The sequence below is a fragment of the Thalia democratica genome, chromosome 7 (genome assembly GCF_965202585.1).
Source record: "Thalia democratica chromosome 7, ktThaDemo2.hap1.1, whole genome shotgun sequence".
Classification (NCBI taxonomy): Eukaryota; Metazoa; Chordata; class Thaliacea; order Salpida; family Salpidae; genus Thalia; species Thalia democratica.
Window position 1 is genome coordinate 48,962,401 of NC_139171.1, and position 58,183 is coordinate 49,020,583.

At 27.0% G+C, this 58,183-nt stretch overlaps 3 protein-coding genes across 3 annotated transcripts; 2 read left to right on the forward strand and 1 right to left on the reverse strand.

Moving 5' to 3' along the window:
• The first annotated feature begins 662 nt into the window (after window positions 1-662).
• On the forward strand, window positions 663-15,163 carry LOC145841520 (uncharacterized). The gene is made up of 12 exons (XM_082948878.1): window positions 663-760; window positions 2,260-2,344; window positions 3,532-3,657; window positions 5,256-5,450; window positions 6,534-6,723; window positions 8,103-8,242; window positions 8,386-8,653; window positions 9,194-10,522; window positions 11,320-11,495; window positions 12,689-12,818; window positions 12,926-13,052; window positions 14,062-15,163. The coding sequence occupies exons 1-12, from the start codon at window positions 663-665 to the stop codon at window positions 14,084-14,086; spliced, it is 2,889 nt and encodes a 962-aa protein (XP_082805004.1). The 3' UTR covers window positions 14,087-15,163.
• A 13,505-nt stretch (window positions 15,164-28,668) lies between these two features.
• Window positions 28,669-36,265, forward strand: LOC145840901 (glycine cleavage system H protein-like). The gene is made up of 5 exons (XM_082948252.1): window positions 28,669-28,771; window positions 30,319-30,398; window positions 31,362-31,425; window positions 31,729-31,860; window positions 35,943-36,265. The coding sequence occupies exons 1-5, from the start codon at window positions 28,678-28,680 to the stop codon at window positions 36,035-36,037; spliced, it is 465 nt and encodes a 154-aa protein (XP_082804378.1). The 5' UTR covers window positions 28,669-28,677; the 3' UTR covers window positions 36,038-36,265.
• A 2,233-nt stretch (window positions 36,266-38,498) lies between these two features.
• Window positions 38,499-44,751, reverse strand: LOC145840900 (lipase member K-like). The gene is made up of 7 exons (XM_082948251.1): window positions 44,660-44,751; window positions 42,356-42,396; window positions 41,050-41,514; window positions 40,653-40,918; window positions 39,614-39,813; window positions 39,313-39,479; window positions 38,499-38,753 (listed from the first exon to the last, which is right to left on the reverse strand). The coding sequence occupies exons 1-7, from the start codon at window positions 44,736-44,738 to the stop codon at window positions 38,658-38,660; spliced, it is 1,314 nt and encodes a 437-aa protein (XP_082804377.1). The 5' UTR covers window positions 44,739-44,751; the 3' UTR covers window positions 38,499-38,657.
• Between the last annotated feature and the right edge of the window lie 13,432 nt (window positions 44,752-58,183).

Genomic DNA, 58,183 nt, shown 5'->3' on the forward strand with positions numbered 1-58,183 from the left:
TTTAACGTTAAACAAGTCTTTTAAACAGAAAATTATTATTGGGTAGACATTTCTACTCTTGACGTATTAACACAATAAATTGTAGAATTGATTTTATGTTTAAGGAAATACGTTTACACAAGATTATAAAACCGCGCAAACTAACACTTACTCATTTTTTAAACTTTATATAATTAAGTTTAAGATCAACTTGTTTTCTTAGACTTATCTAGTATATCTGTTAATTGCTTCAATAAGATTTCAAATTAATGCTTAGACATCTTACTAATATTGATGACTGAATATTTTTGCTTTTACGCTCATAAATTAATTAATTTTAACATTTTTCTAGCCAGCCACTTCGAATTTTCACACACAAAAATAAAACAAAACCCTGCAAAACGTTTATTAGCTTTAAAAATAAATAGTTCTGTTTTATTAAATTCATGCTGAAACTGACTTTATCGATGACAGGTTTTAGCGTTCAATTAAAAGACTGGGTTGCAATTAAAAGTGATGATTTGTTGAGTGTGATTGATTTTGTTGGCGCGTTTTCCAGTCAGCACTAGTTAAAGGCCGAATGATTTTATTTATTTGAAGTAAATGTTACGCTTGTCAACAGCCTGCTTTGTACTTATGAAAATTTCCTTTAAATTTTCGCCTTTGTTTTGCTTTTTTGCCGAATGAAAAGATTAAGAATTGCTCCGATCGGATTAGATGTTTTACAAATAAAACAATACACACTGACTGATGAGCCCAATTGGCAGAAAGTGGGGTTGACGTAAAACGTTGAAGTTTTGCTAAGTAAACACTTTGTTAGTCTAGTCAAAGTTTTGCGATGCAACAAAATGTGATACCCTTACAACAAGTGTTTAAAGTGTAATATATTGCATAATATAACGATGTTAACCTGTTTGAAAAAAAAAAGCACAAATAAAAATATTGAAAAACAAAAATTTTAAAAACTATGTTAATAGTAGAGTTTAACTTTTTAATTATTTATCTGATGTTAACTTAGAAATAGTTTTAAAAGTAGTCGTTATTTTTTAAGTGTTATAAGAAATAATATTTTAAGACTAGTGTTATACTTAAGTTATTTTTTTTTCAAAAGTTAAAAAAAAATTTAATATATTTTACGAAAATAGTTATCTGTTATTGAGCACAGAAAATATGGTGTGATATATAACATTTTAAATTCATTTTTTGTTGAACTTTTACAACAAACTATTTGTATATACTTTTTTCCATTATCTTTTTTATCATACAAAAGCGTGTTATTTACAAAGTGGAAACTTTTATCTTTACTAAAATCGGTGACTAAACTATTTTGTACGTTTATGAATAAGTATAAATAAAAACTTATTTTGAATTCACGCATATGTTTTTTATTATAAATAAATTTGATAGTATCAAACCAACGTTTACAAGCTTACGATTTTTGTTTTTTTAATTCTTAAACGCTATAAAATGTGAATATTTCCCTAATCATTTTGTGTTAGTTAACATTTGATTGTGTAGTTCTAGCTTTTTTTTTGGAAAATCAGAATACACATATTCTAAATAGCTCACTGCTTTAGATACGATTTCACTCGAAGCATTTTTTTCGTTATAAATAGCACAATCCGCATATTTACTCGAAGACAGAAACCACATTTTTTTCCTCAACTCTCTTCTCTCGCTTCGCATCGCATTCAATGGAGTGTGAATTGGCTGATAACTTTCATTGTTGTCGTGCGTGGCTCGAGGATGGGTTACTCATACATATACGTGTGTGTGTACTGTAAACTTGATTGCGTTGTCTGGTTGTTTTGTTACTGCAGTTTTTTTTTTGGTGCTCATTAGTTCAGTTGGGTGAGGAAAAGTATCAGTTTACACCTTACCTTTTTATTTGAGTTTTCGCAAAATATTAAACAGCATTTATTGCATTACAAGAAATTAGTTATAAAAAACAATTTATTGTTTATTAAGTTATTTAGTTATTTTATATATATTTTTTTTTTTGGACGCAGATTCGTTTTATTTATGGCAGTGTTATTTTTTGCTTCACCTCTGGGGTATTAAGCCATGGTTTAGCGTGTTTCATTTTTTTTGAACTGACAAACACACGAATGTACATAAAAGAGGAAAGCTCATCATAATTATCAGCATCACCAGTGAGAGTGCATTGTTGTTTTGGGTGGGCTTCCCGAATGAAAGAAAAACTGAAAGTGCAAAGGGGGGTTTGAGCTGTGGGCAAATGACAATTACGCTGTGACAGCTGAGATTTCTCACTTGTGACAGAAAAGGAGATTGTTTTCATCGTTTCAATCAATACGTGGTGGGGTGCTGTGATGTGGGCGGCGTGTTAAAGCGAATTGCAGAAGCAGTGAGACTCTCGAGTAGGTGGTGACAATCACATCGTTCAAATTAAGCTTCTTTAGCTGCGTTAAGTGCTGCTTGCGGCGCGGCGCTGAAGTGCGCGCTCCCTTGATTTAGAATTATAATTTTTACTCTTAGTTTCATTTTATTAAAAAAATATGTATGTTCTAATATAGCCACCGGTTTGTGTATAAAATATTATAATTTTTACTATTTCACTTTTTTTTCTTTTTAAGCTAGTTTTGTTAAGTATTTAAAAATGTACTACAGTCTTGCGAATAATGCATGCGTTTGAAAAACAGTTTAGATTTAGGTATCATATTTAAAAAGAAAAATTTTTACGGCATCAATTTTTTTTTTCAATTTAAAATAATTTAAACACTGTAGTCTATTTACAAACCTACTACAGTACTTAGTGTCTTACGAAGATTGCTTTTATTTAATAAATAGTTTAAGTCTGGGTAGTAGTAGCTAAAAAACGCAGGCAGCTAAATACTTAATTGTGTTTTGTTTACCAATAAGTAACTGCTCAAAGCAGTTGTAAGCGAATACAAGACAGAAAATTGATCCGAAGCATCAATTAACATCAAAACCCTTCATACTGCAGGCTGCTTTCATGCATCAGCTTCTATGAGCTAACAATGGCCCGATATTGTATTCTAATTCGCTTCTGCAAACGCTCTGAACACAGCTTAAAAGTATGGTTTAAAAGAACATTTTAAAGTACAATACTTGTGAAGAATTTTGTGTTCAGAAATGACCTAATAGAGCTGTTCGGATTTTTCACAAACATTTTTATTGAGTGCGCGAAAAACCGCCAGGAAAAAAGCGAGCAAATTACGATTTATAACCCGATTACGCATTGCAGTTTAAAGTGGATTTGTCTGCGATTTGGTGCGCGGCTCAGATTTGTTACTTATTCGCAGCTGTGGTTTATAATTGAGAAATATCTCGCACGGGTTTAAGACGCGCTATTTTAGGAAGTTTTGTATAAATACAGATTAGGCACAAAGAACAAATTTGCTTAAATTGAGTTTTTCAATTACTTTTTTTAACATTTTGTAAAATTTTACTTAGAAACTATTTTATAAGTATGTAAGAAATACTTTAGCTATTTTCGTATATATTTATTGACGTTTTTTTTATTTTATTTTTTGCAAAATGCACACCTAACAATTTATTTTTAAATTTTAGCTATACAAAATTAAAGGTAATCCCAACTTGAAAATCGAAAGCAGCAAAGAAACCAAGAACTTCACCAGAATGATGAGGCATCATCAGCTATACGATCAGTGTCAAAACAACTGGATGTACGCACAGGTTGATTTTTTGATATGTTAAAACTTTAATCTCTCAACAAGTTCCGCACGCATCATTACCAATGCAGGTTTGAGGGCAGTTTTCAAAAAGCTCGGTGTAAAAACAATAAAAGCTCGGTGTTTATCGCAAAACATGCGCGACACGACATGCGTAGTTTGTAATTCGCTTTGGAGCTTTCACTTTCAACTAAACAAAGCAGCGAGTGTCGCTTCGAATTATCTTTCAGATACTTTTTTTTGACCGTCTTGCAAGCCACACCACCGGTCTTAATTAGTTTATATCAAGCGAGTGTGTTGGTACAAGGCAACATATATTAGATTACTTTTGATGGCGAGAACTTAATAACAAAGCATGTGTAAGCGGCACAGGCACGTTTAATATTAGAAAGCAATTGAAAGCGTGTTTGTTTTGATGCTCGGTGCGTCGCTTTCACACACTTTTGCGAATAAGACTCCCCCTTGAAAGAATGAAGGTTTTTCTCAGTGAGGTTTTGTTGGCGCTGCATCAATCAAGTGGCCAGCGTGCCATGTTCTCCTACATGATTGTGCATCATAATCACACTACACACATGAGAAGCATGTTTCGCAACACGGCCAGTTTTGAGTAATGCACCAGCAGCGAGTCGGTGTGGAGAAAAGCTTTGAATTCAAAAAAGGAAATGGTTGGCGTTGCTGTTCAAACAAAGTCGCACGCAGAATTGTTTTATTTTCCTGAAAAGTCCAAATTGAGCTTAATTGGCAAAAAAGATTTTTAAGCACTCTCGGAGCAAAGCGCAAAAACCAATTTTAAAGTCTACTGACACTTCTTTAATAAATACTTTTTAATTGATTTGTTTTATTAAAAGGCAGTTGAAGAAACAGGAAACGTGAAAGCGAACTGTCACAGTTTGTAGCTTGCCACCCCTTATTTTTCACTTCTTTCAACTTGATTGATTAGGCCAGCGACGCATTTTTCACACAAGTGCTTTTAGCTTGTTTTTGGTTTTTTTTAAAGCAGAAATCACAAATGAATGTGTAAATATTTGTGTTTAGTAGTCTGCGAGTAGCACAAGATAAATGATAAAAATACTTTTCAGAACACAGTGCTATGCTTATAATAAGAAAATATTGTGACAATTTTATCACAAGTATTTTTAGTTTGTAATAAATTCTAGTACAAATTGATTTAAGAGCAACTGAAATATAGATATTAGTGTCAAAAGTTTATTTTTACAATTTTTTTTGAACTTGTAAACAAAATAGATTGTTTTATTTTAACTAAAATGTTAAATTTAGCTGTATTTAATGACTTTGCTTGAGAAAAGTTTACAATTTCTTCTAAAATTTAAACTAATTTGTTTACTAAACTTTGTCACAACGTCAATACATTAAACTTAAAATTCACCTCGCAATAATGCTTCGTATTAATTGAACGCTGCGAGTCAAGTATAAATTCAAGAATTGCTGCCAAAATAATCTTGGAGAAGTGATAATACACATCCGAATGACGATTATATTTAGCAGTTTGGCGCTGCCTTCCCAAGCGTCAACATAAAATAAAACCCAATACACCGAGAGTTAATTGAAATGAAAATATTAAAAAAAAATAAAATTTCACAGCAGCAACGTTCCGACAACAACTGCCTGAGCAAGAGCAAGGCGGAAAGGTACAGGTGGTGCGTGCCGACCACGACGACCACCAGTGATCAGAACGCCAACCAGAACGGTTCGACCAGCAAGGCGAACGGGTCGAGTCACGTGACTAGCCTTAAAAGGTCCGCGAACCTTGCCGGATGCGACGTGACTCCATTGCCGGTTTGTTTGTGTTTTTTTTTATTGGTAAAAAATATGAACGCACTTGGTTGACTTAAAGTGATAAAGTTTTCCAATCGTTACCGCTTAATGTTAACTTTATGTATATATTTATTATTTTTAAGCTGTTTTTTTTATCACTCAGCTTCTGATGTTTACTTGTAAAATTGAGTATAAAAAACCCAAAACTGCTAATTTACAATAATAAAATTATTTTTTATATATAAGGAACCTCACAAATTATCTACATATATATTTATCTTTATTGAAAACTTACATATTTTTTCTATAGTTCTTTAGTTGAGGCATACTATTTATAACTTATATTTAAAAAATTTACCTAAAAATACATCGTTTTTCTCATTGGAATAATTTCTACTTGAATAAGCTATCAATACTATGTTTAATTGTTTATTCAAGGAAACCTAACAACACTAAAAATAAAGGAACTAGTTTCAATAATATTTTATTTTAAGAAATTGAAAGAAAACGCCTAATAAAAACATGAATCTAAAAAAAAAAGCTTCAAACTTAAATCTACTACTTTCAACGTTTCCACTTTAGACTTTCCGGCGCATTCGCTCGCATTTATTTGCACATAAATAAGGTTAAAAGTTCGCCCGCTCAGCTGAAAAGCGACGGGCTGAGCAGCGGCAATTACCACACACGACGCTCATGAGTCCTCTGAGCTTGTTGACACCATCCGTCACTGTTGCACTGGATTTCGCATTCAAAAATGTTTTTCTATTTCAATGTTTGAATGGGCCGAGTTTCTTTTGCGCTGAGTGATGGGAGGATTTCAATGTTTTCGAGATCAAGTAAGACTGATGAGCATTGTAGTCAGACATGCATATTTTCTTTGTCTTTCGCTTTTCATTACGTATCTCGATTGCCTTTCGGTCGGTTGCAGTTTGACTTTATGGGTGGTTTGAAGCTGACTGTTTAATACACGTCAGTCAGCGCAGTTTGAAAAGCGAACAAAACCATTGAACAATACCCTACTAGCACAAAAAAAATGTATTTTATATACAAAACATAACTAGTATTTTTTCACAGAAAAATTCTAATCTTTATTTATTTTCACAGGAGAAGCTGTTCAGCTCGGTGTTTTCGGGGGCTTCCCAGTTCACGTGCCGGGACTGCTGCTCCTCCTTCGACACCCTGGTCGAGTTGACCGTCCACATGAACAAAATGAACCACTTCCGGGACTTCAACCAGAGAGGCTCGTCGAAGGGCAGCGAGAAAAGCAAGCCGGAAAAAAGTGAAAGTAGTTCAGGTGCGTTTTTTTGTAAAACTGTAATAAGTTAGAGTTTTAGTTTGAAAATGTATTTATCATTGTAGTAAGGTTTTTATTATTTTTTAAGATACCATTTTAAACTTTTTATAAATAACTAGAAAATATTCATTATTAGGAAATGAGTATTTTTTGTTTACTTATAACAAATTACAAAAGGTATCTAAAAGTTATTTTGTGAGTTTTTTGAGCTGAAAAACAATAAATTACTTTCAGCAAGCTATCGAGTTATCTTTTAATTCTGTGCATTTTACGGCCCACACACAAACACAAGTAGTTGAGATTTGTTGAGCGATGTACAAAGAAAGATTGATATAAGCCTTTCGACGTTTCACTTAGTCAATGACACGTTCTTGTTTCTTGCTGAATTTTGCTTTTGGGTGGCAATCTCGCCCAGCGATAAAAACGTTTTGAAATTTAAAGCAGCGCGTTTAAGTCGCCAAGATTTCAGTTTCAGCGTTGGTTCGTGTAAGGATTTATAGCAAAGATTACATTTTAAAGCTACCATTAGTAATAAATAGTATCTGAAAATGAAAATATCAAAAAATAACTTTGATTTAAGCTGAAAATGCAAAAAAAAACGCCAAGCAGCTGAAGCCAAATAAGTGCTAGGCTTAACAGGCAAATTAACCGAGTGAACACTGCAGCGAACAACAGTTTCTTTATTTTTAGCCGCTCGCTTCACCATATTTGCTTTTCATATTAATGTCGCACGCTGATGCCATCAACTTCTAAACAAGCTTTTAATAACGAGCCTTCTTTTGACGCATGGACAAGGAATTGCTTGTCAATGGGATAAAAAGCAACTTCATGTCTAATTTAATAACTTTTTCTAAGAACAAACGTGCGCTGCATTGTCCCCGTGTAGATTATGTGTCCTGTGTGTGTGGAAATTGACAGCTCGTTATTATCTACTTAACTCCTCGATAAAAAATAAATTGATGTGCGTAACTCTTCAAAACCCGTGTGTAGCAACTTTCTTGAACATTTTAAGCTGAAGTTTAATTTTAAAACACTGTTTAAAATGAGCCGCTTAGTGTGGAATGCATTTCGTAAATTTAGAATTTTTCAAACTTCGTAAAACTTGTTATGTAATTGTTTTATATCACAAAAGTGTTTTTACTTAAAATTAAAAGATGACTTTTTGTTATAAATATCATAAATTTTAGTTTTTAAACACATTAATACCTGGTTAATAAAAAACTTTAAATTACTTTTCTGTGTTGTTATGTGTCTTATTTCATTAGGCTAACTAAAGGTTGCATGAAAAATATTCGTACATCGAAAAACGCTTAACTAAGTTTATGCTTTTAATCCTTAACGCTTGTTTTAATGCTTTTTTAATTGTGATCTGGTCACAGGCAACTACGACAAAGCATCGAGTTTCAACGGGATCTCAACCAACAAGAAGCGAAAGTTGAGCGGCGGCGAGGAAGCGGGCGGCAAATCGGAAAACGTTCTCACTTGCATGCAGTGCAAGCACAGCTTCGACTCGCTGCAGGTATTTGCAAACGGAATCAACTTCGAGTTTTTTTAAGAACAGTGTTAAAGTCACAATTAGTAAAAAAAATAATGTTTTACTTTCAAAATATTAATTTAAAAAATGTTTATTCAAACAGTATTAATAATCACTCAAAATATCAGGACTTGTCGGTGCACATGATGAAGACGAAACATTACGAGAACGTGCCCTCATTGCGAGCCTGGCCCCAACACTCAACTGCGCCATCAAGCGGCCAGCAAGCATCCAACGCCAAGTCAAAGGCGAACGGATCAGCGAGGTCGAGTTCGAGTGAAGCCGCCTCAGGATTGAACAGCGTCGCCTTCCAGCAACCCGGTCTGGTGAACGGTAGTATTTTCAGCCCCAGCCAAATGTCCAATCAGCACGCCATAGCGTCCATGCTATCGACAGGTCAGATTTTTTTCTCGTATTTTTGGGCTTTTTTCGGCAGGAACTGTTTTTGTCCGGTCAGTTTGTTTCTGCTATCGCGGAAATTTTTATTTTGGGACGTTCGATTGCGTTTGACTTGAGCAACATTAGCTTTCTCTTAAAATAAATACACAAATAAACTCGAGCAAGCGAGCTTTTCGCAGCTGCGCTTTTCGTTAAATGTCAGCCAGTTTGTGTTTTGCAAAAGCAATTAATCTTATTACGCGTTTTACTGAGCGTAACATCAATCTTCCGGCTTTGAAATTAGCGTTTTTTAATAAATTAGTTCCAAAATTTAATTTACTGGGAGAAGCTTTTAACTTTAAGCTGTTAAAGTTATAATTTTTTAAACCCGAACTTTAAAACTATTTTATACACACAACTACAAATAAATGTTTTTAATGGTTGTTTTTCATTTTGTTTATGAAAATCCAGCACTTTTTAATTACCACGATTCAGTCATGCTTTTAAACTTACCACATTCTTCACACACACGGTACTAGTTGTCATATTTTTCTGCAGGTCTTCCGAACGTGACAGCTTACTACAACATGCTCTTCAACCCCTCCCTCATGAACATGATGCGCAACTCCTTCCTGTCCAGCACCTTCGCCTCCAACAACTCCGCCTCCCTCTTCAACCAATTTCCCGCCACCGGCATGACCCAGGAAAAGTTCATTGCGCAGTACGCGGCCGCCTTGCAGCTTCGGCAGATGATGTCCGCCTCGATGGCGACGCCCAGCGACAAGACCGGCGAGTTCCAGCAGAAGCTCGCGTCCGCCATGGCGTTGGAAGCGCTGGGAGGCGCCAACCAATCGGGGTTTGACTCCCTGAACGCGTTGAACTACCAGAAGCTGCTGATGAGCTCAACCCAGCTGTACAACCAACGGTCCGGCAACCAGCAGTTTTTTAACAAAAGCAAAGACGCGTCGAAGGCGGCCTCGTCGTCCGCTTCCGAGTTGGTGTCGTCCCCCATGGAAGCGTCAACTCCGTCGACTTCGTCCGAGATGGACTTCATCAACAAGCTGGAGGGAACGGTGCACACCGCGCTGAGAAAAGTGCAAAAGAAGCAGGCGAAGGCCAGGAGTCGCTCTTCCACGCCCAAGATCGCCTCGAAAAGCTCAAAGCTGGTCAGGTCCCCCGCGGAGAAGCAGAACGCTTCGAAAGACGGAAAAGATTCTTGTGCGTCGCCGCTAGACCTGACCTTGAAGTCTTCCAGCTTGTCGAGCTCCGGCTCTCCCGAATTAAAAACCGTCGAAACCGACTCGAGCACGAGTAAGTCCGGCAGTTTAAAAACAACTTCGAAAAGGAAATTTCTCGCCTACACCGGAAATCAGCCCTCGAAAGACCCGCTGCAAGGTCTGAAAGACATGCTAGGAAGCTCGAAGACGTTCAAGAGCCCGTCGAAGAAAGCCGCGCAGAGTGCTAAGTACGTCGTGCCGAGGAGTTTCGAGGACACGACCGCCACCAGCTCGAAGGCGAACCCTCTGCAAGAGATGCTGAGGATCGTGAACGACACCAAAAAGTTTGCCGCGAACGGGAGCCAGAGCTTGAGTTTTGGTAAGACGAGCGGCAACCTGCCGTTGAGCGCGTCGTCGTTTTCATCGAGCAAGTGCACCAACGTTTACGATGACTTGGTCGTGGCTTCCAAGGAAACCAAACCGTCGGACCCCATACTGGGTCTCAAGCAGCTCGTCCACTCAAAAAAACTGCAAAGCTCGATTCTGATGAGCTCCCCGGTGAAAAACAACGTCAAAAATCCGCGCAAAATCTCAAAGCAGGAGAGCGGCCAGCATGCAGTTGAGAAAGCTGAAAGCAAAACTTCGCGTTTGAACTCGCCGATCGGCTCAGGTGAGTGATGAGTACCACACGAAATGTTTACGTTAAAAAGTTTCAAATCTGTCGCAGCTTTCAAATCACTTCACGCTCTGAAGTGTGAAGACGTATATTTACTCTGGGGCTCTGTGTTGTGTAAACTTCGCTTCAGCCGTCAATCAAACTTCGCTCAGTTTGTCACATTCCGGTCAGTTTTTCTTATTGGCCGGTAATGCGAGATAACCGAGCGTGAAGTTTGCAAAGCACCAGCGCGAGAGCCGCAACTAAATTTCCGTTTGAACATTTTCGAACAGATTGTCTCTTTTTTTGAAAATTTACTTTTATTAAAGTTTGCAGAAATTTTTAAAAATATGTAAGGGACTATTTTTAGTTAAATGGTTTGTACGAATTATAAGTAAACATATCTATAGTTTAAGTTCTCAGTCTAAATGTTAAATTTTACCATTTATATAATCCACTTAATTACGTACCAACATTTAAAAAATACTTAAAGTTAATAAATTTCTTTATTTGAATTTTAGACGTTATTCCTGTACTATTTATAAGTATAAACTATAGTATTTTCAAATAGTTGACAAACTTAAATAAAACATTTCTAAGTTATTTGTCACTGAATTTTTAATTGATAACTTGTTGTAAATAATTTTATCAATATAATATGTTCATCAAAAACTACCGTATTTTTTCTTAAAACAAACTTGGATCACATAAAAAAAATTTATACTATTTATACTCATCTACAAGCTATTTGCTTTTTCTCGCACTGAAAAGCAACAACGTTTTGACGCAAAAATGCATTTTTTTATTTTCAGAAACCAGCGAGCACGAGGCCGAGAAGCCGCCGACGATCTTCAAAAACAAAAACTTGAGCCTGGACTCTTTGAACCCGCAAGCACTGATGCTGTTGCAAGCCTACTTCGCCCAAACTACCAAGACCGCCACCACCACCAGCAAGGACGTCCAAAGCCAGTCGCCGTCCAAAGTTGAGGTTAGACAAATATTTTTAAAATTAAACAATTTCTCCGATGTGAATTCGCAAGTTTTAAACCGAAGCTTGCATTGTTTCGCGCAACGCAATAAAAGCGAGCTGTCAATGAGAGGCTTGGAAAGAAACGAAAACGCGACTTTGATTTGAAAAGCTGTCACCGCGCTGCGAGCTTTTTGTTTTTACCTTAACAAGCTTAACTGAAAAGCGTTCTCTTTGTAGTAGTTTTTTTAAATTCCCATATAAAAATAAGGGAAAATTCAAACAACGATGATTTGTGTGAAGTTGACTGCTCCTGACGTGATAATTGTAATTTAACGTTTTTTTTTGTCGCAATTTTCATTTCCTTGTTTGCTTTTAGTTTTTTTTTTGAACAAAGTATAAACACAAAAAGGAATTACTATTTAATGCCAGACAAGCGGTTTATGAAACAAAGCAAAAGTTATTTTGTTTAGAACAAATTATTTTTTGTTTAAAGCTATATTCGAAGGCATTATTAGTTCTTGATAACAAAAGTTTAGATTATATTTGAACAAATAAACAATTTTAAAATCTTGAATTATACCTCAAAATATATTCTTTAATCTAAAAAGTTACATAACTATTGTTGGAAGCAAATATTGTTATAAAATAAAGTTTTAGGAAACAAAAAAGTAATTTTTATTTCTTTACGAAAACATGTAACACTGCTTAGTCAAACATTTTCACGCTTAATATGCATTATTTTGAGTTTTTTCTGCGTTTTTCAAAATAAACTTTTCTTGTTTGTTCGCACTTTTTCGTGTTTTCAACTACTCCAGACGTGTTTTTTCTGTCGTTTAGGTTATTTTGTTTATTCTTTAACAGCTGTTTCAAATGTAAAACACGGAATCAATATTATCAACAATTACACAACCAAGTGTGACTGTTACTTAAATATGTTCCTGATTTTTTTACACAAAACAACAAAAAAAATCTTCTTGTATAATAAATTCAACGTTGTTAGATACATGTAGCCAAATACATAAAAAATAGCTTTAAATATAAGCTTTATTCTTTTAGGAAGACGAGACAAACATTACTTTTTTTTTTTTGATCGACTTCACTCGCAAAAGCATGCAACTTAAAAACACGCAAATGTCGTTCAAACACCATTCCGAAAAAACATTTATTCATACAAATTTATTCAAACATCATTCTGACGTGAATTTAAACAGCAGCAGTTGAAGCAAGTGATATCGGTGCTGAGCGAAAACAACAAGCAGCAAGATAAAAGATCCGTCGCTGGTCCACAAATCAAAAGCGATGCTGCGGAAAAGAACGAAGAACAACCGCCCGTTTCGTCGTGTAAGTTTCGTTTGTATGCTCGCTTATGACGTCACAACGCGATTAGGTTGTGTTTATGTTTTTTGCAAGTGTCGCGTCAATTGGTTGTCAAAACTCTAATTTTGCAGCTTGCGAAGCGGAAAACTCGACAAACTCCTCTGCTGCTGCTGGTGAGGAGCAACCGTCGGAAAAAGATGACAAAAAGTTGAGTAATTCTTCGGCAAAGGCGGTGGAAAGTAAAACGAGTTCGAATAGGTAGCTTATTTTGTATATTTTTGTATGTGTTTTTTTTTGAACATCAAGTAATTAACAACACATAAAGAGATTAAAAAAACTACTCTATATGTATTTTATAGTTGGTTTTGTAGATAGAAAATGTATTAGAATTTGGATGGCTATTTTTGTTATTTACTTTAGGGCATAAAGTTTTTAGATTTCAAAAATAAGAAAGTAAGAAAAATTAGATGATCTAATTATAGAATGCAATAAAGCAGAAAAACTGTTTTAAGTTTTTTATTTGAAATTTTAGATTTTACAAGCTTGATAAGTTTCCACTTTTCAGGTGTTAAAACATTAAAAACTGTTTTTTTAGGCCTATAAAAAAGATAAGCATCAAGCATTAAAGAAAACTTTTTTAAAGACGAATTTTGTTATTTTTATATGGTTTTTTCAAGGCTATCAAGTAAAACGTTATAACACCTATAAAACCAATTGTTCGTTTTGATAAATATTGTCACTTTGTCAAGGAACAATGATTTTATTTTGGTAATTGATTATTATGAAAGCGCTACAATAATAAGCAGCAGGCGGTTGTGCCGTTTCGTTTTTACGATCGTGGCGTTTAGAGACATCGATCAAGTTGATAGATGGAAGTTTTCTGTTAGAACTTTCCACTAAATAACGTTTCATGCTTTTTGAAAACAAATTAAGAAAATACCAGCTGTTCGGCACTGGATAAACTATCACGTTTCTCTACAAACGTTCTTCTGGTTTTTGCCTACAAATCATGTTGTCACTGTGTCTATGCTTAATCAAAAACAGCTAATTTGTTATTAAATAATTGTCTGATGTATCATAATTTTGCTCGCTTAATTAATTTAGAAAGAATAAATAGTTATCAGTCTTTAAAAGGCAAGAATTACAAGCTAAGACTACAATTTTAAGTAGTTTTTTTAGATATACTCTTAAAGTGTATTAAAAGAAGAGTAAACAATTGACTGTATTTAAAACAAAAAAAAATAATAACCATATAATTTTTTAACAGGTCAGAAAATGAGAGTTCATTGTAAGGAACCAGGTAAAACAAAGTGAAAAATAATTTGATGCAACTTCAGTGTGTTTTGTAACTTGCAATTTTTATGTGTGTTTTATTTAAGAGTTTTATTTTTTGCAATGCGTCGTTTCACTTGCTTTCTACATTACATATTAAGTATATATATATATATAAAATTCAGCTTTTCGGCCTAATAAATTGCAATTTTTATTCTATGTTAAATTTGTGAACTTAAAGCTTATTAAATTTCAATGTAATGAAACACAAAGCTTTAATCAAAGCCTTGCGTTTTAATCTAATATATTTAGGTTTTCACAGTTTAAATTTTTTAACAATTAAAAAATAATGACAATAAACGTCATTAAAAGGTGTACGCTTTAATTTGATCTTTTTATTTAAGCACTGTTTAAATGTGATTTATCGTGCAAAAACACACTAAAACGAGAAGAAAAATTTTTCACTTTACACTACGAGATGTTTTCCATCACTTAAAATTTACACACACACACATATATATATAAAATGCGGACAGGCACACAGCTTTGATGTTGCCAATAAAGAAATGATTGATTCCCGCTATTTGTTATGCTGAGCTTAATTCAATTGACAAGACACGGCCAGGCACTCCGCTGGCGTCCGTTACTCCTCTACATACACACTCTCATCAAAAAACGTTTGCTGGTGTCGGTCGGCTTTTTCTAATAACAACGCTTGTAATGTTTCGCTTTAATTTCTTGTTAAACGTCGACAAACTGCAATCAGCTGCACCTGAAAAAACAAGCGAATGTGTTTCTCTCAACATTTGTATGTATAAATGTGTGTGCGAATTAGAACCTGTTTTGCTGCTCCTAACTTTTGTTGTGATTTTTTCGCAGAATGCATCTGGTTTGTAGCAGATCGCTACAAGTTTTCTTTTCAACAAATTCCAAAGATTATACTTCTTTGCGTTCAATTCGTAGAACTTGTATGATTTTCTATATGCTTAATCAGATATGTTTATTTTGTTTTGGTAATGTTGTTTTTATTGTATCTCCTATCAGTGTTTTTTTAATATTTTCAATCATTTGAATTGAAAATTATGACAAGTTGTGTTTTTTTTGCGTTTTATACTTTATTAAATTATATTCCAGAAAATAAAATTGTGCACTATTTAAAATTTTTGGTTTTATTTACTTACTAAACTTAAATAATGTGTTTTTAGTCAAAAATATTTTTTTAAGTTAAGGTTCTACTGAAAATTAAAAGGTTGTGCAAGCATTATTATCTAAATGAAAGTAGATTTTTTTCTTATGTTAACATATTTTGTATAAAATTTTTCTAAAAATTTCAAAGCACATAATTAATACTTAGCTATTAAGTCACTTCAGGTCAAAAACTTCTGAAAAATAAATTGCAACGTTTAAAAAATACCAAATAATATTACAAAAAAAAAAGTATTAAGTAAAACGACAAATGATTTTAGAAAGTATTACTTATTTATTTGATAAACTACTTCAAAATATTGTCACTTTGTAAAAATGACAGTTCGAAAATAAGAAGTGTTATTGCAATTTTTTAAATAGGGATTAGTTTTAAAATGTTTCATGAGTGAACAATATCTGTGAAAAAACTTCTATTCAAGTCATTTCCGTACGAAAAATAAATCTGTAAAACTTAATTATTTTACTTCGTGTAATAAATCTATATGAATATTTTGTTTTAGTTGTTACTTAATAAATAATTAAAGTTGCTCACTTTGTATCATTAAGTAATTAATTTCTGAATATGCAAATCATACTTGGTTTTATAAACACTTCTTAATAAGTTTTAAATATTGTAAAAATTATTTAAGTTACTGAAAACAGTTTTTCTGATCTAAAATGGTTTTGCAAACAATTTATTAGAAGTTAAAATTACTAACCGCCAAACTAAAAATTAAATTTTATTTAGTTAAACAGTTTTCTTTTTCATTGCAAAATAAAATACACCTTAAACTTCTTTTCAACATTAAAACACAAGCTTTCTTATAACTGTACACAATATATATTTTCTTAGTTGAAAGTTTTACGTTTTCTTTGTATTTTAATACATTTCAGAAATTCTATTAAAAACAAAAACTTATATCAAGATGTTTTTTACAAAAAAACTGTACTGACGCAAATAAATATACATTGTATTGTAGAGTAAGTAACAATTATAAAATTAAACCGAACAGTACTACCTACACATTATTTAGTAATAACTACCTTATAATTTAGAGTTATGTAACTTATACTGATATACTTTATCTAAACATAGTATGATTAAAGCTTTTACAACTTTTATAAGTACACAAAAAGAGTTTGAAAAATATTATTTTTTGTAACTGAGTTCTTAGAATTTGTTTAAAGTTCTTTAAAAGATGTAGTTCTAAAGCTTTTAAAAATCATATCTGTATGAATATTTAACATATTTACATACTAAGATATTATCTGAAAATATCTCAATCAAGTACAAAATTTGCTAGAGCAATAGCTTCACTTAAGAGAAATTATTTATAAATTTTATACGCAGAATCTATAGAAAACCTGAGCACTAAAACGTTTTAATAATACTGTCTGAATCATACTATTATTAGATAAAGTATATAAGTATAAATTGCATAACTTTAATTCATAAGGTAGTTGTTACTAAAAATGTGTAGGTAGTAAGTAGTGTTCGGTTTAATTTTATAGTTGTTATTTACTCTACAATACAATGTATACTTATTTGCGTCAGTACAGTTTTTTTATGTAAAAAAACATCTTAATATAAGTTTTTGTTTTTTAATAGAACAAAAGTTCAACTAAAAACTGCTACAAGTAGAATAGTTTGAAGCTATTAAACTACATGCAGTTTTGAAAAATAAAAATAAAAACTTGGTATTCTAAACAGTATTAACAAAATAGTCTTCGTTAGCATTTTTTTGATACTTGTGTTGACAACTGATAATCAATCATTAGTTACTGAATTTTAACAATCTTACTTAGTTGGACCAGTAAGATGCTTAGTTTATTTAAATGTATCTATGTATTTGTTTAGTTTTTAGTTTGTTCCTTAAAACTTTACAGTTTGTTAATTATTATTTTTTTGATGTTGAATAACAAGCACTATTAATATTTTTCATTTTAAGAGTTCGTTTAAGTTTTTGTGCTATAAAAAGTAATTAACTTAACATAGTTTTTCAAGTTATTTGAAAAAAAAAAACTTATTACTATTAAAAAAACTCTATTATACTTAACATTTAAGTAATGTAGGTTATAACAGTTTTATATTTCTTTTTATGGTCAGTTATCTAAAAAATAAATAAAAAATATTTTTTAAAGAAAACTTAATTAAATTGAGTTGCACTTTCAGAGTTTTTTTGAAATAAGTCCATAGTCTTCTTAAATATTTTTTCTAAACTTTTAATAATTTTAAAAACTGATTAACAAACATTATAGAATTATTTATTTCTGGATTTATATCGATTGTATTTTTGTAAAATAAAAAAGAAATAGCGCTTATTAATGATTATTTAAAAACTTACTAAACTTCCTTGAAAAAACGTAAAAACAAAATTCTTTAGTTGTCCGACTTATTATTGAAATACTAAACAATTTTAGACAAATCGATTTTTTATTTTTATTTATCAAATAACTATTTTTCTAACTTATTAACTGTACAAAAAAAACCTTTCGATAATATTGATATTTAAATGTGTTTTTTTATTCAAATTTTGACTAAAAAAACTACGCACGTTAGTTCTTAAAAAATAGTTTACTATAACTTTACTAAACTCTTTATTTAAAAAATGTTTTATTTAAAAACATTAAGTGCTGAGCTTGATCACTTGATAACTTACAAACATTTTTTATAACAAGAAGTATTTATTGTAAACCACATATCTAAATTTTTTGTGTTAAAATTTACAAAACCATTCATCTGTTCGTCTTCTCAAAAGATTTTTTATTTATCAGTTTTTAATTTATTGAACAACAACAAAGAAGCTCAAAATATTTGTTCCTACGACCTGGTGCACGAAGAACCTTTTGGTTATCGAGTCACACACGTCTTTTCCAGGACATTTACTTAAAAGCTTATTTTGAACAATATCTTTAAAACTTAATTTACTGAAAACTCAAATTTACTTTAAATATTTTAAATATAATTACTTTTTAAACAATACTCCTATAATGTTTTTTAATACTTGCTTTTAAAGTGAAAAATTAAAAGAAAAGTAAATTTTCTGAATACCGTTTAAAAATTTAATTGATAGTGTTTTACGTTATTCTTCTTCAGAGCATTTTATTTCAAACCTTTCAAAGAAACATAACTTTTTCTAAAGTAAAATTCAATAGTTTTATCGCAAGAACTTATGAAATTTAGAACAAAAATATCTAGTAAGAAACTAAAATTAGTTTTTAATAATTTTGCTTAATAATTCAGAATAAAAGTAGCATTCAAAACTGAAATACAACTTAAAAATTATAAGATATAGACATTATAAGATTTAAACTAATAGAAAAAATATTCCCAGAAATTAGCTTTCTAAAGAGTTGTGTATGTATTAATATTGTATACACATCTAATGTGAATTTAAATATATACTTTTTCAATATATATTTTTTTTTTCAGTTTAATAGAACTTTATTGTATTTGCATTGTATTTGTATTGTAGATTGCAAAAATAATCGATAATAAAAGTACTACAATAATGATAATAAAAAGTTTTAAACACTACTAATAAGTTTCTTAATTATTGTTCATTATTTTTATAACTTTACTTAAGATTAATTAATTACTATAGTTCTGTTTTAAAAATAATTATTGTTCAGAGATAACTTTGAAAATAGTTTTATTGTATGTCTGAAAAGTTATATAAATTTAGTTGTAATAAATACTAAATCAAATTAATAGTCATTTCATAAAGTCTACAAATTAATAACATCGGAAAATGATATTAAAAGTAGGTGATAGCAATACTAATTTTTATAGTTAATTTACGTTGGTTACTGTAAATGAACAACTAAATGCAACAACTACGTTAAACTTCTTTTTTTTTAATTCTAAATAGGTTTAAATATTTTTCTAAATATACTATATTTGTTTTTTTGTTTTTTATTAATTTTTTATTGATTCGTTGTTCATAAAGTTTAGCTTTTATTATAAAAGTATCAAAAATCTTTGTAAAGTTAATAATTAAAGATTTTTAACAATCTTGAAATGTTTTACTTACAAACCTAACCTGTAAAATGTTGTTATGTTTTCAATATAATTTACAGTAAAAATTTTTCGAATAAAATAAGTTTGCTTCATTTAGTTAAAAAACTACAATTATTTTTTTTTTTCATTAAAAGGTTTCTTCTAAAATCAGTTTTGTACGAAAAATGAATAAATACTTATTTTAATCTTATAAAAACTTATAAAATGTCATAAAATCGATTAGAGTTTAGCTTAAGACAAATAGTACTTGTTTCTATACAAGTATGAAAAGAAAACAAGTAAAACTCTAAGGCTCATAAAATTTTAAAATTAGTCTTTTTAAATGCATTTCTATATAAGTAAACTAAACAAAAACATTAAATTCCTTATAAAATTTTAATATTTTTACTTTGAGTAAGGTTTCATGAAACTAGACATTATACAACAAACCGTATTCTATTCTTTAAACAAACTACCGCAATATATATTCTTACCTAAAACGTTTATTTTTTTAAAAGTCGCCTTAAAATATTAAACAACTGATTAATAAAAATAATTGTAAATAACTCTATGACTAATCAAAAATTTTTGATAATAAAAAAAAAACTATGAAACTCTAACTTTGTTGATAAACTTTTAAACCGAAAGCTTTATTACAAATTCAAAAACCTAATCCAAGTTTTTTAAAAACTTGGAAACATTTTTACTCAAAGGAAAGTATATTAAAACTTTATAGACATTATGAAGATGAGCTCTTAATAGATACTAAATATTTGTTTAGTAACATTATCTATTATAGTAGTTTTTAACAGCCGTATACTTATAACTTATAATACAAACTTTTATAGATTAAAAACGAAAAAAAAATTAGAATAAAAACTTTAACTGAGAATTTTTACTTATGTTTAGAAATGATTTTTATAATTTTTGTGCAGCTGGTAAAACAAGCTATTGTTAATACAAAAATAGTTAATTATTTAGTTCTACTCCTAATTGGTTTTTTATTGCGAGGCTTTTAAGTTTTTTTAAAGTATTGTTTGTATGAATAGTCAAAATTTAAAAAATATTTCAAAGTTTACAATATAAAAGTTAGCTTTTTTTGTTTATTTAAAAGTTTCTAAAAAGCAAGATTAATTTCAATGTTAACCAAATAACTGAAAATGTATGAACTGATTTGAAAGTTTATATGTTTCTGTATTAACAATTAACTTTAGGTGATAAGTTCTAAAGATTTCAATTCTATTTTAACTCTAATAAATAAGATTTATTATATTATATGTATAGTTTCCAGAGTTATTCAGCTATTTTTGCCCTCTTATCACTTTTATAAGAGAATCGACGTAAATAATTTACATATTTTGATTTTTCTTTGACTGAATTGTTTGCATAAAAAAGTCTTGAAAGAATAAAAAAAAGTATAAGATCTATTCTATTTCAACAAAAATCACAGTTTGATAATCCGTTCAGCGAAAAAACTCAGTGACTGTCTGAATTTTTCAATGTGAATTTTTTTATAACTTGTAAACTACATAATATTATGAAAAAGTATATATAAAAAAAAATAGTTTTTAAAAACTTTTAACTTAATCAGGTTACAAAACGTGCGAGAAAAGAAAACATTTGGAAGGCTTTTTAATAATATTTATCATTTTTACAACTAATATTTACAAACAAGCTAAACATAAGTGGTAAAGATGTTTACTTAAGCCGTTAATTAATTATTATAAAATAGTTACAATGAAATAAAAAATAGCTGAGTTAAACTTCACTAAAACTGTAAATTTTACAAAAAAAAAACTTTGCACCACATTTTTTTTCGCTTTTTTGGTTATTTAGTACTTGAGCCGTTATTTATTACCAATTTAACTTTGTTCATTTACGTAATATTTGATTTTTTTTAAACAACGTGTGGTTTAACTACGTGTCGGTGTCGTTCTTTACTTCACCTACAAATGATGGCTTTGAAAGTTCTCTTGGTTGAACTAGATCCGAATCCAGTGGTCAAATCAAAACATATAAAAAAAGTTAAAAATTCAAACTATAAAAAAGAATTTGTGCAAGTTACTAGTTACATAACTGTTGACTTTTTAGAATCAACCTACAGCATAGTTGCCATATTTCCATAAGCATATTGCTTAATATTAGATAGAACTTTTGAGTTAAAACAAATAAATGTTTATTAGACACATATGTTTTTTATTTCTGAATTTCTTGCAACTTTGTTTTGAAATAATAGAGTATCAACAAATATAAAGGTTGTTAAGTAACTTACTGATTAAAAAAAAAACGTAGTATCTTCAATATAAATAGTTTAGTTTTTCTACTCTTGTAGCTTGTACACTTTAACGTTTTGTAAAAAAAACAAGAAAGTAATGAAGTTAAAAATAGTATTTACATTACTTTTCTTAAGTTTTTGTTTTTACTATAGTTGTATTTTGCAATAATTTCTTTGTATACTCAAAATGTAGAAAAAAATGTTTACAGAAAAAAAAGAAAGCATTAGTTAAGCTTTTAGCTTTTTACTTTTTGAATCAAAATATAGTTTAAAAAGTTTGTGTTTTCACAATGTTTATTCTTTCTTTCGGACTTACCCTGTAACGGAAAAACAAGCGTCCTTCCATTATGCTAAGAAGAGTTTAAATAGTGAGCATAAAGTTAATTTTATAGGCAAATTTATTAATTTTTCAAAAAACATAAAACTTTAATGTCAATTATTTTCCTTATCTTAAAAGCTATCTAAAAATTTTTATTTTAGAGAACGCACCTTTGTCTTTAATTAAAAAAAAAAAAAGGTTTGGGGTAGGAATTATTCAATGGGGTCCCTCCAAAAATAAAGGTTTTTTTTTTCATTATTATTGCCTTAGAACCAAAAATAAATATTTTTTTATTGATGTATTTTTTTTTCCTTAGTTTGCATGTTAATTAAACTCTTAAATGTTTATTTTATGGATAATGTTAATATCAAATCTAAGAGAAAAAAATAAATAAAATAAAATAAAAATATTTATTTTTGGTTCTAAGGCAATAATAATGAAAAAAAAAAACCTTTATTTTTGGAGGGACCCAATGAAACAATTCCAACCCCTAACCTTTTTTTTTTATTAAAGACAAAGGTGTGTTCACAAAAATATAATAAAAAATTTTTAGATAGCTTTTAAGATAAGGAAAATAATTGACATTAAGTTTTATGTTTTCTGAAAAATTAATAAATTTGCTTATAAAATTAACTTTATGCTTGTGTTTAAATACGTCTGGGCATAAAAAATTAAAAGTGTATACATTGACTTGATATGTGACAACTACTGGGCTTTGAAAACTCTTAAGGATGAACGTTGCAAGGTTGACATATATACAAAAAATAAGGTATAACATGTTGATGTCTCTTTGAGCTCCATTTAAATGCAAGCTAAATGTATACGTGTACTATTAACATCTAATAAACTGAACTCTATATTTAAAAAACAAAAAATTAACTGTAAATGTGTTCAATTAACAATCATAATGATACTATTATATTAAATTTTGTATTTTTGAGTTTACAAAAGTTTGAAATTTTCTCTACAAAAACATGTATAGTTGCTCTGAAGTTGTAGCCCAAAGTTACCCTTATAGTATAACAAAACTAACTAAGTTTACACAAATTAATTTTTACTTAATCATTATAACTGTAATGTAAGATACCAAAAATTTAAAGGTGCTCTGGTAGTGTAGAGGTCATTACATCATTAAAAACTGATGTGAGTTAAAGTGATAAACAGAAAAGATGAAAAATTAATCTAATTCTTAGCAAAAATCAAGACTTAAATATAACTTTATTCTTATATACTGCATGATGCTCAAAGTCTTTTCTTCTTTATTTTTCTGTCAAACATAAGATGATTTATCTAAATAAATAATAAACTTATAAATATTTAATTATAACTTTTATAAAAAGTATAAGCCTTGTTGACAATAAACCTACGCTTATAGTTTTTTGAACAAAAATAAAAAAAGGAGTTCAAAATATTTGATTCTAGGACCTGGTGTACAAAGAACCTTTTGGTTATTGAGCTGCACATCTTAGATACCTTTTAAGTCCTGAACAAGAAGTTAAAAGGTATCCGTGGTGTGCGACTTTGATAACCAAAATTTTTTTTGAAAGTTTTTGAAAAATTGTTTCGATAATAATTAATAAAAATGTATATTACAAAGCCTCAATCTTGTTCATAGTTTAAGTATTTAGTTGCCTATTTACAAAGTCTAAACAATAAAAAAAAACAGACAAAATAAAAATAATAAATGAAATAAGAAAATAATTGTTTTGTTATTTTTAATATTAAAAAAAAAATTGTATTTTATGCTAAATAAGTGATAAATATAAGTGCAATAATTGTCAAGAGTGTGCCTTTTTAGAAAAGTTTTAATCAAAACTTGAATCTAGATTTCTTAAATAAAAAAATATATACTTGATGTACTTCAAGTAGGAACAAAATATAAAAGTTTTTGAGGATCATGATTTTTTTTTAATTGCAGCAAAATATTGTTTTGGCTTAGAGATGTTAAATTTTTAATATCCTCTGTCAACTGCTTTAAATCACATTGAAAATTTTAGTAGTTGAACATTGCACAATCAAAACTCACTAGCAATACATACATCAATGTCAACACACATAAATTAAAGGAAAACATGATGTAATTCATTTGCTAGGTCAATTTAAGTTTTGACGTAAAGGACAAGGTTAAGGGCATAGGGGAGGAGTACAGGTTAGAAAAGTCCGGCGTAACTTTAGCACAGAGTGACTTTTTAGCACGGAATTTATTTTGCAATGTTTTATCTATTGCTTAAATAATATTTGTACTGTTATATTTAAAAATCTTAAAACGAACTATGCAACATGTAAACTAAAAGTTTACAAGCTTTAAATGTGTTACATTTAAACTAAAATAAATTACCAACTTTTTTAACTTATTTTAGTCAATAACTTTTTCATATTTTGGTACTTCAACTTTCATATTTTTGACATAAATTTATTTTTTTAAATCTAGCAATATATACAAGCTTTAGGTTTCTTAAAACTTTTTAATAACTTAAATTAATATTAATAAGGTTAAACTTTAGTGTAAATTTTAAGTAAAAAATTATATAAATTGTTGTTAATAAATATTGCTAAACAGTTTACCTTTTTTTTTTACAAGCTCTGATAACTTTAAAGCCTATTAAAAATTCACTTACTTCATTTGAAAATACATATAGCTCTAAATATTTTAACACATAAAGATGTTAAGTTCCTCCTATTTCTACATGCAGGCGTCTCGCAACTTTAAAAAAATAAATATCAATGTGTTGTAAAAAATTATATATAGGCTACTAAAAATGTTAATAAACTTGTTTCAACATTTCTTTACCAGTTTTAGCTTTTTTATTGTTTTACTGTTTCAAAATTTTATAAAACTGCTTAATTTAAAGTGCTTAATAAAGTAAAAACTTAATTTTTAATATTTGTAAAACAATCCTTTAACAAGTGTTAGAACTAATTTTTGCATTTATTTGTTTGTTCACTTGATAATTATTAAGTAATTAAACATAATTTAAATTAACATATTAAGAGATCAAAAATTATTTCATGCTAAAATGTCACTCCGTGCCAAAATTTCACTCCGTGCTATAGTGATGGTGTGCTTTTCTGACACCTAACCATAATTATAAAATATTTTTTTGAAATTTAGTCTTATTTCTTACATAACTGATAAAGTTACCAGTTACTGTTTACTGCTTGTTAAAATTCAAAGTAACTTTTGAGATATAAGCGATCAAATTTAGGGAGTTCTATAGGTTCTTAAAAGGAAGAGCAAATTAAAAAGGCAAAAATAGATTTTTTGAGTAAAAGTCTATCTGCTTTTTTGTTTTTTGAGAAATAATTTTAAAACTTTATCAAGGTAACCTTTAGTAAATTTAAAAAACTTTTAGGAAATATTTTTTTTAAATAAAAAAACTATGTAAATATATAATAAACAAAAAAAAATTAAGTTTTGTCCACATTTTCCTTATTGTATTTTTTTCAAAAATTCTGCTTTATATTAGTTGTTTGTATTATTAAAAAGTACATTTCCTGAAAATTCGAAGTAAAATGTTTAGAAAATTAAGGAGGAGATAGATTTTTAATGAATTTTTCAAAGTTCAAAGAAAATTTGCCTTGAAAATTTTTCATTCTATACGGTTGTATCAGATTTTTTTTTACAAAACTGGTTATATCTCAGAGGTTAACTGATTTTTTTGTTCTATAAAAAATATCTTATAGTTGGTGTATACTCTAAGCTTTCGAACATAAGCCAATGTTAATTTTGGTAAAAAATAAGCTCAACCCCTTATGATATTTTTTTTATCTTTTAAGATAAATATAAGAAAAATTTATAAAAATTAAACTTTTTCAGTGTTGTAGTTTTTTATGAAAATGCTACACTTAGTTCTTAAAGAAATAGTTGGCAGTAGTGTTAATGATACTAATCCTGTTGTTTGTAAATATATTATGTTGTAATTGCTGTTGGATATGTAAAATTTTAACAATTGTTTTATACTTTTAGTGTTTACAAATTTGATTTTAGTATTTAACTGAGTTTAGGTTGGGAAGCTTTAGGCAACAGAAGGGTAATTATTTTCAACTACCTTTATTTTAGATTAATTATTAAACTACCAGATGTTTTTTTTTACATCTGGTAGTTTTTTTACTTATAATGTATTATTATAAGTACAAGCAAATTAAAATTTAAGAATTTCATAGGTTTAGTATGAAAGGCACAAATTAAAAAAGCATAAAAAGGTCATATAATAAAAACTGTCTACTGTTACAACTTTTGAGCAATTATAATTTTATTTGATGTACTCATTATAAAATAAAAACTGTGAAAAGGACTTTTTGAATTTTGTAATAATTGTTTTTTCAAAAAAGAAATCAAAGTATGAAAATTGACTTTTGTTACTTTTTAATATTTTAATTAGATTAAAAAAAAAACACTTTTTTGTATATTTTTCTAAATAATTCAAGAAACACTTTATAAATATTTGAGTTCAAAATCTCAAAAAATTAAAAATATAATAACTTCTAAATTCTAAGAAAACAGCAAGTAAAACTGGTTATTTCTCAAAAGATAAATGAAAATTTATGTATTCTATAAATTATTATTTGGCTTATATTTTCTACAACAAATTGTCTTAGCTAACTCAGACTAGTTTTGAAGTTTTTCAAAAATGCCACATAACTTACACAAACTTAGAATTTTAAAACAAAACAGGCTAACTTAAGCAAAGGCTAAAAAAAAGATAATTAAATTTTTCCTATTACCTATTGACATTTTTCCTTTTTCAATTAAAAGCAATTACTTACTTTTGTTTAGCTACTTAATTTGATTTATAGTAATTATAATAGTTGTAGTTCAGCTAATACCATAGCGTGTCCTGTCCACCCTATTTCAACAATTTGACCTGATTGTGTCAAGTTTAGTCTTAGCTTTCAGAAACTTTGTAACATCTAATAAAGTTTTAAGTAAAATTAAAATATAGTTAATTAAAGTAAAGCATTTAACAGGCTCCTTAAGGAAAGCTCAAATTAATAAACAAAATTAAAAGCACTATTCAATAAAAAAGTATAAAATCTTTTTTTTTTTCATGTTTATCAATTGTTAATATTTAAATTATTTAAGCAAAGACTAATTCATTAATCAAAAAATATTTATAGAAAGTCATTTTATTTGTTCTAACTTATAAAACCTTTTGAACTTTTTAAAGAATGTTTTAAGATGATAAAGAACTTTTTTTAACTTAATGTATTTATTAATGCATTAAATCATAAATTTTAAATTTTTTTAAACAAAACAATGTTTCACTTGTTTGAAGATGAGATCTTCAGCTGTTTAAAATCTGTAAATAATAACATGTAGGAAGACATTATGCTAAACTTGAAACAAAAGAAATGAAAAAATAAATAAAATTATAAGAAAAAACTGAATAAAATCTAATTAAAACTTATAGCTTAAAGTTACTAGTATACAAAGATTATGTTGTTAGGTTAGATTTAGATAAATATAAGTTACTTAATAATTATACATTCTTAAAACTTGAACAATTATATAAAGAAATAAAATAAATAAAAATATCTATACTAACATTTAGTAGTCTTTCGAAATTTGTAGATAACTAACAAAGAAAACAAAACAACTCTTCAACTAAATCTTTATGTTAAATATTGAAATTTACTCGTTTAAAAAAGTCTGACTACCGTATTGTGACGTAACTATATATTGGTAAAAATGTACAAATTAAAATAGTGGTTTGCTTATCAAAATGCTCTTAAGTTTTAAAATAAAGCTTTTTAAAATGTACACAAGAACAAACTAATTTGTTCCTTTTATTTAATGAAGTTCTCCCGTCAGCGTTTGCTATTTCCATTTTTTCATAGGTGCAGGTCCTGCAGATTCTCTGCGGTTTCCTTATGTGCCCAATGTGGTGTAAAATTTCCCATTTGATGTTGTAGTTAGTATTGTTGAGTTTTAGTTTCCAAATATATTTAGACAGTTCGGCTCTGTTCTCCTTGTAAACTTTCATATCACTATTATGGCTATACCACCTTGTTTTGAAAGTTCCTCCTGTGCTCCCTACATATTGCTTTATTTCTTTTTTTGTCGTAACTGTAGCTTTATAGATAACGTTCTTGTCTTGAAGATCTCGTCTTCAAACGAGTGAAACATTATTTTGTTTAATAAAATTTTAAATTTATTATTGCTCAATCTCTATTTATTTTATTTAAGCTGAGAACTTTAATTGCCACCTTTAAAGTATAAAGTCCATATTAATGCATTTTATGATTTATCTTTTTTTGTTGTCTAAACTAAGTAATTTATGAAAAAAAATTATTAGATGCTATAAGTTAAAACAGGTAATGTTAATTTGTAGTTAAAATCTACAATAGAAAAATTATTAAAAATAGTTTTAGGCAAGAAATAAAAACATGTTTTAACTTATAATAAGTGCACCGTTATTTATTTTGATTTTAAGTTTAACTCTTATTAAACTAGCTTAGGAGTGGGCAACTTTTCTAATTTAGGGGCCATATTTGCCGGAAAAATCTTTCAAACCTGACTTTTAAAAAGTCTTAGTTGGCCTAGTTACGAAATATTATACTGTAAAAATTAACAAAACTGTTTTTTAATAATCTTGCATTAAAGTGATATTTTGTTAAGCACTACTGTGACAGTAGTACTGACTTTTTAAGATTAATTCTTTGCCCACCAAATTGATAAGTAATTGCATTTTAAATGCTAAGTATACTAAGTTAATTAAAATTTTAAAATCTATCCAAACAAAAAGTTTTTTTTTTCTGTTCTTTGAGTAAAATTTGTTATTTATTGTTCATTCTGAATAGAAACCTATTTTATTTCAGATAACAGATAAATATGAGTTTAATGTTTGCTAAAGTTGCCTTATCAGTAAGATCTTCTCTTGCTAATGTTGCAAAAAGATCTTTTCATTGCACTAGTAAAAATTTAGGTAAGTTTTTATTAGATATTTTGTTAATCAACTATTTAAGAGCTTGGGGGGGGGGGGGGGGTAAATCACCTTTTTCATAATTTAGTCTTATTTTGTTGATTTTTAACTAAACTACAAGTTGTTTTTAAAGAATTTTTAAATTCAAAATAATATTTGAGATATAGCCGGTTAAAGTCGGAGACTACAATGCAATAAAGTTCTTTATGGGAGGCACAAACTAAAACGGCAAATAACTATAAGTCACTATAATCTATCTCCTCCTACATTTTTGAGATAACTACCTCAATCTTTCAGGAAATGTTCCTTGCATTATTTAGAAAATTCTGTTGCAAAAAAATTAAAAAATAAAAACTTTAGGACAAAAAAACAAAACAAAAAACTGTTTTTTTGTTAATTTTTTGTATAAAGTTTTTAGTTTTTATTTTTTTTTTAAATCCTTTCAAAGATTTTTTTTAAATAATGCAAGGAACATTTTCTGAAAGATTAAGGTAGTTATCTCATAAAATGTAGAAGGTGATAAAATTTTAGTGACATAGTCTTTTTTTGCAGTTTTAGTTTCAGCCTCTCATAAGGAACCTATTGCTGCTTGACTTTAACTTGCTATATCTCAAAAACTATTTTGAATTTCAAAATTTGTTAAAAGCACCTTGTAGCTTAGTTAAAACTATATATAATAAGATCAAATTGTGAAAAAAGTGATTTACAAATTTGTTGAAGATTTTTATTAATAAAAACAAAAAAAAATCATAATATTTTTTTTTTTAATTTTTATTAGTTTCTTAACTTTAGTTATAAATTACTTATTTATTTTACAATAACTTTTTTTTTATAATGCTAGGATGACTTCCTAAAAATTTCTAGTTAGTTACTTAAGAAATGAAGGATTAGATTGATATTTTGTAATATTTTTTTTATTATGAGAAATTAGCCGATAAAGATTTCTTAACTATACATTTGTAGCTGCAACTTATTGCTAAATTGAATATATCTCAAAAATTTGTTACAGAACTTTTTAAGCACATAATTTAAGCTTTCAAATAAAAGTCTATGTTAATTTTTGCAATAAATATTTGAACTCTTCTATAGCGTTAACTGTACAGAGTGATAGTTTAAATGTACTTTACTAGAAGTATCATAAATAAAAATTCTTCAAAATACCACAGTTTGAATACATGTGTTTTTTACAGTTTTATTTATATTTTATTGGTAGTTTAAATTAAATTGAAACTTAAAACAGCTCAGTTTAAAGAAGCTATTTTTTAATTCTGCTGACCACATAGGCACACTTTTAGAAACTTTATGAAAATGTACTATTTTTATTAGTTTTGTTTTTTATTAAGATAGCTTTCATACTTTTAATCATGTCACTTTTGCATGGATAAGCCAACTTTCTAACCTTGGGAAAAGTGTCATTAATTGCAACATAGGGCAGTAAACATTTAAAGTTAATTAAATATTTTCAATAAAAAACGGTAAATATTGTAAAGTTAGTAAGTATTTAAAAATTGTTATAAGATAAAATTAACTACAATATTATGTTTTATCAGACACATACTTTTCCAAAGACCATGAGTGGGTAAAAGTGGAAGGTAATGAAGCAACTGTAGGAATTTCGGATCATGCCCAAGTCAGTTTATAAAAAATAACTTTTAATTTATAATTTTTGTTCTAAAGTTTTAGCAGCAAAATGTTATTATGATGTTTTAAATTTATGGTGGGTTTGTAGATTATAAAGTTGAAAGTAACTTTACACAAAAACAGCTGACTAACAAAGCATTATTTTAAAATTATTTTAATAGCTTTGAATGTTATATCTCAAAGCTGCGTTTTTTGGTATGTCTTGTGTAAAATTTAGTAAAATTCCTTATATTCTTTATTATCTGTAAATTTAGTACCATGTGTATACATGTGCTTAATAGTTAATAAAGTTGCCACTAAATATTGTGTTCAAATGCAAATTAAAAATAAAAAATTGAATTAAAAACGAACAATTGTCTAAAAATTTTAATAGGTTTAATTAAAGTTAAAGTTGAAGAAAAAAGTAAACTTTGAAAATTAAATTACTTTTTGTAAACATTGATCTTTTGAAATAGCACCAGCTACAGTTCAAAATCCAACAAAATAAAAACAAATATATTAAATCAAGATTTTTTTCAGTTAGTCAATGAGTTTAAATCAGGGTTTCCCTAACTTTTTTCATAAGGTCCCTTATAAAGAAATAGGAAAAGCTATGGCCCCTTTGACAAGATTTCTCAAAAACTTCCTTGAAATACACTTAAGGCCTTTTTTTTGCTCCTTACACCAACTCCCTAAGGGGCCGTATGGCTCACTTTGGAAAACACTGGTTTAAAGAGATTCTCAATTAAACATAAAATTTTGAAAAGTAGAATAAACATATATTAAAACATTAAGGCTCAACTTACTACTAAATTTCTTTTTGTTAAAGTTTAATTTCAAGTATAATAAACTGCAGAATATAGTTAGCCCAAAGTTATTAAACATATATACAAAAAACAATCAATAGTTTTGTTTATGAAGTAGTTTTACAATTTTTTTTTAACTAAAGTAGTTAATAAATATTACTAATTAGGATAAACTTGGCGAAGTGGTTTATTGCGAACTTCCAGATGTAGGTGACTCTATTGAGCAGGGAGGTTTGTCATTTTTTATTGCATTATGATGTACAAAAACGTAATCTTTAAGTAGGTTTAATTGTCTTTATTTTCTGCTATTTGTTGAGCTATTAAAAAAATGTTTTGTTTGCTTAAATGCTATTCTTTTGTCTTTAAAATGTTATTGTTTTTTTTTTCAAATATTGTGGTTTTTAAATATATATTGTTGTCAATTACTGACAGTGTATAGCAAACTAAGTGAATATTTTTTCACAATGTATGACAAAATAAAGCATTGTTTAACCTCTTGTATATAATTAAATTTTTTACCCGTTTGTGTTTCAGATGTAATTGGAGCTGTCGAAAGTGTCAAAGCAGCAAGTGACATCATAACTCCCCTGTCAGGTACCGTGACCAGCACCAATGAAAATTTAGAGGAGCAACCGGGACTGCTGAATGAAAGTCCTGAAAATCTTGGTAAGTCTTGTAAACTAATTAAAAAAAACAACATTTAATTCAAGCTGCTGATTCGCTAATCTAAGTGATTCCTTTCAGTACCGATTATCTAAATTTGAATATGTTACATATATTTTATTGTTTTGTGCCCATAAAAAAATATTAAATTAAATTTTGTTTCCGTTTATAAATGAATCATTTGTTTCTTGCCATACAACTTTAATCAAATTGGTTTATCATTAGTATTATTATAAAAGAAACATGTTTAGACTTTACAGCATTTTATATACATATTTGTTTGGTTAGATATAAAGGTATTCAAAATAAAACCAATAAATCGATTTTAAAGTAACAATTTATTGTATAAATGAGTTTTAAAATTTAATTTAACAACTACTTTATATAGAATTTAGAAATAATTAAATTTATTTCGTTTGAAAGGAAAAGTTCATGTTAAAGGTATTTGTAATAATTTCATCTTTATTATACACACAAAATTTTAGTGAAAAAACTCATTTAGCAGAAAATATTCAACTGACTTGAAGTAAAAAGTAAAGGATAAGGTAGGTTTTTGGTAATATAATTTTCTTTGCCTTTTTTATTTGCGCCACCTGCTTATAAATTACTGAATACACCGACCTTGATGCCTAATATCTCTGAAAGTAGCGTTGAACTTTATAAAAAGGTAAAAAGTTTGATAGCTAAGATAAACAAAACAAAATAAGATCGACTGGTAAAAAGTGAGGTGGACCCTTCAAATATTTATAATTTGTAATGATAGAAAAAAAAATCTAAAATATTTCTTTATTTAATGTAAAGTTAAGTTTAGCAATAACCTTGTTCCTTTGTCTGTCTCTAATTTTTTTTTTCCAGTTTAAAAAATTATATAGTCTATTGTCTCATAGCTGTATAATACAATATTTTAATAGTTACAATCTGACAATTAAGTATAACACCTTTTATTAGTTTTTTATCCATAAATTAAAAAAATGAAAGAGTTTGTGAAATTACTATAAAAATATTTACACTTATTTTACCAATTTACTCTAACAAAAAAATTTAATTAAAAAATTTATAGTAAATTTTATTGTTTTTGTACTTAAAATTTTTATTTACAAGAGAAATCAGACATCTTTTTTTTTCAAATTTTTCTTAGATTTATTTCAATAAATAGTTGTAAATTGATATTTATTAATTAAAAAAACTAAAAGTTTAAAAATCAAATAGGACATTAAAACTTTTTTAGAGTAAATATAAATATCAAAACTCTGACTAAGCTTTTTTTAAATACTGCTGTGAAACATTTTGGTAGATGCCAATAAAAGCAACACTATTTATGTTATAAAAACTTATTTGTTCGTATTGCACCTAACACATAAAGTAATTTATAGCAATTTTTTCAAGTAATGTTTTTTATAAGCTTTTTAGTTCAGATTAAATGTTAGTACGTTTTAGATATAAATAGAATTCTAAATAAGTTAGCAAATATTACTTTATTTTGTACTTCGTTAAATTTTCACCTACATACTTTATTTTGAAACTAGCAACATTTTTACTTACATTTATAGTTTTAACTATCTTAAAACTTAAACTGCTTTTTTTTTAACAACTTTAATGTTATGAAGTTTATCAACACAGTTTTGATAATATATTAAAACAGCTTAAACTTAATTTTGTTTGAGATTGTGAAATACTTATCTAACTTTGTAGATTATAAAGCTTCTTTTTTATGTTAAATACTTAAAGCATGTTTATGGTTTACTTATTCAATATTTTAATATTTATCATGAAAAATTAAGTAATAGTTTAATGTTCGTTTTTTTATTAGGTTGCTGTGTTGAGTTTTTAAATTTCCCAAAACCATACAATAAGTTTTAGGTTATAATAAATTTACCATATTTTTAGCTATGTATGAGTATCTATTTTGGTTGTATTGATTTTAACTACGACAGTTCTTAATCTTAAAATTCATTTATACTTTTTATAACTATTAAAATGTTTTTGGTTTCAAGCAATGTTTTAAAGTTGAATTTATAAATTAAACTACTTTACTTTTTTATTTACAAGCTAGTCTAGTTTTTCCTTAGTGATCTCCAAAAAAAGTTGAGTTATTTAGTCATTGGTTGTCTTTAAAAAACTAGCAAAGGAGTAGGAAGTTATCAAAAACTTGAGTTGATGCAACATGTTGCAACATAATCGACCAACAGTTATTTGAACTTCCACTTACCGCGCATCTATTGCAGATGCTACAAGTATTAGTTTTTTAACTCATTGAATTAGCTGCACACTAATGAAATCGTGTTTCTAACTGTTTGTTACCGTTTAATGTGCACAAATGTATAATTAACTGTTGTGTAAGAACATATAGTGAATTCAAAGTAGTTTAAAGCAAGTTTAAGGTGTCGGAAATAAGATTTAAAGTTTTTACTTTTGAAAATAATTTCTGGCTGTTTTTTCACTCAGACTATTATTTTTATTCAAACAGATTTAATAAGGTTTTAATGCAATTTTTTGTTGTGTTTCATACTAAAAAAGTTTAATTATACTAAATTCAAGTTTGTTGTGACTAAAGTATGTTTTCCTTAACAACAACGTAGAATACTGTGTTAGTTATTTGGTTTTTGACTGTTTTGTATAAATTGTTTTCAAACGTAGCTGTTTATGAATTTAGTCGTGTTTGTTTTACTAAATATAATACTGAACATGGGTTAATATATAATTTAAATCTATAACTTTTAACCAGTATAAATTTGTGGTTACTGTTGTTTGGTTAAAGTTAATAAATGAGTAAATATTTTCTATCAATGTGATATGTAAAGTTGGATTGAAATTAAATTGCTATAAATTTTTTTAAAAGTAAAATTTTTCATTATGAGTATCACGTATTTTTACTTATTTAAATAATTTAATTTGACATTAAAGTTTATTGCACATAACTATTGTAGTTAACGTGATTTGGTATGTATATTTTTTTTCACTGTTTAGTTATTGTAGTCATGTATGTTTAGCAACAATATCTTGTGACTTCAACGAATGTAAGTTTACTCAGCTGTTACAGTATTTTTTATAATTTGATAAAAAATAAGTATAGAGCAAACCGAAATACAATTTAATAGATTGTAATTAAATCAAGTATTGATTTAGATTAAAGAAAATGAAAAATTTTGTAGACTACTTTCTGTAATTGAACTATTTTAAAATGTGTTTATTTTTGCGATTAACTAAAGTCATCTAGGCAGCTTTGAAAATGTATTAACATTTGCACATCAATTTAAAAAGCATTTTTATTTGAAACTTTTAGCTATATTTGATAACTAAAACTAAAGGAACTTTTTAAAATGTTTTAAAAAATAGTATAGCTTATTATCAATTAAGTTAAAGTTATAAGTTGTTAGAACAAAGTATTTTTTACAAGACTAACTTGATCTTTCTTACGTTGAGATCATATAAATATTTTTCTAACTGCATTTTTTTTAAAGTCTTTTATCAACTTTAAGATAATTAAGCATTTTTATTAATAAAAACGTAGTTTTTTAAATAACTTAGTAGAGTTTTAACCTGCTAAAATGTTTTTAAATTAAAAAAAAAAACAGTTATGTTTTCCTCAAGTGTCATAAATTAAGTTAACTTATAACTATAGATTTCAAATTACCATTTATATTTTTATAAAATTACCTCACAAATACTTTATAAAAGAAACTGATCTACCTACATTATCGATTGTAACTCTTTTTAGGTTCAAGTTGTTTATTAAAAAAGAGTAATACATTACATAAAAAATACTAGTTAACACAAAAAACTGAAAAATACTTATTGTATAAATTAAACAAAGTTCGAGTGAAATAATATTCTCAACTGCTGTATTGAATGTTGGGCATCTATCTGTTATCTATCTTTTATTTACTGCATTATAAGAAAAACGCTGATAAAATATATCTTAAATATTGTGTACACATATGTCTGTTTACATACGATTCTTATTGATCTGACAGTAGAGCTGAAATTGTGCATTGTCTCATGGAACTATACACTGCCAGCCTTTCATCTCTGACTCTCACACCTGTGAAGTTTAAACCTTTCATGTTAATTTAAATTTTTCGCAGGTTGGATACTGAAGATGAAGATGTCTGACGCAAGCGAGCTCGAAGGATTGATGAACGGCGAACAGTACAAGCAGTACTCCGAAGACTCTGACTGATTTGCCGCATGAGTGCGAGAAACCATCGTGATAATTTTACTTAACGTGTTTTTTATTTGGAATATTTCTTTCAGCTATCAGTATCTTATTTTTGTTACACAAGTTTTTTTTTTGAAGTATTTTAGGAAAAATATGAACTAGTAATTCAGAAAAATTGTATGCTAGCGTTTTTGTTTTGTTCCTGTTTTATGTAGTTTTTGTGACTTAATAAAATAATTTTTGTTTAAATAGTTTAGTGAATGATAATACGTTTGAGGCAAAAAGCTACAAATACCTTGTTTTTAAATGACGGTGACGTTTTATAAATTTAAAGCTAATTAAAAATTTGACAACACACGAGATGACTTGTTAAGTATTAATTAAATAGACTTAAAATTAGATTAATAAAGTTGAAAAAATGTATATCTTTCGAAAAGTAAGCTTTCAAACAGCAATCTCAAAAGTTAAAATAAATCTAATTAAACAAGCTAGAATACACAATTTTTTCAAAGAAACTTATAAACATCATTATCGATACTTTTAGTATTTTGGTTTTTTAAGTCACGTTTTTGTTTATTTTTGAATTTCTTGAAACTGACAAACTAATTAGAAAATTTGTGAAAGAGCAACAATTTTATTTAAATTCAACTGTGAAATATAACTCTTTACTGCAGCTTTAGTAGTCAAAAAGCTTCTAAAAATAACTTGTTTAGATAATTTGGTAGTTATACTAGCATATGTAACTTCTCAAAGTTTTTAAATAAAAGTTTACACAATTTCTACAGTATACTATTTTTTTTAACTTCTAATTTTACTTATCATTTATTAAGTAATCTAAAAAACTTCAATAATTTTTTTTTCATGAATTTAAAGAAAAAATAAGTAAAATGATGCAGTCTTAAATAATTGAGCTTAACCGTGATAAGTTTTATTCCTATGGTGTAAAATCAGTCAGTTTTATGTGTGAAATAAAAAAGTGATGATAATATTTATAATTCTGTTATAAAAATATAAATTTATTTCTTGATAGAAACATTATAAGTACAATCCGTTTAGAAAACTTCAAAACTATTTTTAAGTATTACCTTAAAGTTATATAAATTCCATTCTAAACTATTAACTGAAAACTTAATTTTACACTAGACAAAGTTTATTTATCCATTAAGATTTTTAGCACTAAATTTAGAATCTAAATGAAAAACTACTACATAAAAAATATTATTGTATTAAATTTCTTAAAGCTGTGTATTTATAAACTGAAGTTGTTTAAACACATATTTAAAAGCTTACTGTCTGTGCTTTAAATAAAAAACAAAATTTATTTACCACTAACATGGAGTTTTTTTCTACATTTTAAACCATTAAAATAAATTAATTTTTCAAAACAACCTAAGTTATAGTCGTATATATATAAGCTTATAAATAAACTTCTAATCAATATGAAAGTAACTGCAAATAATTACTTCATAGTTATTTTTTCACTATTTTGTTGTTAATTTTTTTCTATTACAATAGATATCTCTAAAGACATTGTGGGTAACTTAAATATTTTAGCTTAAAAACTTTTTTTTAATACTTCAATTTTTTTTGTAAAGGTTTTCAACGGTTAAGTTTTTTTATTCTATTAACACTGCATTCTTCTTTAAAAAACCAGCCCGTTTTTAAACTAAAGTACTAATTTCATATTTTGCTTTGAACTAAACATATATTTCGTTTAGCACATAAGCTATTAGTATTACTCTGTCAGCAAAACTTTGTAAGGAAATTTTAAGTACTTATACAATTAAAATTCAACATAGTTGAACTAATTTTATAAATATCTTTACTGAAAATAAAATATATCACTGCTTGAATTTTTTAAACTGTAAATTATATTTTAATGGCTTACCATATGTCGAAATAGATAATAAAACTTTACAATAAACTATAAAAAGTATAATAATAAATTTACGATCCAAAAAAATAATAGTTGATTTCTCTTCTTAAAGTGTCTAATAACATTAAAAGTAATTTAAAAAATATACCTATCAAAAATCTAATTGATCGTTGTATAGAAAAAGTATCCCTACTATGACTTTTTTAAAGTTACAACAAATATCTTTCTGTAAAATGTCTAGTATAACCTAAATAATAGAACAGAAAGTCTATACTTTTAGATTTGTATATAAACTAAAACATGCACACTTTTTGGTCATATTTAAAAATTATGTCAAACTTTAAAATCTAAACCTAAAATTTATGTAAACAGTTACATATTTACCTATTACGTTTGATCGCCAGTTAAAATTTTATGTACAAGTAAATTAAATTTCATAAAACTATTGATGTTTAATTATTATTTATCAATTAAGATGACTATTACTTTTTTAAGTATTTTTAAATAGTATGTATTTAGTATTAACTATATTGCTACACTATACTTATAGTTTATTCATTTAAGCTTCTAATATGCAACTACAATAATCGGTTTTAACTATTTCGTTTTTATTTTATTGTTGAAATATTTTTGAATAAACCATTCTTTGGTTTTTCAACAGACATACTAAAATGATTCTACGATATAAACTTATTTTAATGGCAAAAAGTACAAACTTAAAAAAAAAAGGAAAGTTTAGAAAATCTAGAGCTTTGCACAATTACACTAATTAAAAGACAACAGTTTTTTAGCGATAGGTGTATAAAGTTTCTCAGGTGCATCTGATCCAAGCAAGAAATCCATGTGATCCCAATCTGGAAACTAAATGTTATATTAAATTACTTATTTTGAATAAAGTTTTTGTTTATTGGTTTAAATCATTACTTAAGTTATTCTTTTCTGAAAAACACAACTTATATATATTTATTTGTAGTTAGTTAAGATATTTTTGTTCTAAATGAACTTTATAAGAAAAATTTGTTTTTTTACTTCAACTTTAAAATACTGATTAATGATTTTAGCAATCTTACATTAAAATTTTAACCAGAAAAGAGCTTATAAAAAATTTCATATAATATACTATTAACATCTAGGTAAAAAACTGTTATGAGCTAAAATCCATAAAATAATACTAATTCTTTTTTTTTTTAATTTGAAAACCTTGTGTAATATAGTAAACTTTAAAAGGTTTTTAAATATTTCAACATCGAAAGCCTTTATGAATAACAAGTTTTTCTTATTTTTTAAACCATCTAGTTTACTTATACTAACTCAGCTTTATGACCCAAAAAGTAATATAAAAACATTTCAAATTAGAGGTAATACGAAATCTAATAGACAACTTTACTAAAAAGTTAAAATACAAAACATTGCAACTTACCAGTTGTTTGTGCTTTACACTTTTTAGATTTCTCAACAAGTACGCAACATCTTTTTCGTGCGTGAACTGGTCCATGTCCCCGTAGTAGAGGTACACAGGTGCCGTTATTTTAGAAATATCATAAGCGGGCGGAGTTTTCTTCCCATATAGTTCCCTGTTCTTTTTACCTGCAAACAAAAAAGAGCACATAGTGTTAAAAATGAAGTCCAAAATGATTAAACTTGTCCGATATGTTTTATATTTGTTTACTTATCTTTAAGTTAAATACAATTAAATGTAGTATTTGTAAAACTAAGCTTACTTTTTTCATGCTTATACTTTCTCGTTTTACCACACTTCACAATCTGAGCGTAGTGCAACGCGTTGTGGTAGGAGGTTCCAGCCGGAACGTGAGCAAAGAAGACACCGAGTCGGTCTTGAAAATAATGGCCCAAGTGCAAACCGATGCCGTTTGCTAAAATAGTTCTCGTTTTGCTGTTACCAGCATTTGAATTTTGAGACCTAAGACAGTATAACAACTGTAGTTAATTAATTTTATCTACTTTGAAGAACTTTGTTGCCTACTAAGTGAAGAAAAAATTAATTTTGATAATTAAAACCATGAAAAACAAACTAGTATTTGATAGCTAATTTAAAGAAAAACAGACCAAATTTGCAGCGTATTAAACGTCATATCAAACATTAAGTATTTAAATTAAAAGGGTTTGATAGTTTTTAAACTTGAGATTTTCTTCTTCAAAGATGTTTTTACTTGTAACTTGCTTTTAAAGAAAAAAATCGCAATGTTTACTTTTTTTAGTTACAACTAAACTTTTATCAAATCAAATAGGAAAATGGATTGTTCAATTTTAATCGTGTACGTAAAACTTTAGTGTTTTTAGTAATTATTATATCTACACTAAGCATTTTCAAAAACTATAAACTTTTAATTAATCTTAATCTTTGAAAATATATTAACTCTCCTTTGACAACTTATCGAACAACTTATAGGTACTTATTGAAGTTAATATTTTTAGTGAAGCTTCAAAGTTGTTAACGAAGAAACGCTATAAAAAACTCAACAAATGCTCAACACCGATATAACAAAATTTATGTACACTTTACCGTTTTTTTCTACTTACAAACTAAATTGGCTATATTTTAAAGTAAGTTTGTAGCTTATTAGACTCTTTTATACATATTTCAATTTTCACAAAGTTAATCTAACATTTCTTCTACTGTATTAAAGTTGACCAGTCATGCGATTACATTATTTTTTGTTATGAACTATCTCGTTGTTTACTTTTTTACCATTACAAATTAAAATTAAAAGATTAGAAACTTCTTTTTAGTCAACAAACTTCTGTATCCTTCTTGCAATCTTCTTAGTCAGCCAGGAACTTCCCAACAACTCCGTTCCGAACTTGGTGCTCGACGGAGCGATCGACGCGGCGATCTTGGCAGCGCTTTTCAGCGGTCCCAGCAGATACTTCAGCCGGAACACGGGCGCCAACGCTTGAAACGACGCAATTTTCGAGTTAAGTTCCAAATCGTCCGACAGCGCTGCGAAGCACATCAGGCAGCCTTGCGAGTGGCCGACGTAGTGAAGCTTCTCCTTTCCGGTTTCCTTTATAGAAAAAATCCTCATTAAATGTTTTACCCACAATAAAAAATCTGAAGCAAGTATAAATACAAACACATATATAATATAAACATCGTTATATGATAAAGTGCGCTACAGTCCAATTATTCCACAACCTTCAGGATGTGGTCCACGAAGGCGGGCAGGTCTTTCTGGCTCATGTCCTGCCACGTGAACTCCCAGAACTCGTGGCCCTTGTCGGCATCCAAAGTCACGTGGTCCCGCGAGTACACCGTGCCCCTGCTGCTGCTCACCCACACGTCCAGTCCCGCCCTGGCCAACACGAACGGCAAGCTGTTGTCCTTGCCGACGCACATCCAACAAGAAGAGTCGGCCAGGACACCGTGCTGGAGAAGCACTGGAAACGTGTTTGTGGCAGGAACTTTTGTCGTGTTTGGTGTTTTGACAGAAGTTTCTGTCGTGTTCGGTGTTTTGGCTGGAACTTCTTTCAAGTTTGGTGTTTCAGCAGGAACTTTTGCTGTGCTTGAGCTGACGACCCTGTGGAGCCCCAGTATGTAACCGTCTGCTGTTTGCACGCTGTGGAATTCCGACTTGAACCCGCTGAAGTTTATTATTTCTTCCTGTGTATACAAATAGTATCCAAAAGGCTACTTACATTTGTTTAAGTACAGAAGTATCATTTGTTGTAAAAGTGTTTATTTGATTGTTATAAAAGTTTTTATTTGTTATATAATATAAATGAAATATTTTACTAATTGTAGGTTATAATTTATTTTGCAATTTTTGAAATAAAATAAGAATTCTTGGCGTTAGTTTTTCTAGAACGGCTGAATTGGATTAAACTAGTTAAGATTGTGATGTTTATTTTTTGTTTCTTAATAAATTGGTACATTAGTAATGAAAACTAGTTGAAAACTTATTTATCCTTAGCTCTTAATGCTCATATGTCCATTTTTAAACTGATAACGTACTGTTTTTTTATAGAGTTTAAGTAATTTTTTTAAATTTTTTGCTCCTTTTTTTAGTTTCGGTGTTTTAAAATCATAAAATGCTAGGTTAAATAGACTTTATGTTAGTTAGTTTAAAATAAATATTTTGACATAGTAAAATAAAACAAAATTTTAGTAGTTTGCAGTGTTACAAAAAAAATAATTTCAAAAGTTTTTAAAACCTTACGTAGAAGTTCATAGTTATTTATTTTACATAAGTTGTACTTAATTGACTGTGAAAAAATAATAAAAGTAGCTAGTATTCTGTATTTAAAAACAAAAACGTTCAAAAATGTAAATATAAGTTTACTTTTAGTAAAAACTACAACCCACATCGAAATACTAAATAAAAAAACTAAGTAGGAAATAGAAAACACTGTTTTAAGTAAAATATTTTGAATTTTTTATTTAATAATTTTTGAAGCTGGTAAAGTTTTTTTATTTTTGATGTAATTTCAAATGTACAACTCACTACTTTCATTGCTGTTTCTGGTTGTTCATCTTCTTGTTCACCTTTAAAATATTTTATCATAAAACTTACTGTTTTAATAAAAAACTAATAAACTTAACGTCAAGAATTTTACTGTATTTTTTTTTTTTAATTGAAAAAAAACGCTTTCGACATATCTTTAAAACTTCTTTTTGATACCGAATGTTTAAAATAAGCATTGTTTTAGTTGTACTTAAAGACAATATAAATCATTACACAGAATTAGTGTGGCTTTCTAATACAACAAGGGCAATAGGTTAAATTTTAATTGACTGCTTAAAAGTAGGAAGTAATATAAAAAACTTTTTGTTTTACTGTAATCATTTTCTTTTTAGTATAACTTTTATATACTGCTATAGTTATTTAAACCATTTGATTGAGCTCAATTTTTTTCTATGTATAAAAGTTTAATTTACCCGATAATAAATTTACTTATAAACTGTTTCGATTTCCACTTATAAATATGATTAAAAACCATAAACAGAAAATTTCGATTTCTAGTTGTATGTATACTAAATTTTTAATTAAATCTATACTTTAAAATATAAACATAATAATTTATAAGTTAAAAAAAACTATAGATTACTATAGGGGTAATCTTACCTTTAGAAACGTTAAGTAATAATATTTATAAAAATTTAGTTTATAATTAAAATACTTTTCTGCACAAGCTATATTAAGCTAAGTAAGCATGTTTTTGTTATACCTTGTGTTGGCTCTAAAATTAAAGATAAAAAAATCTTTTGTAGTTTGATCTTTGAACTGTTCTTAAATAATTATCTTAGGTTTTATTGGTTAAGCATATATATTATGACTTATTATTCTAAAAATTCTAGAGTGTGTGCAATTTAATTTTTTCGTTTTTATTACTTTAAACTTAAGTTATAAAAGTTCTACGACTTCTTATAGTTGAACTTTGAGAAAATGATCACCTTTGTTGAACTTTATATCTAAAAATACGATATTGTTTGACTAAAATTTAAAAAAATTAACGAATCGATGTTATTTAAAAAAGAGTAACTTAAAATTATTTTGTAGTCTTTGACTTTTTCATTTTTTCTTTTTGACGCTCCACAACTTAAACAGCTAAATCTCATTTTCTACAAAATATTTTTAACTTATATTTCTAATGTTTTAGTATTTTTTTTTTATATACTAGTTGACAAGTTGTAAAAAGTAATTTGTAAATAAACAAAAATTAAATAAAAGTAAAACTATTGATAATAAAAGTAAAAACTCATTATTCAAACAATTCTTGTAGCTAGACTAATACTTTTTTCTACACTTATAAATCTTAAAAAAATATTTCTAATTTTAATTGTATTTAATTAACTAAACTTACTTTAGATTTTAATCTAAGTATTATTTAAATACAATTTTAAATTAAACTGAAGCTGATTGAGATAAAAAGTATAAATACAAAGTTATGAATTCTACACACCTCAGAAATTAGCATTTTGTTGTAAAAGAGTGTACTAAACCTAGAGCTCTAAAAAAAAGTTTTTAAGTTATAAGTATTTTTTCACTTGCAAGTTTAAAAAAAAATAATTAAAATTGATATTTAACACTTTAGCGCTAATAAAACAAACAAAAACATACTAATTCATTTTATTAATAAACTCCATAATACCAACTAATGGTATATAGAATAATCAAAAAGGTTATTGAAAATACAAAGCTAAGTTAAACTGATTTTTTAATTAATAAACACTTTTCTTTAGTTACTTTTTTTTTTCTTACTCTTCAATTTTTTAAGTCACTGAATTTATGTTTTTGAACGAAAAAAAAAGGTTTATTTGATAGCAGACAAAAGTATAACATTGAAATCTAGACTATTTTTGTTTTTTCAGTTTACTGTAAATATTTCATTCTACAAATAAAGTATGTTTGTTTTAGAATTCAATTAACAAAAGTCTTTACAGCTAAGCTTGTAAGTGTATTTCAAAAACATTTGAACCTAGAAACAGGAAGTAATACCTTAAAATTATTTAGTTCTTGTAACTGTGACCTCATTTTAACTTTTAATTAGCTTTATTTGATAGTTCTAATCAAGATTTTATGATTAGTCTAGTAATTAACTTTTTTTGAGTTAATAAATAATAAACAACTTTGTTATCTAACATTAATAAAAAGTTTTTAGAATACTATTAGGTTTGGTCAAGTTGAAATATTCTTAAAGCTGGTTTTATTTATACATAAAGAACATTTTGCGAGTTACATTCTTTTTAAATTGTATTAAGATAGTTATAATCAAAGTACAATTTTTTCTACTAAAGTAGTATTTACTTAAAGTAGACGCAGAATCTTCATTATTTTCTTCTTCTTCTTTTTTTGATGATCCACATTTAATACAATTAAATGACATTTTACTTAATTTAAAACCTGTTAGTAATTAAAATAGAGAAATCTTTGAAAACTTTTGATGTTTATAAAAACAAATGAAATCTGCAGGTAAAACTTCGCGAATACCAATAAAACATAACATACTGAAATACAATTCAAAGACTTTGTATAAGCATGGACTTTAAAGTACTTAAAATTTTATCTTTTTTTGATACCTAAAGTACTACATAATATAAAAAAATTGGACACATAATTTAATAGACTAGATATTTTGTTTGTCTTAATATTCTTATTGTATAGTTACTAACCAGTAATAATATTCCTTATATTTAACGCTTTGTATTTTAATATACATTTACAACTAATCAAATCTTTATGTGTAATTAATTACTATGTACTTATTTAACTTCTTTAAATAAGCATTAAGGATTTAGGACAAAATATTAAAATTAATGTAACTTTACTTAAAACTTTAACATTAATAATATTTTATAGGATATTAGTATTTGCTTTTAAACACAAAATACCGTGAAATAGCTTCCTTATATGAATTGTGTTTTTAGATACTTGTAATACATTTAGAAAAACAAAAACTCATATATATTTGGTGAAACTACTAAACCTGTTTTTTTAATACAAAAGCCAGCTTTGTCTTCTTAATCGAGTAAGTAGTAAGATTTGTTATATGGTTTTTTATTGTGAAGATAATAATTTTTTTTTTTGGTTATAATTCAAAACAACATGAAAAAATATACACTATTTACTTTAAAATTTAGCTAATTGAACTACTTGTTTGTATTTAAATTCTTTTTTTTTTAATTTATAAGAACAAAAACATACATCTTTTTAATAGCTTAAGTTTTATATAACATATACCTTATTAACAAAACTTGCTAAAAAGAATAAAAAAAGTACCTTTTTATACCAAAAACAGATAAAACAGTTATAAACAAACACTAATTTTATAAAATATTTATACTGTATGTAAGCTGTCTGAATAAAATAAGGTGTCTTGCTTCAATATTATTTACAAAACAAACAATGTTACAGATATATAACAGTTCGTAAGTTTATTTAGTTGCTTCAAAGCTTTAACACTAGTGTTGTAGTTGACCAACTAATCTTTACTACATTAAAAACATAAAAAGTTATAAAAAGTATACTAAACAACACACTCATTCATTCTTATTCTTTAAATTGTCGCTTATATTCCTGAAGCTAAATTCAAAAATGCCTAAAATATTTTCTTTCCAGCAAAGTTTTGCTTGAGAGAACACATCAAGCGTTTCTCAGGTTTGAAATTATTAGCGGTCACTAAAAGTTGCCGTTTTATTTGAAACGAAACAAAAATTTTTTTTTAAACAATAACTAGGTATTTAACTCAACCTGTTTGCTGGATTGAGACTTTTTTAAATAATTTTAAACAGAAACTGTTTTTGTTCACAGTATTAACAAAACTAATCATCTATAAATTTTTACTTGTAAATAAAAACTTTTCTTCTTTTATTAAAATTAAAAAAAATTATTAATTAAACAACAAGTTGTACAATTTAGTAAATTAAATATTTGTTTTTATTATCAGCTCATTATTTTCAAGTCATGCTTTTCAATGTTAAGTAAGTTTGTCGTTTAAAAATATGAAATAAAAATAGTGACAAAAATTTAAAAAATTGTTTAAGTATGTTTAGTATTATGTTTATTATAAATGTTTTTTAATATGTTATATTTCATGGTATAAAAGTTTCACAATTCAATTAAAACACCAATGTTATTAATACTGTTTTTATTAAGAGAAGAAAAAAACTTAATTTTGATAAGCAACATGGAGCTTAGTTATATTTTATAATATTGTTTTATAAATTAGGGTCAGTAAACCGAAAGAAGAAATTTATATAAAATTTTCATAAATAATCTAAATTAGTCTACTTTTTAATCATTTAAACTACAAATTCATAATTGATAAGATATATGTTTATACGATAATGTTTATTTAAAAACGCTTGATTTTAAATTTTATATCGAAAACGATAACTTATTTTTTAACTAAAATTTTCTTTATAAGTCTTTAACTATTTTGAAGTCAATTTTTTGAAGTAAAGTGTTAGATATTTTTTTCATAGTAAATACTATTAAGAGCAGTCATATACTACATTATCACTTCTAATTTACTAATAATGTTAATTATTTTTTTACCATGTATTAAGTAAAAAAAATAGGTTAGTAAACGCGTGTTGCAAACATTATTTTACCTAACTAATTTAATATGAGATATTGACTAAATAAATGAAATAAAGATCTGGCATTTAGGTGCACGACAATTTAAATTCTGACAGTTCAAATTTTGACTACTCAAGTTTTTAAAATTTTATTTACTGTTAGTTTTTACTATTAATAAACACTTTTTCTTAAAACTTTTCATCATCGCAATTTTTTTTTTATAACACTTACATAAGAAATTAATTAGAATTCTACCCTTCGAATTTTAAAAAATAAACAGGTTTAACAGAAAATATTTTTAGTGTTTCAATTAGTCATCAAACCTAGATAATCATCTTTTTTACCTAGTTTTCATAAGTTTAAGAATGTTAAATGATAAAAATTTTAGTATAAACATTCCTATCTACAGACTGTAATGGAGAAATCATATTTATTTTTTCATTGTTCATATCAATATTTCATATGCTTATGTTGTTATTTTCAAAGTTTTACATTTCTGAGTTTTCAAAGTTTTCATCAACTTTAAAACTTAAAAAGTTCTTGCTCATTTATCCTTCTGCTACAATTATTATTAAGTTTTTTTTATTACATACGTTAGTTAATTAAGTAAAATAATAAACTAGGGATGTAGTACCGTTTTTTTTTTCATAAGATTGATTTAAATAAACATTTTTTTTTAAGTTAAGGCGGCTATCTTTTTACGTTAAAGTTTTATCTTTGCTCGGATTAGTTTTTTTATAAAGTTTGGAATCGCTTTGTTAGAATCCTTAATCGTAAATTTAAAAGTTTTAGTTCAAACTAACTTTACATTTTTACGGGTGTTCTATTTTATTTAAACTAACATTTTTTTTTTGAATTAAAGTATTCATTAAAGAAATATTTAATATCTTTCAAAGTACACGATATGCTTAAAAAAACGAACAAAACTAGCTCCTTTTAACCTGAAAAACTTTGACTATATAGTTTATTGAACGACAAAAAAAGAGACAATCAAAATGTTTGGTGCTAGGATATGGTGCACAAAAAACCTTTCGGTTATAGAGTCGCAAAACACTTAAATACCTTTTAATGTCTTTTCCCGGACAGCAATGTTTTAAATTTAATTTATTTTAACTATACCACATAACTTGAACATTTTACATTGTAGTAGTATTGTAGTGTCTCATTTTAAACTTATACTAAGTTTTGTACAAAAATATTTGTTAAAGGATAGTTCAAACGATTTTTTTTCTATAACTAAAAAAATAGTTTTTTATCTCATTAATACAAGACACCCAGTAATAAACTAAATCGTGATAAAAAAGGTGCACAATAATATAATTACCTTAAGAAAACTTAACATATTATTTTTTTTATTTATTTATTCCTTTCGGATGTTTCAATATATCCTTCAGAAATAAAACTCAAAAAAACGCCCTTTATTACTTAAAAAAAAGACATTTAACCAAAGATTGTACGTGTTTTAAAATAGTTTGTCACTAACATATTGTATTTAAGAGGTTGTCCGACATTTTAAGTACTGACAATTCCCATTCCGACATTTTAAACTTTAATAGTTCTGAGTTATTGTGAATTATTTTAACATTATATATTTTTTAAAGTCATAATGTAAAAATTTAGACTGCTTTTTAGGTAAGACTAAAATGAGTCTATTTACAAAAAAATGTCTATTTTTAAAGTTAATATTTTTTCTTACAAGATAGTTTTTTTTTTCATATCATCATACTTATTTCAATTAAAACTTTAGTTAAACTTTTAAACTAGGAAAACTTAAAATTTTATAAATTTAGTTCTCATATAACTGTTTTTAGAAAATATTTTAGTGTTTTTCTTTTTGTTTTGGATTCAATTAGTAAAGGTTTTAAAATTAGCTTAGAATTACAACAATAGATAAGTACTAAAACTAATAAGGAAACAGCAAAAAGTACTTAAATGATTACATTTACCTTATTTTTTTACTTTAGACTCGTTTTATTTTTCATTTACAGTTACAAACAGATTTTTTTTACATATTTTTCTAATTTAAGTAATTTTAAACACGATACATTCTTAGTATTTTGATTTGACCAGCATTAAAACAAAGTTACAGGAATAACTTAAAATATAAGAAATTTAAAAACAAGTTTCAATCAACTTTTTTAAACAAAAGTTAAACAGAAGAAATAAATGTACAAAAATAGTCGAAAAGTAAATAAAACTTTAAACTCAGAATAAAGTACCTGATTTAAAAAACAGTTTTTGCAATCAAACAAAAATTTTATGAACAACTTTTTTTGTGATGTCGTTGTTTGATAACATCATTGTTTAACATAACAATAACGTAATAACTATTTGTTTGACTTTTGTTATCAGTATCATTAAAGATGTTTAAAAAAAAATAAAAAGTAAACGAAAAGATTAGTATTTCTTTATGAAAAAAGAAAATCAAATTTTCTAAAACTTTAAAAATATAGTTTTAGTTTTTTAAACATAGAACAGCTTTACGACAACTTTACACATTTTCTAACGTTTGTAATTATTTTTAAATTAAATATGTACAATGAAAAGTTAGCTAACGTTTTGATGACAGTTTGAAATGTTGAACGTTTTATTTAAAATTTCATTTGTTCACTTTATTTATAAGCTTAAAGTTTTTTTTTGTATTACTTAGTATAACAAAAAAAAGTTTACATATTTTAATAAAACTAGTAATTTCAAGTCTGTCAAAATTCATAAAGCTTTTTCCTTATCAAAGCTAGTTTAGCTGGTTCTGTGATACCTGTAAAGTTTAATAAGAAAAGCATTTGTAAAGACTATATAGCTTGTATAAATCTAAGGAAAAAATTACACTTTTTAATTTTTTAAGTACGGTTATAGTAGTTCTAAAGAGCTTGTGTTAGTTTTCGTCTTTTTTAAGTTTATCTATTACACTTTTATTATTGTTGCTCAATCAACTAAGTACTACTGTGAACAAAATTTTATCTATAAAATTTCTTAAATCATTAAATTTTCCATATTAATAGAAACACACTATATATATTTTTTTCAAATAAACATAACAATTTTTTTAATTTACATATTAAAAATTGTAGCAAAAACTTTAAGCTCTACTATAACTGTCAATATCGTAACAAATTACTCTCTATTCTTTAGCTTTTGTTTTAGAATATTTTATACCAAACTAACGTGTTTTGTTCTTATTTTCCGCCAAAACCTAAACCATGTTTTTCAGGTCGATCTGGACGGCCGCCGGCTGCGAGGCCGACCTCGACCTCCGCTGCTTCGAGCCCGCCGCCGAGATGCTGATCCTCGTCACCCACTCCTTCAGGCAGTTTATCAGCACGTCGGGCAGCCGCACCTGGTACGACACAAGGACGGTGAGCAGCCAGGACAGTGGCACGGCGGTGACCATGAGCCAGAAGAACTCCATCGGCAGCTCGCAGTCGTCCGAGATGAACTCGACCTCGACGTAGGGAAACACGTAGACGATGCTGGAAAACAGAAACAGGGAGGAGCAGATGATGGGGCGGAAGACGCGCAGGCGCATGGCGAAGGAGAACCTGTTGGACGATGACGACTTGATCCTCCCCCAGAAAGTGAGCACCGGCTGCAGCATGAGAATGATCAGTAGGAACTTCAAAGTCATCAACCACGTCATGATGAAGATGTTGGTGTGGTTGTTCAAACCTGAGAGTTATTTTTTTCAATTAAACAGGTTTTTTTATGCTTAATTTTAATTATGAAGGGACCGGCAGAGTTACACGTGATATAACACTTACTTGCTTGATCTTTAAAAAACGTTTATCATAAAAAAAAAAAGATAAAGTAAAAATATAACAAATAAAAACCGATGAAGCAGGGTTCGACCAGGTCGTCGACGTTGACGATGGACGTGGCGACTGCTGCCAAGAACTTGATGATTTCCGTCAGGCAGTCGGTGATTAGTAAGCCGTTCTCGAAGTAGCGGACGATTGCGGGGGTGTTGTTGACCAGCGCCGACTGGCGGTAGAAGTTCTTCCTCTGCATCCAGAACAGGGTGAAGGAGAAAATATTGATGGTGCCGTTGGTGAACCACAGGACCAGCACGAAGGGCAAGTGGGTGAGCCCCTTGTTGAAAACCTCGACGATGCCGTTCCGGTAGATGAACACGACGACGCAGTGCACCAGGAAGACGATGCTCATGACGCAGAGGAGGATGTTGTTGAAGCGCAGCTTGTGCTCCGGGTTGTGCACGTGGTAGGTGAAGGTGAAGATCAGTATGCAGAAGGATATGGCGATGAAGGTGACTCCGGCCTTGTACGGCGAGATGCTGTTCATGAAGCGGAACATCCATGAGCTCTCAAACTCCATCATGGAGAGCGAGACGTTGGCTGACTGGTTCATTTTGAAATTACTTCATCTTTAGCTAAGCTCTGCGAGGTTGTTTGAGTTTTATTTGTCCTTTTTAACTTTTTATCCCTTGTTTAATCGTTATTTTTTGAATAAAAAGCATTTTACTTTTTTTTTCAAGTAAAACTTAAAAGTAAACGCAATAAGTTTGATTAATTATAGGTTTGAGGTTTTTATTTTATTTTAAACACTGTAGGTTTTTCTTTTTTTTAGAACTTATTTCTAATTTTCGTCTAAAAACTTAAAAGACAAGTAAATAATTAATAATAAAAGTATAATAAATTTTCATGTTCCTTAAGTGCTCAAGTAATCCTGAATCTGTTTGAATTTTTTTATATCACATATTACGCGTAAAAAGATCTTACAGATATAATATGCAATTTTAAGAATAAAAAAATGTCTTTGGTCTCTTTTAAAGCATTTTCACACTATTTTTTACGATATATTCAATGAAAAAAAAAAATTTAAACGTATGTAAATCGACGTTTTTGATACATTACACAAGTTTTCGGTTTAGTTTTGCTGTAGTTGTGTCATATGCCGCAACGCCAATGTGAAACGTAAGATAAATGAGCTGAAAAGCTTTAGTTGTTTACAAAAAAAAAGTTTTTTTTGGTTTAATTGATAGTTTTTTCTAACATCATGTATTTTTGTTTAAACAAGTTTTAAACGTACTTTATATTTGTTATATTTAAACTTTTATAAAAGTAGTTTATTTAAAAAACTCAAAAATTTTAAATTGTAGTTTTTCGTAATTAAAAGTATGATTTTTATTAACTTTTAATTTTAATAAAAGCTTACCTTTAAACTCTATGATTTATTATTGAATTATTGCTAAAAGACTAAACTTAATAAAACTAGAAATTAAAATTTAAACACTATTTTTTTGATACTTTGTTGTACTTATTTGCTTACTTAGTCTAAATAACAGACTTTCTTATAACTATTTTATATAAAGGAGATTTATCTGCCATTAAATAGTCTAAAAATAGTTTATGAGCTAAATATTGAAATAAGTTTTTAAGTTAATTAATTTTTGTTTGATAAAAGATGCTTTCTACCCTAATCCTTATAGCTAAAATAATGATTATTACGATAAAAAATATTATTTTTCTAAAAATGACAGAAGTAAAAGAATAAAATTGTCCAGAGTCAATATCTACAAAACAAATATCTCTCATTTTGTTCAGAAAAAAAATGTTTAAGCGTATACAACCAACTTATATAATAAAGTTTAAATAAAAGTTTTCAAAAAAAAACTAGATAATGAAAAACAAATGATAATTCAAATTACTATTTCTATAACTTATAATTTAATCAGCAGAACTTTGTAATCGATTATTTTAAGTTGTTTGTTCATTTTAACTAGTTATCTATAACTTGTATTGTTTTAAATCAAAACTACTTTTATAAAATATCAATCTTTATTATTACCACAAACAGTATTTAAGTTAATTATATAATAATAAATTAGATTTTTATAAAATATACATTACAAAACAAAAACACTTAACTTTGAAAGTAAACTAAAATAATATATTATTAAATGTATAACCACAAAAACTGTATAGAGTCACATAATAAATAAAAATACATACTATAAAAGAATAAGAAAAAATAAGAGATTAATATCGTACTAAAAGCAGTATACCTTTAGTTATGGATTTAAGCTAAATAACTTTGTAATACATTTTTTAAAGCTAATTTACATTAAGAATTAAAAGCTAACATTTATGAAAGTTTAAAAAAATAAAATGTTATGTTTTTTTGTAACTTTTATTTTTACTTAATGCAAATTGTCCTATAAAGTAAATTTTTGACAAAAACTGGTAAACATTTTTTTAATAAATTAAGTTTTTACCATTTAAAACTTATATCTATTGTGAATTAGTGTATTTAAAAAACCCTTTAGTATGTTTTAAAGTTTGCACTTTTTTTAAGCACAATAAATGTTTTTCAATATACGATTTTTATTTGCTGAATAAGTATTTATATAATTGTAAAGTTTTTTAAGTGTAAGTTCTAAAACTTGCCATTAACTTTTATATATAATTAATTTTATATAAGAAAACCGCTTTGAAACAACTTTAACCTTTTTTTTATAAGTTGAATATAAAAAGTTTCCATATTTCCAAATTTAAGAACAAATATTTAAAGTAAGTCTAGTAAACTATAAAAAAAGGTACTTATACAAACACACAAAAAAGATAACTATGTTAGTTACTTTAATACATTTCCCAGCCTTATAGAAAACTTTACAATTTGATACAGTTGTTAAACGAAAATTTTAAATTACAAAGAGTGAATAAAAAGTACAGTTAAAATTAAAGTCATAAAGTAAACATTGAAACTCTATATAAGAAAACTAAGTAGAAATAAAGTTTTAAATAAAGTCAAGCTCGGTAATATTTAATATTTAACTTCTTATAAAACAAACAAACAAGCTATATTTGAAAGCTAAAAAAATATAAATAACTTATTTATTTTTTTAAGTTAGAGACTCAGTCTAAATACTGAAGAAACTTTGAACTTTTTTTAAACTTTAAAAACTAATTCTTTTCGTACTAATGACCTTAAAAGTATTTTCTCTTATTTTGTTTACGCTTTAAAGTGATTATCAGATTTTTAATCAAAGCCTGTACAAAGTTCTAAGCTGTTTTATATTTATAGCATTAAAAAGTGCATCTTTTTATTGTATCATTAGTTGTACTAAACTAACTAAAAACAAACAAAGCTAAAAAAGTGTTAGAAACAATGTTGCATGAAATAGCTAAAATCGTGTTTTTGTTTATTATTTATATAATTACAGATTAAAACAACACTTTTTTAATTGTTGGTTTATTCACACTTTTTAAACTTAACTTATGACGATGTTCACTCTTATACACATTGATTTGTGTCAAAATATTTAAGAAAGCATTGCTTAATTAAATCCAAATCTTAATCGCTATAATACGTTAATTAATTAAGGAAGTAAAACTAACTGCTTATGTTTGTTAAATGTTCAAAACAGTGTGATTTGATTAATAAAAAAAATAGATTTATTTTATTAATACTGTATTAACTTTTTAAATGTTAGTTTTTAAGTATCATATTTTTTCTTTATATATTAAATAATAAAATATGTATAATTATGAAAGTTTTGTTTTTACATCCTTGCATTATGTTTAACAATCAAATATTATTAATAAACAATTCTTAAAACATTTTATTAAAATAGTGTTTAACAAAGCTTGTTGTATAAGTTAAGTAAAGTTTTGATTCTTTGAGCTGAATTGCACGAAAAATTTTGTTATTATTGTCACGTTCGTTTATATCGGGGGTCGGAAGGCGTTTTGTGGTCGCGGACAAGTTTCAAAAATAAAGATCTTTGCGACCCACAGTTGTAGTTTCAGCTCAACGTGAGTTTTATTATCAATCATTACATTAATATCTAGTGTAAGATTTTAAAATTACAAACCAAATATCTGGAGTAAGTTTTAAAAACTTCTGGTTTAGAGGGCTAGATTTAACAGGCTCTCGGGCCGCACTTTTCCGATCCCTGGTTAAAATTAATACTATGTGAGCTTTAAATTCTTAAAATCACACTTTTAAACAAGCTAAAATTTAAGTGTTTGTATAACTCCATTTTTATTTTATTGCATTTAAAGTTTATTTTAAGTTTATTGAAAGTTTACTGAGGACGGATTGTAAATCTGAAAACGTTAAACTAATGTATTGTGTAATAAAAGTTTGTAGATTTTTCAAAACTATCATTTGATTTTTTCTAATTATATTTAAAAGAAATTAACTACGAATATCTCTTATTTAATCACATAGCGAATAAAAGCCAATTACTTTTTGAATAGTTTGTGATAGTTTTGTTATTTTTTATCATTTTTAATGTAGATAATTAAAAAAAGCCTGTTGTTTTAAAACGAGTTTTTTGTTAAGTTTTGAAAATTATCATTTAAAATTCATTAGTTATCATATTAAAGATTTTACTTAAGGTTTGTGGTTTGAAAAATCTATAAACATTTGTAGAGATTTTGTTTGGAAAACTATTATCTTAGTTTCACTGATACCTACCTATCAATGTTCAATTTAAAAGAATGTTAGAATAACTTTGTTACGTTGTAATTTCTTTTTGTTAAATTATAAAGTCTCTTAATAAACTTTGACAGTAATTTAAGTAACGATGTATCTATTGTAGAAAACTATTTAGGTACTTTTCTATCGTAAAGAAAACTTAGTGAAGTTGTTTAACTTATAAAAAACTAGAATTATATTTTAGTCATCATTTTCACAAACTTACTTATTTTATAAAAATTCAAGTTAAAAGAAAATTAATTGACTTTAAAACTTTCTTTTAATAAATTGTTTTTATTTGGCTTTTTAATATTCAAGCTTATCATGCAAAGTTTTAGAGTGTTATATTAAGTTTAAGATAGAAAAAATAAGTTTCTGTTACTACAAAAATAACACATTGAAGGTAATCTTTTAATACACTTATAGTTATTTATGTTATCTTTTATACATTAGTACTAATAAATATGTGAAATATGTTAGATCTAGACTGAAATTTCCAATTAATTATATTTATTTGTATCGATTAATATTGATACGCTTTTTAGTAAAGTAATATTAGTTATTAATGCTGACAACTTTATTACAAAATCAAAATTAAGTTTTTCGATTATTTTCAAATAACTTATTCAACATATGCTAAGTGACAATCTCTCGTAGTTTGTACCATATATAATAAACCAAACATTAATTTTCGTTAGATTTATTATAATTAAAACTTTTTTCTCAAACAATTTTTATATTTTTCAAATACTTGCCTTTTTTCTAACTTTGTGGTTATTTATATCTGATTTAACTCTGTAAAAATATAATTTAGAACTTAAAATTCTTAAAAAAAGATTACATTTTACTAAGCAGTTCAACTGTACAAAATGAGAAATGTACTTTACTTTCAATAAAAAGACAGTATTGTAATGCTTAAAAGTTAGTCTGAAAATTATTGTACACTAAACGCATATACCTTGTTTTTATATTTTTTGCATTTCAGACTAAATTAAACCAACATGCAGAAAAAAGCTTCTTAAAAGCATTTTTTATGACCTTGAAAATAATTAAAAAGTGCGATTGATTTATTTTCCTAAGTTTTATAACTGTAAGTCTTTTAAAGTTTTATTATACTTTTTTCGTCTATCTCAAACATCTTTAACATTGACTGTTGGTAGAAGTATTTATAAACTTAAAATTTTTATCACTTTAATGCATAATTGTAAATCAATTTTATTTTATTACAAAGCATGCTATATCGTAAATTAAAGTTAGAAAAACACTTAAGCTTCATTAATATATAAATTTTATATTTCTAAAATACTGACGAGTTCAAAGTTAAGTATGAATGAACTTAATAAACCATTAGATTAAATAAAGTTTTAGGGAGATTTAACAACTCTAAACTTAATTCTGTTTTACTACAACTAAAATAGCAAAATCTTGTTTTTGTCTTGGAAAGCTAAATAATAATTGTAAAACTATAAAAAAGTATAACTTTAAAATGTTTCTTTATAAAAGTTGTTCGATGCTTTTTTTTAAGTTAACTGTGAGTTTTATATAAGTGTATAAATATTTTTTTTAATTAAAAGTTTCTCAAACTGTCTTATTTAAAACCTCTTCTGTATCTTAAAACAGATAAACGTATAAAGTGTGCCAGTATCTAAAAAAATAGTAGTCATTAAATAGTTCTTTAAATAATTCGAAAGTTTTTTATGTACTATTTTACAATTAAATAATGGTTAAGTTTTAAAAACTTAACCACAACTTAAATACAGTTTAAAATAAAAATAATATTTTTTAAGGTATAATGAGAGGAATTCTAAGTTATAATAAAAATTGTCAAAGTAAATTTAACTTTTTTAAATGTTTTATGTTTTTTATACCGGTATAAAATGTTTAAAGTGAAGTTTATGTTATAAATTTAAAAAAAATAAAACTAACTAAGCAGACTCAAAGCCATTTCAATACATATAATCAACCTAAATTACGAAGAAAAAAATGTGTCAATAAAATAGCCCTTTTTAGTTAAAACAATTTTATGTTAATTTGAAACTTACTTTTGTTGATTAATTTATTTTTAAATTAACTAACAATTTTGTATAACTTTTGTAACATATATGTTTTGTGTTTTATTATATAATTTAATTTTTTTTTTGACGAAAATTGGTAAAATAAATTGAAAAATATTGAGTTATATTTTAGAAAAGATAAAAAAAAACAAAGTCTGATGTTTAAACTAAAAAGTATTAAGCTGCTTTTCTTGGGAACGGGTCAAAATTGTACGAGAGCACAAAATTGCACGAAGATACTTTTGCACGAGGGAACAAAATTGCACCAGTTACATTTTTGCACAAGAGTAAAATAAACAGAAAAATTATATATATAGAAATAAAAAACAGAAAAAAAATTAAAAGATAAATTAGTAAAAAAAGAAAAAGAAAATTGAGGGTAAGAGTTAGGGGTAACAGTGATAGTAAAAAAAATATAAAGAATAAATAATAAAAATGTTTGTAAAAAAAAACTGAATAAAAAAAAATAAACTAGTCAAAAAGAAAAAGAAAAAGCTACCGACCGAGGGTAAGGGTTAGGGGTAACAGCAATAACAAAAATAAAAAAAAAATTAATTAAAAAAATATAAGTTACCTACCGAGAGTAAGGGTTAAGGGTAACAGTGATTTCTAAAAAAGAAATTAAAGTAAAAAAAAAACTAATAAAAAACTAATATAGAAAAAAAACAACCCGTGCAAAAATGTCTCCGTGCAAATTTGACAGCTACCCGCTTTTCTTATATAATTATATTGGTCAAACAAAACTACCTGATAATTTTTT

Excerpts from the sequence above, each read along its gene's own strand:
- LOC145841520 (XM_082948878.1), top strand. The coding sequence starts at position 663 with ATGAAAAGATTAAGAATTGCTCCGATCGGATTAGATGTTTTACAAATA. Across the intron at positions 8,243-8,385 it reads ACAGCTTCGACTCGCTGCAG|GACTTGTCGGTGCACATGAT; the intron begins GTATTTGCAAAC and ends TCAAAATATCAG. Across the intron at positions 12,819-12,925 it reads ACAACCGCCCGTTTCGTCGT|CTTGCGAAGCGGAAAACTCG; the intron begins GTAAGTTTCGTT and ends CTAATTTTGCAG.
- LOC145840901 (XM_082948252.1), top strand. The coding sequence starts at position 28,678 with ATGAGTTTAATGTTTGCTAAAGTTGCCTTATCAGTAAGATCTTCTCTT. Across the intron at positions 30,399-31,361 it reads GAATTTCGGATCATGCCCAA|GATAAACTTGGCGAAGTGGT; the intron begins GTCAGTTTATAA and ends ATTACTAATTAG. Across the intron at positions 31,426-31,728 it reads TGACTCTATTGAGCAGGGAG|ATGTAATTGGAGCTGTCGAA; the intron begins GTTTGTCATTTT and ends TTTGTGTTTCAG.
- LOC145840900 (XM_082948251.1), bottom strand. The coding sequence starts at position 44,738 with ATGTCATTTAATTGTATTAAATGTGGATCATCAAAAAAAGAAGAAGAA. Across the intron at positions 41,515-42,355 it reads CAGAAACAGCAATGAAAGTA|GAAGAAATAATAAACTTCAG; the intron begins GTGAGTTGTACA and ends TTGTATACACAG. Across the intron at positions 38,754-39,312 it reads GTGTAAAGCACAAACAACTG|TTTCCAGATTGGGATCACAT; the intron begins GTAAGTTGCAAT and ends TATAACATTTAG.